Below are 60,948 nucleotides of genomic sequence, written 5' to 3' on the forward strand. Positions count from 1 at the left end.
GCTTGATCTTGTCCTTAGCCATCTCTCCCATCAGCAGGATTTACCAACTCTGGCTTAGCTGTTTCTTCTTCCTCCACTTCCTGGCTTGCCTTTTTCCCTAGGAGAGTAAAACCAGCTTTAAGACATTCCATATCCTAGGCTGGGCACAGTGGCGCACGCCTGTAATCCCAGCACTTTGGGAGGCCAAGGTGGGTGGATCACTTGAGGCCAGGAGTGGCCTGTCCAACATGGTAAAACTCCATCTCTACTAAAAATACAAAAATTAGCTGGGCGTGGTAGGGCATGCTTGTAATCCCAGCTACTCAGAAGGCTGAGGCACAAGAATCACTTGAGCCCAGGAGGCAGAGGTTACAGTGAGATGAGATCATGCCACTGAACACCAGCCTGGGTAACAGATGAGACTCCATCTCAAACCCCTGTACCCCACCAAAAAAAAACATTTCATATCCTTTCATCTCCTCTGTCTGTGGAGTGCCCTCTGTTGCTCAGCGCTCCATGTCCATTGCTGTGGAGCTGACATGGGAGTGACTGATGGCTCATAAGGTTGAAGGATGGAAATAGTAGGAGGGCTCCTGGCTGCCCCACCTATGGCAAGAGCCAACCAGCCTGCCAGGTACCGTGAACAGCAGCTGTGGCTATACAAACCTGAATGAAGAGGCTCGAGTTTCTCGAGTGGGAATGACATGGCAATGACATGCTGTTCCTGAGTTGTCTGGGATCTGACATTTCTGCAAGGCCTGCTGCCAACGGGGCCTGGTCAAGCAGGGGTGGTTGGTGCCGAGAGTCCCTGCATCTCGGATGATTTACACTGTCGTCCAGCCAGGGCGAATATTATGACTGTGTATTTCACCCAGAGAGGCAGGTCAACAAGAGAAAACCATGCAGGTTTAACATGTCTGAGCATAGCATGGGGCTGCTGGAAGTTTATAGAAGTGAGCAGAAAGATGATCTGAGAACTTTAACTTCTGCATTTGCTTATTCTTTCCCTCAGTACATTTACGGAACTCACAGTGGCTGAAGTCTCCATGGAGCTAGTGATGCTTTAGAAAAAGAAGTACAAACTCAAGATACCTATGAGAGCCAGGCAGGCAACAAATGAGTGAAGCAGGCCTGGTATAGGGCAATAGGGAGTGGTGGAGACTGCAGTACATTGGAGCCTGCTGGCCAAAAACAGCTATCTGAAAATCAGATTCAGACTACCAGCTACTAGTTTCCCACTGCAGACCAAAATTGTATGTCTAATTGTGTTTCAGACTGCTAAGTTAAGAAACTTATTAGTGAACATTATTTTGCTTAATGTTAAAAAAAGAAAAAAAAAGACAAGGCTGGGCACGGTGGCTCACACCTGTAATCCCAGCACTTTGGGAGGCCAAGGTAGACAGATCACAAGGTCAAGAAATCGAGACCATCCTGGCCAACATGGTGAAACCCCGTCTCTACTAAAAATACAAAAATTAGCCGGACGTGGTGGCAGGCACCTGTAGTCCCAGCTACTTGGGGGGCTGAGGCAGGAGAATCACTTAAACCTGGGAGGCCGAGGTTGCAGTGAGCCAAGATCACACCACTGCACTGCGGCCTGGCGACAGAGTGAGACTCAGTCTCAAATGACAGAAATTAGATTCAGTAAAATTGCTTTAAGCGCTTCTACGGTTCTAGTTTTCATCATGGAAACTGGTGCTTCTGGAATGCCCCAGTTTAAACCCTTGGGTGAGTAGTACTGACCGTATGTGAGGGTTGGGCCCTAAAGTCAGCACACAGGAGAACACTGGTAGAGTGAAAATTACCATTAAAATCTCCTAGGAAGGTAACATGCTGGGGACTAATAAAGTGCTTTTCTCAGGAACTCCACATGCCTGGATGCTAAAAAGTGAAGAATGCTTTTCAGTTGAAGAGCAGATGAGATCGTTGGCTTCTGTTTAGGAGCCCAGTTATTTGAAAGATTTGAGTGTTGTATCTTTAACCACTGGGATCACTCTTAGCACACTGGCATGGAGGCTGAGGGAGTGGGATTTATATCTCCATCTTCCACTCATTCCGAGGCATCTGTGAGAATGGTCTTGTCTTTCTACATGCATAAAGGTGCTTCTCTTTTCTTTGCCAAGCTCACAGAGTTGAAATCACATGGTTGAATTTGACGTAATTTCAGTGTTCTGAAGCCTGGTCCCAGGATCTAAAAATCTCACTTGTGTACAAAGAAGAAGGAATTGCTGGTCTTGCACTGGATTCTCAGATGTGTTTCAGGCACCCAAACCAGCTTTGACTAATGACAAAGTACAATCCATGCTATACCCAAGAGTTTAAGTTGTTACCAATGAAGCAAGGGATCAGGAGGGGAGCAGGCACAGCCGTGGGGAATGTATTGAATAAAGAAATAAGCCCTAGGGTTGGGCTATCCTTCAGAGAAGTCACATATTTGCTTCATGGTTTATGTTAGGTGCAGGCCTGATTTTGAAACCCAATTCTGCTAATTATCAGCTCTATGACATGGGTACACTATTTTATTTCCCCAAACCCCAGTTTCCTTGCCTATAAAATGGGCATAGAGATACTTCACAGCTTGTTAAGAGAATTAAATGTGATAAGGTACAAACAGTACTTACTGCCACCTAATAGGTCTAATAAATGTTGGTCTCCCAAGGTTCCTTCATGGACTTCAGGGGGTAAGTTTGCAGAAGTGGTTGAGTGGTTACAGTGATGGATGATTGACTGCTAATCTGTTGCGTGCTGCAAACATAACTTTCTATCCTAATCTAGTTAATTGTTACGGATGCGGTGTGTAATAGTAGAATCAGCAATGAGCCTAGGGGACCTGTGTTCAAATCCTAGATTGAAATTTTAACTGTTATGTAACCTGTAGCAAGTTATTTAACTTTTCTATTCTTCCTACTGAATGGGTAATAGGACTTTGTAGCTGTCATGAGGACCAGTTGAAGTGACATATGTAAAACACCAGGCACATCCTAAGTACCAAATAGGTGTTAATTCTTCCTTTTCTGACCTCACTTCTGTTTTCTTTCCCCATTTAGGTCAGCTTTCTCATGTTCATTACAGCTGTCTCTTTCCTCCTCCCTGAGGTACAGAATCTCCAGAGATGTTACTGGAACCAGCATTTGAGAGGGATTTTAAATCACTTAGTCTAAACATTCATTTAGAGATGAGCAAAATGAAGTCCAGATTGTTAAGTAATTGATTGAGATCACACAGCTAAGTTTGTGGTTCCACTTGATTGAGATTTCCAGGTCGCCTAGCTTTGGATCTAGATTTGATTTGGTTTTATTTATTCATTTTTTTAATCTCCTTCAAACAATTATGTACCTATTTTTTTTAATATGGGCCAGGTACTATTCTAATCACTGGGGATGCACTGGTGGAAAAAGGCAGTGAATGGAGCTTACATCCCGGTGGAAAGGGCCTGGCTGCCTCCTAAGACAAGTGGGCACTTGTCTCATTTCCACTCTATCCACGAGAAGGGCATTGTCCCATCCGGCCCCTCACCAGCTAAACCTTTTTCCCTGTGGAGGATCAGAGGCACATAGTCTCTGCCTCAGGGCCAGAGGGAGCAAAGCTGTGTTGAAGAGAGGTGAGTAAATGTGACAGAAATCTGCCAGTCTTCCTACATTCTTCAGTTATGAAAGTAATCGAATTCCATTTTTATTTGGAAAAAATGACTGATTGTTTGAAAGTGTTTTCTAATCTTGTGCTTTTCCTTTGGAGTCCGTAGGGTCCAGTAACCACGCAGATTAATAACAAACTTAAAATGGAAAATTAGAATTGAAGATGCTGCCACCTTCAGAAAGTTTTGTTCCTTGGGGAATAAAAACAAGATGAGATTCATTGACTTCTGAACCCATCTGCAACCATCCAGGCATGGCAGCTGATTTCTAAGGACAGGGCCAAGGCGGGCAGTAAACACTTAATATTCACCCATCTTTACTGAGTCTGAGACTGTAGGCCCAGAGCAGACCTCAGCCAGTAAGAACAAGCGATGCCAGCCATTTGGTGTAAGCCTCCACCTTTGCTGATCCAGGCTCTAAATAGAGTTTGATTGTGGACTCCACCTCTCTGGATTTGATCCTGCCTTCTTCTGAGTGTTGAAGGATCCAGCACTATCGTCTCTGTTTCTTCTTAAGCAACAGCTCCTCAAGTAGCAGGCTTTACTCTTGCAGTTTAGTCTGATAAAAGAATTGGCCTATTTTTAGTGGGCTTTTGTGCAAATGAGGGCTATGCCCCAAACACTGAAAGGGGAATTGTCACCAGTCATCAGGTAACGGGAGGGCATGCATTTGGAAGGAAGTTTGTATTTAGTGGGGAGGAGCTGGAGTTTTATTTTATTTTATTTCTTTTCTTCCATTCGTGTCACCTGATCTCTTCCCTCTTTCAGATGCCGTTTGTTTCATACCAGTGTATCTAATTTGCAAAAAATATGTAGAACTTACGAACAGTTCATTTAGTAGATGGGGGGATAATTGGCTCACTCTATGGAGAAAAAACGATGAAACTTATCCCTACTTAACACTGTAAAGGAAATAGGACAGAAATGTAGGAGAATATCATGAAAAAAGAATGGGGAAGGATTTCTCACTCAAAACTTCAAAAGCACAAAACTAAAAAATTGACGAATTTGATTATATTAAATTAAGGATTTTCATTCAACAAATACCATGGGCACTTTTTTAAAAAAATTATTTTTTATTTTTTATTTTTTATTTTGAGACAGAGTCTCACTCTGTCACCAGGCACCAGGCTGGAGTGCAGTGGCGCAATCTGGGCTCACTGCAACCTTCGCCTCCCGGGTTCAAGCAATTCTTCTGCCTCAGCCTCCCAAGTAGCTGGGACTAAAGGCACGTGCCACCACGCCCAGCTAATTTTTTTGTATTTTTAGTAGAGATGGGGTTTCACCATGTTGGCCAGGATGGTCTCGATCTCTTGACCTCGTGATCCACCTGCCTTGGCCTCCCAAAGTGCTGGGATTACAGGTGTGAGCCACCACGCCCAGCCTACCATGTACACTTTTAACAGATGCACAGAAGATCAGAAAAGACCACTGCAATGTCTGAAACCAACAAGGACCTATTATTAGTCTAGACAAAGAAGAAACTCCTGAAAACAAACCAAGAAAAGTATAGAAACTCTGTTAGATAAAAAAGCAAAAAAGTTGAAAAGACTCATGCCTGTAATCCCAGCACTTTGGGAGGCCGAGGTGGGGGGATCATGAGGTCAAGAGATCGAGACCATCCTGGCCAACATGGTGAAACCCCGTCTCTACTAAAAATACAAAAAATAGCCGGGCATGGTGGCACGTGCCTGTGGTCCCAGCTACTCAGGAGGCTGAGGCAGAAGAATTGCTCGAATCCAGGAGGCGGAGGTTGCAGTGAGCCGAGTTTGTGCCACTGCACTCCAGCCTGGCGACAGAGCAAGACTCCATCTCAAAAAAAAAAAAAAAAAGTTGAAAAGACAATTTTCAGAAGAAGTTTCCTTAAAAAATATGAAAATTAGCCAGGCATGGTGGCGCACACTTGTAATCTCAGCTACTTGGGAAGCTGAGGCATGGGAATCACTTGAACCTGAAAGGCGGAGGTTGCAGTGAACTGAGATCATTCCACTGTACTGCAGCCTGGGCAGCAGAGCAAGTCTGTCTCAAATAGTAACAATAATAATAATATATTCTTCCTAATATTATTTAAGAACTTATGCCAATAAACTGCTAAACTGTGGAAAGACAACTGATCTATAGCTTCAGCTTTTATATATGTCTTTCTTAGGACTGAACAAACTGTATCTTCTAGACATGTAATTTGGCTTTTTATTTTAGAAAGGACTTTTTAGTAGAAAACAGTTACAATGGATGGGGTCAGTTTACCACCTTCCCACGAGCCAAGCAAACTCAGATTCCTCTGTCTCAGACTTCCAGGAGAATAACATCAGGGAATTGGTGAAATCCTGGATGATGTCACCAGATGGACTTTTATTCATAGTTATTCATGAAACACTGAACAACTATTGAGTGTCAGGCATTCTGTTAGAGCTTATTGTTTGGGAAGTTCTGTCCCTCCCAACCTCCCTTTGTATTTTTTTAGTAGAGATGGGATTTTGCCATGTTAGCCAGGCTGGTCTCAAACTCCTGACCTCAAGTGACCCGCCCGCCTTGGCCTCCCAAAGTGCTGGGATTACAGGCATGAGCCACTGTGCCCGATCTACTGTCCCTCTTTATATAAACTATGATCTCGGGTAATTGCAGTCATGCCAGCAATGGCATTAGCTACTCTTAGTGGTAGGAGCCATTCAAAGAATCTAAGCATGAACCTCAGGGTTCAAATTTGATTTTTCTGAATTTGAGATATCAGATCCTCTAGCATCAAGGGAGAAATGGTAATTATTTCACAGCTTGTACACAGAATAGGAATTTAGCCTGTTGCTGGGCTAATCTGTTCTCTTCTAGTTCTATTTCTTTCTCTAGCTCGTCTCTCATCACTAATCTCCTTGGGGGTTGTCTCAGTTTTACCTTCTTATTGGCCTAAATCAGGTTTCTCAAACTTGGTATATTGGGCCAAATAGTTGTGGATGTCTGTCCTGTGCATCGTAGGATGTTTAGCAGCATTTCTGGCCTCTACTCACTAGATGCCAGAAATATTCCCCAGCATGACAACTAAAATTATCTCCAGACATCGTCAAATATCTTCTGGGTGCAAAGCCATCTCTGGCTGAGAGCCGCTGGCCAAGACAAAGAACCTGGAACACAACGGCACTTCTGTGCAAAACCCATTTTAGAAACGTTCTTATTTGTTTTCAGGATACAAGCTGTAACATTCCCTTTGCTGCTTCTGGCAAATGTCTTAAATTAGAAGGTCAGAGAAGATGATTCTAGGTAACCACCTGGCCAAATCTACCTGGGACAAAAGGAAGGTTTAAGCCCACTTTCTGAATTAATGCAGAAACAAAACAAAACACAAAAATGTAATCTCCAAACTGAATTAATTATTTGGGCACATGTGGTTTTTGGGTCTCTATTTTACAGGGAAATTGGTTCCTTTTCCATTTGCCATGGCCGGGTATGCGCTGGCTGCACAGGTGGAGGTGATGAAGAGAGAGCTTCGAGAGAGGTGAATGTTTGTTAGGGTTCTGTCTCTCAAGCTTTGCCAGTGAATAAGAGTCTTTTTTCTGGGTTTTGTAAGATTTTCAAAAACAGAACGATCCTGGTATTCTTGAATTGGTTCTTTTGAATCAGTGGCCATATGAATGGAAAAGCGTGTCCTAAAAATTAAGGTCCATAGAACTAAAAAAAACAAAAAACGTGTAAAAGTATTGAGGCCCTATCTGACACAGCTCAACAAGACGAAATGAGGAAGCCCTTGGTTGTTACTGTTAATAGCCCAGCACATCAGAAAATGCTAGTTGTTGATCATGTAAATGATTGTGATGAGGGAGGGCAGGGGGAATTAGGTTTCAGTGTTCTCTTAGGAGGTTTTACAGTTGTAGTTACTCTTTCTAATTAACTGATCTAGGACCAGGTTTAGGGCGGTTAGATCCCTCAGGAGGGTCTTCTAACTTTGAACCAGAGGTTGTAAATCCTCTAGATTGATAGTGGAGAAGACAGAAGGAACTGCTTTTCTCTAGCTGCATGTTTTGATTGAGGAGATGGAGACACATAATGGGTTAGAGGGGGAACTCACTGCCGTGGTGAGGAGGTGTGGGATATGGTGGAGTATGAAGAACTATGACAGAAAATGCTGCGGAGAAGGAGGATGTAGGAGGAGCTCCAAAGCATATGAAAGAAAAAAAAAGTGAAAAGAGAAATGACTAGATTAATAAGTAGGAAGCTTAATGGTGTGCGTCTTAGAAGAAGAGCTTTCTGAGCCAGGTACAGTGGCACGTGTCGGCAGCCCCAGCTTCTCGAGGCTAAGACAGGTGGATCTCTTGATCTAAGGAGTTCAAGACCAACTTGGGCAACATAGCAGAACGGTCTCTAAAAGAAGAAAGTAGAAAAGCTGCCTGAATGAAAGAGGTTAGAACCCTGGAGAACAAGGGGATCCTGACAAAGTGACTACATGAGGACGAGAAGAAGGTCTTTTTCTGAGGTTCATGGTGAATCCATGGGAGCATTCATCCCCACCATGCTTGCCATTCATATGGTGTTGCTGCGTGCCCAGCCTTTTCTCACGACACCTCACAGTAGCCCAGGGAAATGAGCCAGAAAAGAGCCCATGTTATAGGTGAGAATAAGAAATTCGGAAGAACAGGGACTTGTTCAAGTTCATAAAGGGAAATGCTGGTTTTCCTAATTTCATTATAACACATGGCCACCTGGGCTCAGTAGATTCTCAGAGTAGATTTTATGACAATAAGATCTCAAAAAATGATTAAAAATGGAATCAGGCAGGGTGTGGTGGCTCATACCTGTAATCCCAGCACTTTGGGAGGCCGAGGAGAGAGAATTGCCTGAGGCCAGGAGTTTGAGACCAGCCTGGGCAACATAGTGAGACCTTATCTTTAAAAAAAAAAAAAAAAGGAACAAAAATTTAATCGATTTACCTGGAGAGGAAGGAAGTTTGAGGGGAAACACTAAAAAGAAGAGGTGTGTCTTTAAGATTTAAGCAAATCTTTACTTTAATGGCGAATTTTACATTTCTCCATTCCATTTAAAATGTTTTCCGTGGCTTAGCTGAACCAGGCTGAAAGCGGATGCCTGGAGTGGTGTGAAGTAGTCAGGGCAATAAAGGAAGGGAAGATAACAGCCTTTGTTTTGCTGGGGGCCAGCCATCTCTAAATGCTTGGAAAATAGAGAAAAAGTTAGTGGCCCATTTCTTTACTGAACTGCAGACCCCAGCTTCAGGGCAGAGTTGTCTCTACAAAGCAGGGAGGGAACGCAGCAAATAGAGCTTGGCCTCACCGCACTCTCTGGCTTTCAGATTACATTTAATGTAGAAGAAAGTTGAGCCTGTGCTTGGAATGGGCAAGGCCAAAAGATGAAGCCACTGGGCCATGTAAGGGAGATAATGAGGTCTTGTGAAAATGTGCTATTTTTGTTGTTGTTGAGTCTCGCTCTGTCTCCCAGGCTAGAGTACAATGGCACAATCTGCCTCCCGGGTTCAAGTGATTCTCCTGCCTCAGCCTCCTGAGTAGCTGGGATTACAGGCGCACACCACCACACCTGCCTAATTTTTGTATTTTTAGTAGAGACGGGGTTTCACCATGTTGGTCAGGCTGGTCTTGGACTCCTGACCTTGTGATCCACCTGCGTCGGCCTCCCAAAGTGCTGGGTTTACAGGTGTGAGCCACCGTACCTGGCCTGAAAATATGCTAATTTTAACACTGTGTATCAGGAGGAGTTGGGGAAGGGGAGGAGTATCCTGCCAACTTTCTTCTGTCATGAAAAATGAAGAGGACTATGGCTGGTACTCCAAGCCTGAGCAATGCCCTCCTTTATGAATGCATAAAAGATGCATGTAGACTTGAGCGGGGGGCTTTTGAGGCTGGAGAGATTTAGCCTGAACTTGTGATTTGGGCATGGCTCCCTTGCGGCATCCTCCAGAATGCTGGGCAAATTGCTGGCAGATTCAGGGCCTTACAGGGAGCATAGGGCACTGAGAAAGCATAGAGGTTAAGAGTGTGGGCTCTTGAGTCAGATAAACCTGGGTTTGAATGTGAACACTTCTTGGCTGTGTGATTTTAGGCAAATACCTTACTTCTCTAAAGCCTGTTTCCTCTTGTCTTTAAACTGGAAATAACAGTATATCAATCTCATAAGATTCCTATGAGGATTAGTGAGATCATCTGTGAACTTTACACGCTGCTGCCTGGAATATTTGAGCACTCAATAAATGGTGGTTATGAGGGTTCTTTTATTTCTAAAGCCATATGTAGTTAAGTGTCATCATATGACAAATGGTAAGGGCAGCAATCCTAAGGCATGGCCCTCTAGGCACTTGGGAGCCCATGACAAACAGCTGTCCCGTGAGCTCCCTGGGAGGAGTTAGCCAACATCTGATCCCCATTATGCAGCCCTGTACCCCATTAGCCACCCAGCTCCAGTATCCTATCTCATTCCCAAATGACCTGATAGACACAGTAACTGGTCCCATGTTGCAACATGATTGGGATTTTTGCATAAGAGTTCGAGTTAAACAGGTGCGAGCCATCTTATTCATTGGTTCCATAGCATTTGGCTATGTAAGTTTCATATTCTCTTGGCTTCCTTTTTCTCAGTGCCCAAGACCAAAGAGTGGAAGCAGAAAGAAATGGCAGTGGCTGGAAGGGCATGGGGAGAACCATCACTCCTATATGCCTTCCACGGGAAGTGAGGCTGGAAGGGTATCAGGTTGGCTTTGTTGACACTTTGATGATTCTGTAGGAGGCTTTGCCAGTGTCTTATATTTTGAAATTCATGGCAAGATGTAAGCAACAGATTTGGCAAGAAGAAATATTCTAACCTGAAAAATGGGACAGATTAGAGTCACTAGAAAAGAAGCACAACCAGATAGAAGGGAAAAGAAAAAATGGATGACAGAAAAAAGGGGAAAGAAAGAAAAGTAGAAAAGGAAATTGAAGAGAATGAAATGTTCTGGTGCTGATAAAGCTTAAAAATTGGGAAATGATAATGATAATAATAGTTATAGAGAGTAGGAATGAGAAGGTTAGAAAACCTCAAACAAAAAAGGAAGAGGGGGTGTTTCAGCCATTATGTGATTTATGTGATGTATCTCCTTTCTTTCTTTCTTTTTTTTTTTTTTTTGATCTGTCTCCTTTCTTTATGGCTAAAGAAAAAGAAAAAGAAGAGAAATAGAGAATCCTGTGTGTCTGGACCTTTAGGTCTAGGGGATTGGACTATGGTCTATGAGACTCTTTCACAGCTAATAATCTATGAATTTATAAGTCATGTATATTTTCCAGATTCCTTATTTGGTTAAGACTTATTTGATTAAGTCATTGCGGTTTGTGTAACTTCTGATGAAAGCCATGTTGTGATGGATGACGCGAATGTGTTTGATTTTTTGCAGTTCTTGAAAAGTCAGGATCATAATGCCCTTCAGAGTTCTCAGTAGCTTATACAGTATGATCATGTTTTAGAAACGTTGACCAGCCTTCAGGTATGTCCTGGGATTAATGCTGCTTTTGTGGAGATAAGAATCTAGGCTAGAACCAGGTCCTAGAACTTTGTGACACTCATTTGGGTGGTTCCTCAGTTTCCTTGTTGTTCAGCTCTATGATATCTGTTTCCTTGGTGTCCAGGTTTTCCATTAAATACAGCATATCAGGAGAGACTCGAGAGCCCACCACAATGTTGATCCCACTGATCTCTGAGGATGTTTCTGTGTCAACTAAAAGAGCTGGCTGAGAGCTCGTGGGGTCTGGACTTAGGTTTCCCAGGGAGGTGTGGCTGGACTCCAGGAATTCCGGAAGGCTCCACCTTTTTAGAAAGGTATCACCAGGGTCTCCTTCACACTTGAATATGTTTCCCTCAGTGCTGGCTGAAACAGTCTGGGGACTGGGGCCTCTAGGAGGTGTCCCCTTCTCTAAAGGGGACAGGATGGATCTCACTGGGCCCTGCTGCTGCTCAGTCTTGCTTGGCTCAACCCCTGTAAACTCAGAGCTCAAGATGGATGTAGCGGAGTCATGGTGGTAGCCGTCTGATGCGGACCCTAGTGCTTCGGCCGCTGTGACCAATACCTCAGGCACCGTGGGCATTTTGATGGGGGAGGTTCTCACACTGGACTGTGGGGTCAGGCTCTGTAAAGTGCTTGTCTGGCTGGTCTCCCTGATGGTGGACAGCTCTCCTATGCTGGAGTGCAGCGTGGGGCTTCCTTCTGGGAAGTAGGATTTCTTCCAGGTGGGTGAGGTCCTGTGGGGATTTCTTGAGGGCACATCCAGTAGATCCCTGGCTGGGCTGAGGTCATCTCGGGGTAAGAACATGGAACTGTCACTCGTCTGCCTCCCATAGCTTCTTCTTCTGGGGCTGGAGGGGTGTTCGTGGGCACTCAGGAACCGCTTGACTCTTCTTATCATGGAATGCCGATGGCCATGCTTCTCATAATCCCACAGCCACTCCTCATCAGGAAAATCGGACCCAGACAGCCTGAAACACACAACAAGATCCAGGCAGAGTAGTTTCAGGGGCCTAGCTCTAGGGGCAGAGTCTCAAAGTTAAGAGATGAGTTTGGTATTTTTATCTTATAGCTTTTCAGATGGGAGCTTAGGGACTTGAGACAGTCTAGCAGAGATTCTCACAGTTTTTGATCTCAAGCCCCATTTAAACTCTTAAAAATTATTGTATATCCCAAAGAGATTGGCTTATATGGATTATATCTGTTACTCTCTACTGTATTTAAAAGTATAACTGGGGAATGTCTGAAACACAAGCATGTATAAGCACACATTCCATTGACTGCTAAGTGATAATATCATCACATATCTTGTAGCCTCTGGAAAATTACACTGAACACGCTTGATAGAATGAGAATGAAAAAGGCAAATAACATGTTATGCTATTATGAAAACACTTTTGACCTTCAGGACTCTCTGGAGGGTCCTTAGGAATCCCCAGATATCCCCAGATCATACCTTGAGAATCACTGATCTAGAGAGTTGGACATTAAAAAATTATCTCTATCTATCTATCTATCTATCTATCTATCTATCTATCTATCTATCATCTAATATATATTCTTTTTCCCTTAGTACAGATGAATTAAGGGCATATTTCCTTAGGACCCATCAACCCCCCCTTAACAATGGATCGTAGGTAAAGTCATGAGAGTGCAATGACCAGCTCACATTTATTGACTATATGCTAAGGTCCAGCTAAGCACCTCCTGTGCATTGATTCATTCAGTTATCACAATAATTAGATGAGTTGGTATTGGTATTATTATTTACACTTTACAAATGAGGAAACTGAGGGCTGGAGAGATTCACTAAACAAGTAGCTAGTGAGAGCAAACTCGAAAGTCTGGCTCCAAGCCCTGGCTCTTAATCACTTTGCTGGAAAGCCTACTGTGCGTGCGTCAAGGGATGAGCTAGAGCCCATGGCAGAATAGTGAGTAAAACACAGTCCTTGCCCAGAGGTAATTTGTAAATATTCCTGATAAGTCTTTGCATTTATGTCTTTACAATTAGGGTTAAAAAAAGAGAAATGGGGATCTTGTGGAAAGAATATATTCATCCTGTTAGGGTGAACTCGCATCGCGATTGGGCTCCCCTTGTGATTAAGTTTGATGGATTAGCTACCAAGAATTTCCTGCTGATTTTTACCATTTAAAAAATAAAACAAATAATTCTACCACCTAATTAATTAATTAATTAAAGACAGAGTCTTACTCTTTCCCCCAGGCTGGAGTGTAGTGGTGTGATCTTGGCTCACTGCAACCTCTGCCTCCCAGGTTCAAGCAACTCTCATGCCTCAGCCTCCCCAGTAGCTAGGATTACAGGTGCGTGCCACCATGCCCATCCAATTTTTGTATTTTTAGTAGAGACTGAGTTTCACCATGTGGGCCAGGCTGGTCTTGAACTCCTGTTCTCAAATGAAACACCCATCTCAGCCTCCTAAAGTGCTGGGTTTACAGGTGAGAGCCACCACACTCAGCCAGTCCTACCATTTTAAATCTCCTTTAGGACTGACATAAAATGAATAATTAAGATGACAATAAGACTGTTTGGTAGTTTGGTCTACTCTGGTCTCAGATTACATAGTTCTTTGTCACACATCTCTGTGGACTTACAACCTAAATGAGGTTTGAAGAACGACTGACATCTTTGTGCTTGAACTACAAATGCTCATCATGCTAGCTCTGCAAGCAATAGTAACCAGCTAGTCCCAGTCCAGTGTTGGTGTTGACATCTCTGGTGACAACATGCTTTACCTATACCAGTGCATTTTATGTGACATAAAGGAAAACATTGGGACAGTATAATGTTGGTATAACTTCAAAGGGCAAAGCGAACAGCCAAAGAAAATGTCGTTCCTCATGTTTATGAATAAAATATGGGTGACTGAGATGATTAACTGGCTGAATGTCCCAGGACGGTGTCCGATTACAGCGTTGTGCTGTCTTTCTAAAGCCCCAGCAGCGCCCTTGGCTACCAGATAGCCTTCTGACCCACCCTCCACTGTGCAAGGCTCAGATTCTATTACATTGACTTGAGAAATGCAGACTCACACTTCAGTGGCCTTGGTGACCCTGCTGGGTGGATTGCATTTGGTCAGCTCTCCAGTCACACTCCACAGGCACCCACTTAGTTAGGGAGGAGGACACCAGAGGAACCGCAAGCTCACTTGTTCGCTAACACTGCCACACCGGATATGCTCTGTGAATCAAGGACAATCTGGCCATCTCTGTATAGGACGGGCATCTGTTTTCCATTTGGGATCTCAACTATTTATTTGGGATTTGCTTTTTTTAACTACCTCTAAAGCATGCAATCTTGTAAGAAGAACAATCTTCTAGGAAAAAAGTTTGTATTATTAATACCTCAAAACTTTGTGACTCAAAAGACAAAAACTTTATGTCTTAGTATAGGGCATATGCATTATACCTTCAACTACAGCAAGAGGTGTAAGCCCCTGGGTCATAGATGGGGGAAAATGGACAAGTTGCAACAAGCAAACTGCAAAATTTCTAGTGTTCTTGCTAACATCCTACTGATTCATGACTGACATTGGGTAGGTCTGCCAGGAAGACTCTACTGTGCCTTCCTGCCTCATAAGACTGTGGAGTGGATGCATGAGATTTCTCTGTTTATTCACCTGACTAAATTTATTGAGCACCTATCATGAACAATTTGCTGCATTAGCAAAAAAACTGCAAAAGCAAGTTTTTGAGCTGGGCTTTGACACTGAGTGGGAATTGGATAAATAGAAAAGGGACAGAACATTCCAGGTGAAAGAAGCGATTTGAACAGATAAAGCAGCAGGGAAGTTTAGGGTGTTTTTGAGAAATAGGCGATACTTGAATCTGTGTGAAACACACAGAAAAGTGTCAGGCATGGGCTGGAAAGATGTCCTTGGACTGTGCCATGAAGAGTTGTATACTAGGTTGCGGGATGTGGACTTTATCCTGGCGACAGAGGGCAGCTGTGGATTGTCGTTGAGAATGGAGGGCATTGCTAGGGTTGTGTGGTGTTGGCAGAGGTGTGCACACTGGAAGCCTACACAAAAAGCAACACTGGTGACTGCTTTGGCTAAGAAACATGACTTGAAAACTTTTCACTCCTTTAGTTTGAAACAGGGTCTTTGGAAGAACACTTGGTGATCTGTGCTCTGGGGGTAGTTTTATGTATCTCATGCTGAGTGATGAATGATGCCCTCCAGGTTTTAATGCTGTAACAGAGCAGTAGGAAAACTTCCCAGCATGACAAACCTAATAACATTTCTTCTAAATGCTTCCATGGAAGATCTCATTGCCAACACACAATGTTCATCTCCTTTCTCTGATAGCCACGATTCCCAATATGACAGCAGAAGCTGTGGTTTAAGAACAAAATTGTTTAAAATAGAGTACTTACTTATTTATTTAGAGACAGGGTCTCATTCTGTGACCCAGGCTGGAGTGCAGTGGCATGATCATGGCTTACTGTAGCCTTGACCTCTTGGACTTAAGCGATCGTCCCATCTTAGCCTCCCAAGTAGCTAGGACTGTGGGTGTGCACACCATCCTTGGCCAATTTTTTATTTTTGGTAGAGATGGGGGTCTCCCTATGTTGTTCAGGCTGGTCTTGAACTCTTGGCCTCAAGTGGTCCTCTCGTCTGAGCTTCCCAAAGTGTTGGGATTACAGGTGAGAGCCACCACACTCAGCCTTAGAATAGTTTGAAAGGGTATTTCCCAAATGGGAGGCTGGAGTGTAAGTTTTAGGTTCTTTTGTGCTTTTTTTTTCCTGTTCCTTTTTAGATTTTTAAAGTATCCTCTTAGTCTAGGGTTAGTACAACCTTGAGCTCAATGTAATATCATTTAACCAACTGATAGAAATATTATATGATAGAACAAAAGTACCCTTATTATATTCCTGTATATTAGAGACAGCTGAAAAAGCTAGGTTTTATATTCTAGAACTCATTTGGATTGAACAAGGCAGGTAATTAGAGATAGGAGGACATTCATGGAAAGTGTCATGCGGCCATCAGTTTCCAGGGATGAAATTTGAGAACCGTCTCTGTGGTGGGAAAAATAATTTATTTTGAGAGCTTGCAGTGCCAGGATTGCTGCCGTCTAGGCTGACACCAACCAGCTATGTGACCTTTGGGGACTCATTTAACCTCTTGGAACTTAGCATCATCCTTGATAAGCTGGTGATAATAATCCTTTACCTGCCTTTTAGGTTGTTTGGAAGTTCAAAGACATTTGTAGGAAAGCTTTCAAAGTAGAGGATGTAAAGGGACTCTGTCCATGACTGGCAAACTTTCAGAGGCGGTTCCCAAGTCATCACTGACTCCTTGTACAGGTTTGGAGGAGATGACAATGTGTGTGTGAAGGTCCCTCTCTTTTCTTCCTCAAGTCTGCCCTTTTAAAAAATGTTACTACATCTAGGAGGTATCACTTAACAATTAACACCCTCAAAAGGGGTGACTTAGTCATTTAATGATAAGACTAGGGCACTGGGCGGGTGGAGGGGAAATATAAGAACTGGAAGAAGCTGGGTTATTTGAGGGAAGAAAAGGGGGCACTCAAATGGTGAAAACTTTGGAGACAGACTACCCTGACCTTGCCTCTCAGTATCGTCTTTTTGTGTGTGTGCCATTTGCCAAACATCATCAAATCCTGCAATATGTATTTATTGTGCAATAGAAACTATCACTACAAAAATATAGGAACCATGAGAATGAGAACGATTGTGTCACATATTGAGCTGTTTCTGAAAGAGAGAAGAGTAAAAGACGAGAGAGAAAAGGTTATGTTAAGCCAGTCAGGCTAGTTAGCTATCATTGAGTCCAGAAGGAGGGAGAGCATGCATTCATTCCACAAGTTAGAGAGATGCCTGGGTTAAAATTATTTTAATCTCAAGTGTTAATTAAAAACTCAAATTTCAAAATATATATGAAATACCTAGGTAAATATCAGCCCCATGGTTTCCCTTGCAAATGACAAATATCTGAGGGCATAAGCGGCCATGACTTAATTAGAAACTTTAAAAGATGCTTGGGCTGGTCAGGGGTGCAGAAGAACGTGCTTCACCCTCTGCTGCCATAACAAAGACGCAAGAGAGAGGCTGATGAAGACGTCAGCAGACTGCCATACTTCTTGGGGTGTGTCTAATATAGAAAGACAAAAATAGCCCTGATAGCTTGAAAGATTTAATGCATTTCTCCAAAGCAAGCTTTTTGCAAAGCAACCCCCTTCTCACAAGAGTGATTCGGTAAATATAGAGCTTCGAAAAGATTGAAAGATAAAACTGGAGGATGCTTGTCTTTCTTTCTCTGCTTTCCTTTTGGAGTGTTATTTTGACAATTTAACTTTGAATCGTAAGAGGCCTTTTAAACAGAACTGAAATGAGGAATTTAGGAAAATGATATTTAATATGATGAGTTCTACTTCTCACTGCAGATGTATTGTTTTCAAATTGCTAGTTTACTCACAGTCAGGTGACTGCCTTGGAGGGAGCCGATAATTTGCCTGAGAATCTCTCAGGACAGAGACATGTGTGGAGGTGCATTTTTTCATGGACAAAGCAAAATGTACTCTTCAAACCCATCTGAGGTGCCTGCGGTTATTTTTAACCATCTGCATTGCAGAATCATCGTCAGAGCTGTAGCCAAGGATTTGTAAAATGGGCAAGGCAACCCTCCCTCTGAGCCGGGAGGTGTGGGGCTGAGGGTTATGAGGAAAATCCAGTGCACTGAACATTGTATTCACCCAGCCTCCCTCTACTGTCTTTCGGGTGAACAGTTTCAAGCTCTAGAGCATCCTAGAAGGTACCCGTAGCCCAGAAAGCTGCACTTAGGGCTGTCGACTCCTGTACTACCACAGTGGTGGCCTATCTGATTGTTGAACCAAGAGTTTTGGCAAATGTAGTTGAAGAAGTGACCTCCTGTGCCTTTAAAGAGTCTTATCTAGCTATATCTCACCACCCTGGTTATGTTCTCTTGGCTCCTGCTGGCTGACATAAAATTATGGCCCAAAGTAGGGGTTCACTTAAAATCCCCTTTTTAATATTGCTACATTCTATAGGAATTTTGTTAAAAAAGGAGATCAAGCTGTGTACAGATCTGATACCATTTAAATATGAAAACTGAACACCAATGGTGACCCCACATCAGGATATGAAAGAATCCCTGAGTAAGTTCTAAAATTATAAACTTAATGCACATTCACATCCTTGGAAGTTTCCATTTCTCCTTCCTTTCTGGTACATTAAGTGAAAAATCAATGTTCCCAGAATATACTTTTGTTGAAGTTAGTAATTCAGAATTTGAGATATTTTTGGTAGTTTGTAATATAAGCATGCAATGGTATGTATCAGACTATGTATTTTCTTATAAAACTATAATATTTGAATATAGTTGGCTAAAAAGTATTACTAAGTAACATCAACATAGAAGTATATTTAACCAAACTTTGATAAAGTCTTCATCACTAAAATATGTATTTTGATATATTTGAATTAATATCACTAATATACTTCTGACCTACAATGTAATCCTGAATATTTTGTGCCCATTAAGTACATTTGCCTGTATGTATAATTACCAAAAAATCGTGTTATTGTTATATATTCCTAGAGCTTTTAAAATATAGATAAGTAGAAATTATTATTTCTGACAAAGTTACATAGTATCAAATACATCTTAAATAAATTCCTCAACTCCTAGCCACAAAGAACTCTTTACAATTTTGAATGTTTTTCCTCTTTACTAAGGGGATCCTTAATTGACTTCATAGACTCCTTTTTAATATCATTATACATGTGAGAACATTTTGACATAATTATTTGAATTATGGCAGAAGAGCCCAAGAAAACAAAGCTCTTTAAATGGGATTACAGTTAGTAGTTTAAAGTTTACAGGCTTGCAGCATGCCTTTAGATTAGCAAGACAGAGCAAGCACTCTGGACACACTTGAGTGATCCATTTCATAAGCATGTCTTCTCCAGAATTTCGAATTCTTTAGCGGTTATGGATGGATAGTTTGTTAGGGTTTTTCCATTGCCCTTAAGGGATTATCTTCTTTACTGTTAGCTGTTTTGATTTTCAAGATAGGACTAAAGGGCGTTATGAGACTTCAGGTCTTTAATTTCTATGTGTTCCATTCCTCAGAGTCTTGAACATTTGTGTTAATGGGTAATCCCAAGTAATTAAAAGACAGCAAGAACTTTGAAGTGATTCATGATGATCTAATGGGAAGACAAGCATTCTACCTCTACCTCAAGCCAGCTGTGGTAGGGTAGGCCTAGACCTTGAGTTTTGTTCCTTTGTTTTTAAAAAATTATTTTCAGCAATGCTGGCTTGAATTTAAGCATTTAAAGTTTGTTTGGGTAAAGTTATTTTTATCATGCATGTATTTATTATTGTCCCAGGAAAACTCATTATTACATTAGGGTTTCGGTGTATTTTCTCATTGTGCATCTCACAGACAATGTTCTTTTGGCTGCTGTGGGTGTTTTCTCAATCTTGGTTAATAGTGTCTCCATAGTTAAGCTAATGAAAAGATGCCTTAATTAAAACAGCAGATCAAGGCTGCACACAGTGGCTCCCACCGGGAATCCCAACACTTGGGAGGTCTAGGTGGGAGGATTGCTTGAGACCAGGAGTTCGAGACCAGACTGGGCAACATAGGCAGACATTTGCCTCTTAAAAAAAAAGACAGGCATGGTGGTGTGCACCTGAAGGCTGAGGCAGGAAGATTGCTTTAACCCAGGAGTTCAAGGCTGCAGTGAGCTGTGATCACACCACTGTATACTCCATCCTGGGTGACAGAGGGAGTCCCTGTCTCAAAAATACAAAAGGCAAAAACAAACAAACAAGAACCAAAAACAAAACTCCAGCAGATTAGAAAGGATTCCATATTATCAGAAAAGAACAAACAAAACAGATTCAACTGAAGTGATCTCACATGAGATAATGGTAAAAGAATTCACCCAAGAAATATTTTTTCATTGCCTATTAACTCATAAAATGGCTCAGTGTAGATTACTGGCCATGTAATAATCACTATTTATTAAATGTTCAAGACCAGCATATTTATGAAAGCATTTCTATTTTGGGTACTGCATTCAGATTTTTAACTGGCCTTTTTTCCCTCCGAGTATTGATTTTGAAGTTGATTTTTAACATGCTCCATGCAAAGATTAGGAGATGGAACTTCAGCACTGGTTTGGTATTAAAGCTTATAAAATGCAGTTTTAAAACAGTAGCTCTTTGGTCCTAGATTGGACAGAGAAAGATGAGCTCTGTTAATGCTTCCTTTAGATTAAGACGCGATGACTAGATGAGGCAAGAACATTGGTTCCTGCTTCCCTAGGGCATGGGCACCATCTCCCCCTCTCCCCTTACTGCAACCAACTTCAACTGCTTCCCTCTAGCTCAGGCACTGGGGCCTCCACCACCCACTGGGGCCGGCCCTGTGTCTTTAGGCCCTTGCTCTGTCATCCCACCTTGCTCCTGTGTCTTTCCTTTCTTCCAGTGGGCTCCTTTTGCTTAGCCTGTCTTTTTTCTTTCTTTTTCAAAACAAGAAGAGTTATTAATTTGTTTCTTTATCACATCTTGCTTTGTCTTACAAAGGATTTGAGGTGGCTTATGTAAATACATATAATGCAATAATATTATGTATTATATATATTTTTATATATTTATATAATACATAAAAGTTATATTTTATATATTATATAAATGTATATAATATATAAAACATTACATTTATATATTATGTGTGTTTGTATAATATATAAAATCAGGCCAATATAGTAGAGGTAGAATAAGGAACAATCATAAAAAACACAGAATCTAGAAATTCATGCCCAAAAAATCCCATTCCACAGATTTACTAAAGGTGGGCTGCAAATCTGATTGTCAGCTTCTCAGCAGCCAAAATGAAAAGGAAACCATCATTAATTATAAAACTATAAAGTCTGTAAGATAAATAGTGTAAGATTTGCCCACTGATGTCTGAAATAGATTTCTTCTTGTGGGTCCTCTGCTAAAAGGGATGCTAAGTCACACAGTGGACAGCACTACTGTAAACACCACAGGAAGTCTTAATGGCTCTGTCCAAACAAGGCCGGGATACAGCAGCAAAGTGAAATTCAGTACAGGTGGTGAAGGTAATTCTAAGGAAGCCAAGACAGGTGGATCACCTGAGGTCGGGAGTTCAAAACCAACCTGTCCAACATGGTGAAACCCCGTCTTTACTAAAAATAGAAAAATTAGCCAGGTGTGGTAATGCATGCCTGTGATCCCATCTACTTGGTAGGCTGAGGCAAGGGAGTTGCTTGAACCCAGGAGGAGGAAGTTGCAGTGAGCCAAGATTGCACCACTGCACTCCATTTGGGGCAACAGAGAGAGACTCTGTCTCCGAAAAAACCCAAAAAACAAAAAACATAAAAACAAAGCAAGTAAAAAAAAATATGGCATTAGCGTCACCCAAGACAAAACAAAAAAAGCCATCCCTGGAATTCTGAATTGAAGGTGGAAACAGATCAGAGTCTCTTTCTTAGTGGATACTGTCTGGTCTGTTTACCTTGTCAATTCAGACTTCTCAAAAAAATAGTTCATGGATACTTAATGAATTGAGGAATTACATGTGTTTTGGTTGTTTCCTTTTTGTTTTTAAAGTATGAAAATGGTATTACGGTCTATTTGCTTTACCATGATCAAATGGCAGGGAAGGTAAAGGCGGGTGGGAAACAAAATAAGACTGGCCATGACTTCATCATTGAAGTGAGTGATGGGTACATGGAGCTTTATCACAGCTTGTTCTCTACCTTTGGATCTGCTTAAACTTTTTTTTTTTTTTTTTTTTTTTTTGAGACAGGATCTCGCTCTGTTGCCCAAACTGTAGTGCAGTGTCACAGTCTTGGCTCACTGCAACCTCCCCCTCCTGGGTTCAAGCAATTCTCCTGCCTCAGCCTCCCAAAGCGCTGGAACTACAGGCATGCGTCACTATGCCCGGCTAATTTTTGTATTTTTGGTGGAGATGGGGGTTTTACCATGTTGGCCAGGCTGATCTTAAACTCCTGGCCTCAAGTGATCTACCTGCCTCGGCCTCCGAAGTGCTGGGATTACAGGCGTGGGCCATCGTGCCTGGCCCTGTTTAAACTTTTCTATAATAAAATTATTTTTTAAAAACAGCTTACACTGGCAATCTTGACTTTCTTACCTGTCAATCACTTCTAACCTACTGTAGTTTAATTTCTGCCCTGTATGCTCACTTAAGTCTCTGATGACCCTAACATGCACAACCTGTGGCATGCTTTTCAGGTTTTATTAGGAAACTTCGTACCTTTGGCCTTTTGGCAGGGCATTTTCTGGGTTACCCTGAATCTATATTGACCATTCCTGCTCTGACTACCCTTTTCCCCTGACCACCCTTTCAGCGATAGTATTCTACCCTTCCTATTCTGCTATGCTTCCTTGACACAGCTCTGGGTGCTCCCACCCGCTCTGATTCTACGTGCTGATATCAATAAAATGCATCCTCTGTCTCTGGACTCACCGCCTGCTGGCCATCTCCAGGTAAATTGCCCACAGAGGTCTCAAATGAAACACATGCAAAACAGAGAGCTCATAATCTTTTCCTTAGAGCAGCTCCCACCCTTACCTCTCTGTCATCTTTGGTTTATTTCCATTCTTCACTCCTTCTCCTTTCTTGAATCTGTCCCTTCTGTCATCTCTACTGTCTACATCCCTTGTGATACACCTACCTCAGGCCCTTATCCTCTTCTGTTTAAATGACAACAGCCTGCTAACTCTGGCTCTGGTCTTATGCTCAGCTCTCCGTCTTTCTGCCAGCCACCAGGCTAATCTCTCTAAAGCAACAATGTGACGCTGTTATTTAATAGCTTTGAATAATGGCTGAAATCCTTTACCCGCCCTATAAAAGCCTCCATCTTCTGTCCTTGCCTTCTCTCCAGATTCATTTCTTGGCTCTTCTGCTTTGCCTATCAAATTGTTACCCTGAGTACACTATTTATCATTCCTTTCTATCTTTGCCCATATTGGCCTGAAATGTGCCCTCTGTTGAATCCCCTCAATCTTGTCTGTGCACTGGCTCCGAATTCATTCTTTTTTTCTTTTTCTTTTTCTTTTTGAGATGGAGTTTTGCTCTTGTCACCCAGGCTGGAGTGTAATGGCACAATCTTGTTTCACTGCAACCTCCTCTGCCTCCTGGGTTCAAGCAATTCTCCTGCCTCAGCTTCCTGAGTAGCTGGATCACAGGCTGCGCCACCATGCTCGGCTAATTTTGCATCTGTAGTAGAGACAGTGTTTCATCATATTAGCCAGGCTGGTCTTGAACTCCTGACCTCTAGTGATCCACCTGCCTTGGCCTCCCAAAGTGCTGGGATTACAGGTGTGAGCCACCACGCCCTGCCTCCTAACTCATTCTTAAAGATGCATATATTAGAGTCCCCGACTCCAAGAGGCTTTCTCTGCTTCATCAGGCTGGGTGAAGTGTATCACTGCGTGTGTTCCCACAAGGCTGAGCATTTCTGCACTGTAGCATTTACCACATTGTATCGTCACTTGTTTCTCCTTATGTCTGTGAGCTTAGGAGGTGTTTTTTTCTTTTCTTTTTTTGACTACCTGTAACATCTGGCATAGAACCTACCTCATAGTAGGCCCTGAAAAAAATTTACCTGAATAAATAAATGAGTGCATTCTGTATGTGAATTTGGTTTTCTGTCATAGGCAACCAGAAACATTTTGTCTAATACCACAATCATAGGAAAAATAGACACTAATAAATCCAAAGGGGAACGTTTCTATCAACTCAGTGCTTCCAATCTCCTACGTTCCTGCAGTAAATTTTCCTGGATTGTGGTCCACTGATATGGTCCTCATTCATATAGAAAATCAAGATCAAGTGAGCTTTTGCCTAATTGTTTCTTTGATCAATTGGTTCTAGCAGATCCAGTTAAACCTCTCACAAAACGCCCTCACCATCGATTCCGGCCCTTGTCTCTTCCTCCCTCCACTCTGCTGGTGAATAGGAGGACTTCTCCCTTACAATTGATAATTTTTTGCTGCACTTTTAAATATTGTACCTCTTGGTTTTCTCTCAGTTGTTTTATTTTCTGTCCTAAATTTCCAGGATAAGTTTAATATGAAAAATAGCTTAAAGTTATTTAATCTTTCTCTGCGTCAGTTTGACAACCACAGATAAGGCTTGACTAGGTGATAATAATCGTCACGCTGTCTTGTTTTATCTGGGACATTTTAATGTTTACAATCTCATCTAATCTTCCCAATAATCTTTTGGGGAAGAAATTTTCTCTGAGATCTTGTCAATGCCTAATTCTGTTTCTGTATTTAGAAACAGGAGAAACATGTGTTTTAATATTTTCTAAGGAACGTGGACATTTATGTAGTAACCTGCAGAATTTTGATGATTAGGATGAGTAAGTAGATCAGGATAAAAGTCTTGAGACCTTTGAAAAATCATCTTAACCATGGGGCAAGAATAACTCAGTGAATGTTAGAAATAGAGCATGTGGAGCATCTGCTGTCTAAATAGAGCCATCACAACGATGCCCTGATTCTACCAATATTGTTGGTCTCTTTTCAAGTTAAATCTTCAAGTATTTTGCATTAATCAATGGTGGCAGTGAGGAGAGGCGTAAAGCATATTTAATTATCTAAAATCAAACTCACAGAAAAACAGGTCTTATTAATTCTGAAAATTGAGAAGAGTGCTGGATGTCCATGAAGCTCTGCCCCTGCAGAAGGTACATGCATACCACAAGTGATTACTAGCCAGGGACACTGAGAATATATTGGGGGCAGGGATGAGTTCCCTGGCCTGGAAGGAGCCCTGGGTGGGTGGGTCTGGATTTAGAAGGGTACATAGAAGCAGAAGCAAGTCTAGCCTGGAGTAGGCAACCTTCTCTGAGATGTGTTTTGCAGGCAACAAGGCAAATCTCCTGGCTCCTAAATCTTTCTCATTATTTGCCACAACTATTGAAATTCACTTTCAGTCTTCTTTTTATTTGGGTCTTGAAAGGTTTTCAGCCTAAGAGGCCCCTTTGGAAGAGGAATACCACAAACCATCATTGATGGGGATTAGGAGACATTCAGCGGGAATAGGGCTGGAACGAGATCTCCTGAACGTGGAAGGAGGAGGGCAGGCTGCTTCAGGGAGGAGGGAAAGAAGGGTCACAGGCGGCAACCACGGGACATGAACCCACTGCGCAAATCCGCTTAGAGCAGGCCTCAGGGAACAATGAGCCACAGTCTTGTCAAGAATTATAAGAAAAATTCCACAAAAGTTTCCTCTTTTGCTACAGTTTTTTTTTTTTTTTGAGTGGAGAGTTTCTTACTTTCTAAATTTGTGTTTTTATCTTTAATTTACTTGGAAACTGTGGGATTTGCTTCAGCAAATAAACTTCTCCCACATTCATACACTTCTCTAATATCAAATACATGATCAGACTTAATAAAATTATTCTAGAACTGTGCCTGATTTACTTCAGGCCTCAACTCATTTACTTAAGGCTCATGATACATAGGGGTGATTGCTGTGTTAAAACCACTAAACAGAGACCGACTTACATACTAAGCCCAGGTAGAAAAAATGTCAAAAAAAGGTACAAAGTTTAGAACAGTGATCTATCTGCTCATTTTCTAAATATTGGAGATAATTATTTTAATTAGTTAATTTTTTTTTGAGACAGAGTCTCCCTCTGTTGCCTAGGCTGGAGTGCAGTGGTGCAGTCTCAGCTCACTGCAACCTCCGCCTCCCAGGTTCAAGCAATTCTTCTGCCTCAGCCTCCTGAATAGTTGGGATTACAGGTGCCCACCACCACACCTGGCAATTTTTGTATTTTTAGTAGAAATGGGGTTTCACCATTTTGGCCAAGATGGTCTCAATCTCCTGACTTTATGGTCTGCCCGCCTCAGCCTCCCAAAGTGCTGAGATTACAGGTGTGAGCCACCATGCCTGCCCTTCATTTTAATTTTAATTAATTAACTATTTTTCTTGAGACAGGGGTTCACGCTGTTGCCCAGGCTGGAGTGGAGTGGCACAATCACAGCTCACTGAAGCCTTGAATCCCTGGGCTTAAGCAATCCTCCGACTATAGCCTCCCCAAGTAGCTCAGACTATGGGTACCATCACAGCTGGCTACTTTAAATTTTTTTTTTTTTTTTTTTTTTGGTAGAGACAACGTCTCACTATGTTGCTCAGGCTAGAAAATACTGGAGATTTTTTTTAAAACTGCACTTACCCCATCTGGACTGTTGACCCCAGAAATGAGGGAATGCAGTAGTCAGCAGCTGCCAATGTGTATGGTGGGCGAGCCGCAGAATCGTCCCAGTAAATGTCCTTCTTCATCTTGGGTAAGCTCATGTGCATTTCATCCACAGCTAAAAGAGAGACCTAAAATCATTGTTATATTGTTAGAATAACTCAGATGTAAATTAAATAAAAAGGAGAAGTTCCTGTGGGCAGACGAACATTAGAGTGAGCCAGGACACAGTCTAAGTGAGTGAATATACAAATGTCTATAGTTCACATCTGCCATGACCACAGCTGCCGCAGAGAGTTGTATCTGTCGTTTACTGCTCAAGAGCACTTGGCAGTGAGGGTAAATGGGGCTTAAAGCCTCCCACACTCTGGGATTAAGCCACGTGCTCCAGAGTGGAGCTGCCTCTTATCTGGAGGGAGAGGAGACATCTTTTTATTCTTTGCTCACAATTATGGTGTTGTTTTACCTGATAGCATCCGCTTAACCTCAAATATTACAGGAAGGTGAAGATTCCAGCTTTCATTCTGTTAACCCCGTAAACACATTTTTAGTTGACATCACTTCTTATATGCCCTGGTTTCTTATTCATTTCTTTGTTTGGAGAAACAAAGTCTATACTGCTTAGCGCTATGGTGATCTCTCCTCTTAGCTTTGACAAAGTAATGCATGAATAAATTATTAATCCTCTGGAATCCCATTTTGACAAAGTGAGTGACCTAGGCATTATGTGTTCTCCCTAAGAGACTGACATTGAGATCTACTGTGAGATGTTTGAACTTATGTAACAGCCGAGTAAGGGCTTGAAACAAATGAACAAGGTGAAGACCTTCACTCGTCTGCAGTTCATAGGGAAGAGAATGGTCTGAGGAGGGTCTTGCCTAAAAGGAAAATTCCTTCATGCTGATTCTTCATGAAAAGCTCTCTGGAATAGTGCATTTCATGCAGATTTGAGACACAGGCTGGCGTGGCTCAGGTTCCCAGTGTCCAGCTGTTGGCTATCTGACTGCTGGGATTGATGTGACTTTGGGAACTCCTACCAGATTGTGTCTAGATGCCATTTTAAGTCACTTTTAACCTCTCTGGTTTGCAATAGAAAACCAACTAAAGAACAATTGAAAATACTGCTCTATGCTGAGATGTAAGAGGCTGGAAAAAGCCAATAGAGAGACTTACAAAGAAAACTGGCTTGAAATTCTACTTAAAAGGAACTAAATTTCACTGGGGCTGAAATCCCAGATGTGTAAGCTTCCAAAAGGACCTGCGACAGCATAGTGTACAGCCAAGCCTCTTTCATTTGTGGCTAAAGCTCTGAAGCCAAGGGGTGTGCATCTAAAATCTGCTTAGAGTTGAAATATCACAAGTGATTTATTATTAATATTTGAAAAAGAAAGAAAAATTCCTCTAACCTGCAAATTTCTGTCAATGCACCAATTAGTTTCAAAATCATCATCATCTTCTCCAAAAGGGTTGATAAGCTGCTCAGCTACCTGTAGTTGAAAAGATAAAATAAACCCATCATGATGCCTCTGAAGACTAAGAATAGAGACTGAAGATGATTCCAGTTTTCCTCTCTGCTTCCTTTTGTGACTTTCAAAATATGAAGAGTAGAGGGGAGTAGATTGTTCTACCCAGATACTTATTAGCAAGCAAGACGTGATTCGCAAATCACCAATGATGCACCTTCACATGTATGCTCTCCAAAGGGATCTGAACATTCAACCAGCGGCAATGCAGGCCCTATCAGGGGAAGCCATGTCCTATTTAGGAGCCAAATCAAATGACTGAATAGTGAAGGAGCACCAACAATTTGCAAGGCACTCTGAAGGATACACAGGCTATGCTTCCAGGGAATTTACAGGGCTCAGATGATAAGACAAAATGTACACAGGGAGAAGGTTAAACAGCGAAGGAAGGCTTAAATCACAATTAAAGAAAATAATATAAGAGGCTTTCACTATTTATTTTATTTATTTATTTATTTATTTAGAGACTGTATCTTGCTCTGTTACCTAGGCTGGAGTGCAGTGGCACAATCTGGGCTCACTATAACCTGTGCCTCCCAGGTTCCAGCAATCTCCTGCCTCAGCCTCCTGAGTAGCTGGGACTACAGGCAAGCACCATCACGTCCAGATAATTTTTTATTTTTTTCAGTAGAGATGGGGTTTCACCATGTTGACCAGGCTGGTCTTGAACATCTGAGCTCAGGTATTCTGCCCTCCTCAGCCTCCCAAAGTGTTGGGATTACAGGTATGAGCCACTGTGCCTGGCCGAACTTTCAAATTACTGAACATAATTGCTAAGTAAATGAGTCAGAGAGCTAGTAAGTCCTAAAGCTGGAAATTGAGGCTTGCCTAGTTTTACCCTAAAGGATTTACCCTTATCTAGTAAGTTAGTTTTCCTGCCAGGAAAAGGTTAGGTAGCTATTATTACATATCTTTTAATATTTGATCAATATTATCTGTCCTTTCTTGCCTGGAGATTTGCATAGATTAATTAAGGGTACTGATTGAGTCCTGAAATCTTTTTGAATTCTATCTAGATTTTCATTTTTATACGATCAATCCTGCGTGTTTTATCATAGTCTGCATTAAACTGACAAAATGGCATGCATGTTTCTGAATTGACAATCTCAAAATATATCTTTTTCTTCACTGGGGGCTACATTTTCAGCAAGTAACTGAGTAATATACTATTCACAAGGTTAAGATGCTTTTCTACATGTTGAAAAGATTTATAAATATCCTAATTGTTGAGACAGAAAAGCTGTTTAGAAATGGAGGCACAGTCCACTGGTGTTTAGGTTTGCCTTTTTTTTTTTTTTTTTTTTGAGATGGAGTTTCGCTCTTGTTACCCAGGCTGGAGTGCAGTGGCGCAATCTCGGCTCACCGCAACCTCCACCTCCTGGGTTCAAGTGATTCTCCTGCCTCAGCCTCCTGAGTTGCTGGGATTACAGGCGACCACCTCAATGCCCTGCTAATTTTTTGTATTTTTAGTAGAGATGGGGTTTCATCATGTTGGCCAGGCTGGTCTTGAACTCCTGACCTCAGGTGATTCACCCACCTTGGCCTCCCAAGTGCTGGAATTACAGGCATGAACCACTGTGCCCAGCAAGTTTGCCTGTCTTTTAATGGAGCTAAGATTGTGCCTTTAAATATTTTGTCTTTTAAGATTTATTTTATTTTAGACAGGGTCTCATTCTGTTACCCAGCTGGAGTGCAGTGGTATGAATATGGCCCACTGCAGCCTTGGCCTCCTGGACTCAGGCGACCCTTCCACCTCATCCTCCCAGGTAGCCAGGACTGCAGGCATGCATCACCACACCTGGCTAAACTTTTGCATTTTTTTTGTAGAGATGGGATTTCACCATGTTGCCCAGGCTGGTCTTGGACTCCTGAGCGATCCTCCCACCTCAGCCTCCCAAAGTGCTGGGGTTACAGGCATGAGCCACCATGCCTGACTTAAAACATTTTATAAAGGGAAAAGGATGTTAATATTTTAGAAAGCATGTCAGAAGGAAGGAACCATTATCTGCTCTTTACAGGCTGGTCAAGCACCTTACATGAACACAAAATGAAGAATAAAAAGCTTGGTGCAACTCGGGAAAGGATGAAAAGTGCTTTTTGAGAATGATTGAGTATTTGGGCCACTGTGGTGATTTTATATTTATAAAGCTAATGTCTACTTTTTCCTCTAATGGGAAATGAAAGTCATTAGTCTCTTGTGATTTCTTGCTCTTAAGCAGGTAGAAATCATTAAGAATCATGGTAATATGATTAAACATGCTTCCATTTGTAAGGGACATGCCTTTACTCTTTGGAGTATAATTTGAAATGTCAACATATTATTTTTCTTGGTTAAGATTCAAATCAATGACAGGAAAGACTTCTGCAGGGAAAATTTCACTGGAACCTGAAGATATCATCAGGGCTTGACAACATATGGCTTTTTGGAAGGCCAAACATTCGAAAATTCTACTCTATTTATTTATGTATTTATTTAGAGACAGAGTTTCACTTTGTCACTCAGGCTAGAGTGCAGTGGCGCGATCTCAACTCATTGCAACCTCTGCCTCCCTGGTTCAAGCAATTCTCCTGCCTCAGCCTCCTGAGTAGCTGGGATTACAAGCACGCACCACCACACCTGGCTAATTTTTGTATTTTTAGTAAAGCTGGGGTTTCACCATGTTGGTCAGGCTGGTCTCGAACTCCTGACCTCATGATCTGCCCGCTTGGCCTCCCAAAGTGCTGGGTTTACAGGCATGAGCTACCGTGCCCGGCCAAAAATTCTATTTTATGAACATCATCTTCATACCATAATCACATTTCAATGAACTTTAATGAAGCCATTGTCATTGCTTTTTTTCTATTACATACTTTCCATTTGGAAGTTTATAGAGGTGATGGAAGAATCAGGTCTCTGATATTTACACACATACATTTGAGGAGGTGGTGGTGAAGGGAGGGGGAGCAAGAAGAATTCTACACAGAAAATTAAACAAGCCATTCTCACAGCCTGATCCTGTTTAATTTCCTAGCAAACCATGTTGTCATTATTTCTGGTGTTTCTGATTTTGATTCTGATGAATTCTTTTCTGAGTCTCAGTTCTGGTTTTAAAAATGGGGTTCATTTAATGTTGTGGGACAGCTAGTAGAATTTCAGGGAATTGTAATAACGATCCATCGAGTTGAGCAGAACCAAGATTCTACTACAATATTAATGGTTAAGTTTGATTTACAAGGCTTCTTGTTTACTCCTTTACTCTGCTTAGTTGCTTGTTGTGGTATATAATATCAATGCAGGTACACTTATTACTTTAGTAATTACAATAATGTAATCCTAATGGGAATAGACAGAGACTTAAAAGAGAATCAATAGCCATAAAAGAGTGTTCTTCTAATCTCTTTGCACAAGTGAGCTGCTTCAGACAGGACTGATTCTATCCCTGTCACTTGAATCCCTGGCAGAAAAGTGATAACATTGCGGAGCTATTACATGTTAAATCTACCTTTGACTCACTCGTGAGTGATTTGCTAAAGACTCAGTAAAGGATCCGTGTGGAGAGTCTGGAGCATAACAGATAACAAAGTGGGCCCCTGAGACCATTGGCTACCTTGAGCCATCCTGCATAGAAGAAGAATTGTAGGAGGGTGAAGATTGGAATGTAAAGATCCAAGTCATGCCCTGCGTAGCCTTTGGTGGGATCCAAAAACTGGCGTCCAATCAGGCACGTAAAGAAGAAGGTATAGACAGCAAGAGTGACAACCTGGAACAGAGAGAGACTGGAGTGAGGGACAGTGCTGGCCTCCCACAGTGAAGCTACAGTCCCAAGGTGGGCGAGTAGAGATAAAGAATTGCGTGCAAAGTATTTCTTACCTGGGTGTAAACCAGTGGAATCCCAACCCAGTCATAACCGAATAAGAGGCTGCACCAAGAGCGGAATCGATTCATTTCCTAAGCCAGAAACAGATCTAACATGATTTACTAAGATGACAGGTGTGGTAATAAGTATTTACTGGGATTCAGAATGTGAGCATGTCTTTTATGAATATGTCTGTAAAACAGCGGGACTGACTGTAAGTCTAGTAAATTGGTTCCCAAGGATACTCCAAAAGGAAAGTTCCAAAAATGACAATCAATCAATAAATATCACTGGAACAATGTGTTCATTGATGAGTATATTTGGACATTAAAAAACATTAAAATAAGTAGTGGCCAGGTGCAGTGGCTCATGCCTATATTCCCAGCACTTTGGGAGGCTGAGGCAGGAGGATCACTTGAGCCCAGGAGTTTGAGATAAGCCTGGGCAACATAGACATTGTTTCTACAAAAAATAAATAAATTATCTGGGCTTGGTGGTATGCACCTGTAGTCCCAGTTACTCCGGAGGCTGAGATGGGAGGGTCACTTGAGCACAAGAGGTCAAGGCTGCAGTAAGCCATGATCGTGCCACTGTGCTGCATGTAGCCTGGACAGAATAACACTCTATTTCCAAAAGAAAAAAGGACTTCATAAAAGTATCCCTCTCTACCATTCTATTGAACCTACAATTTTCAACATATATGTTGGCCCAAAGTCATGATGATAAGGAAATGGCATTTTAAATAAGTAATTTTTTGTCAATTTTGGTAGATAATCTGGAAAGCATTTTTTTTTGTTTCTCTCATTTTAAAACATGCTTATTATAGATCTTAGAAAAGAGATATAATTATACCTGTTTCCTCCCATGAATGGAGACTTTATAACACTCATATTGATAGAAAATCTATCTCTGAAGCAGGAAGGGCAGGATTCTTTGATTTTTAAAAATCTATTTCATACAAGTTATTATGTAAGACTAGGGAAAAGAGTTCACATTAATCTGGGTGCTATTTTTAAATAATTCATTCCTGTTAGCCTAATCCAGGCAGGGGACTGTCATGGCACAAATATATCCAGCCCTTACATAAATTTGTTTTTTTTTTTTTTTTTCCCCAGATGAATTCAGGGTCATTTTGTTTAATGAAAATACTATTTTACTTACTAGAGTATCTAAAAAGCTGGGTTAATCTTGCGATATTCCAGTTTTGGGGAAATGGCTGGAGGGGTTTTTTTCTTCTCCAGAATTTACTCTATGATCCTGGATCCAGGGATGGCAAATATGCCACATGGGCACCGTAGCCTTCTGAGCCTTTGGTGACCCTTAGCTAATCAATCAAGGAATACTTTCTTACAGAGCCTATTAGAAAGCATGATTTTGTTTAAAATGTAGCATCCAAGCAACCATTTCCAAGCAGCCTGAGTTTAACCTGTGTCCCACCTCTGTCCTGCATGCTGAGGGTTCTGACACTGGTCCAATCTTTCCGGTTCCTTTGGAACCAGGACTGAACTAAGCTGACTCTTCCTGGTCTAACGTGCTATATCCAGGTCCCTCTTGGTCTCTAATTAGCATCTTTTTCTTATGGTTTATGATATACTTACAGTCATCAATGATTGCAGATCAACACTGTCTCTGATTCTACCTTCATTCCGGGCTTTAGTTGCAAGATTTCCAAACCAGATGAATGGAACCCAATATTTCAGATGAGGAGATTTGAGGTGGTTGAATAATTTCCTTTCATCTGCTGTCATAAAACCTTTACAAAAAAAAAATAAACATGGGTAGTTATACATACTTAGTTTGGCACTAATATGTTGCCGTATTTCAGCATCTATATAAGCATATAATGAGGGGATATTAAAGAAATATGGACTAAAGTTTCCTGTCTCAAGCAGTTTATACGTGCCTTAGAGTTAAGGAATGTGTGTGTGTGCGTGCATATGCATACACACATACGTATGCATGCACAGCCACAAGTTATGTAAAATCCCTGATAGCGGAGGCCAGTAGGGAGTAGGGAGACATTAAATGTGAACTAGAACATTTGGGGACATTTCTTCTTTAGGTTTTGGTTTAGTCATTTAAAATTGGGAACCATAGTACTTAGAATTGTTATGATTAAAATATAAAATATGATAGTGTATACAAAGCACCCGGCATAGTGCTGAACACATGATTTACATGATTTCTCCTGATCTCTCCTTTCCAAGTCCTACTTAATCATGTCCTCCTCTGTGAAGGCTTCCTTGAGTCCTTCCTTCTCTTTCCTGGGGGATTTCTTCCCTTTAAATTTCCCACGTGGTATCACTCTTGGCTTGCATCATAGTAATATCACACATAAATGTTTCCCTCACTATGACCCTTTTGAAGGGCAAAGAGTATGGATTAATCTTCATAGTCCGCATACCATTTTGCACATATTTTAGAAGTGTTTCTTTGTGGCCAGTCACGGTGGCTCATGCCTGTAATCCCAGCACTTTGGGAGGCTGAAATGGGTGGATCACTTGAGATCAGTAGCTCAAGACCAGCCTGGCCAACATGGTGAAACTTTGTCTCTACTAAAATACAAAAATTAGCTGGGCCTGGTGGCGCACGCCTGTAATCCCAGCTACTGGGGAGACTCAGGCACAAAAATTGCTTGAACCTAGGAGGCAGAGGTTGCAGGGAGTTGAGATTGTGCCACTGCACTCCAGCCTGGGCGACAGAGTGAGACTTTCTCCAGAAAAAGGGTATGTGTGTGTGCATGTGTGTATGCATGCACGAATGTGTGTGTATAAAATGCAATCTGCTTGAGCTTGCAGTGAGCTCTCTGAGCCTCAGTTTTCTCATCTGTAAAAGAGAGTTAATACTTGCTTCACAGAGATGTTGTAGAATTACCTGAGATGATGTACATATGTCAATACATTATTTAGCATAATGCGTAGCACACCCTTAGCACCCGCAAAAGCACTAAGGCAGATTATGTGAAACTTTAGTTATCCTCTGACTGCTCCTCCCTCCCCAAACACCAAGGGAAGAGGAGATTGAATGACTGAATTGTAGAAGAGGAATAAGGTAACAGGTTTATTTAATCAACAAACATTTATTGAATGCTACTATATACCAGGGTTTGCTTGCATAAACATGCACTTTAAAACTTAGAGTTTACAGTTGATCTTTTATTTTTAAAAATTTTGATTGAATAATTCAAATGGTAAAAAAGTCCCAAAGGGCCAAAGGACTATTAGTGGAGAAAGTCTCCTTTTCCCAGCCACCTAGTTTCCCTTCCTGGAGGAAATCACGATGATCTATTTATTGTGTATCTTTCCAGAGAAATCTCATAGATTTTCATACAGACCTATTTTTAAAAACACAAAATGGCTTTATACTACTTATGTATCTGCCATTGGTTTCTATTTTTCAGATATATCTTGAAGATTAAAAAAATTAATATAGAGAGAGCAGCAGCATTCTTTTTAATGTCTGCTCTCTATAAATTAACATTAATTTATAGTTAACTATATATAATGTTTTGTTCAGCGAGTTTCCTTTTGAATAGACATTTTAAGACATTTAAGTTTTTTATTATTTTGCTGCTTAAAAATAATGCTGCTATGACTCTCATGGTATCTACTCCCTTGGCTATTTATTTTAAGTAGTTTTTAAATGTTAATTATAATTTAACATAGTGTTTTCTGAATTAAAGCTCATTTCTAAAACTGATTTTTATTAGATACTAATTTTTGAGGTTTTTTTTTTTCCTCAAAAATGCAATTATTTGCTTATGGAATTCTGATACTGATACTACATGCAGATGAAAATCAGCTTTTGCCCTAATATCACACATTTTCTAACTTTAACCATTTGTAATCAGTTAACAAATCTGGTTGTCGTATTTAAGATAATCCTTTTGCCAAGTACAGTGGCTCATGCTTATAATCGCAGCACTTTGGGAGGCCTAGGCAGGAGGGGTACTTACTTAGGCCAGGAGTTTGTGACCAGCCTGGGCAAAATCACAAGACTTCATCTCTAATAAATAAATAAAGTAATCCTCCCTCCTTATGATGCAGGCCAAATTTTATTTAAGAGGTAGTGTTACAATAAAAAAAGTCAAAGGAGAAGTGAAGTGTGCCCATTTTGAGAGTCATCAATTCATAGAGCTTTGGCATTACCCAGATCTTTGAGGTGACCTAGGCCATTGTTTTTAAGAATACGATCCAAAGGCCATAGGTCTGAATCACTTGTGACATCTTAAATATGGAGAGGCCTGGACCCCAACCCTGACTACTAAATCAGACTCAGTAGGGTAGGAGTTCAACCCAGGTTTGCACCTCAGAATCTCATGTGGGTACTTTTAGGAAATACCAATGCCTGGGTCATATCCTTAGATATTCTGATTCAATTGATCTAGGATGAGGTCAGGCATCAGCATTCTTTTTAATCTTTCTAGCTGATTTAATAGAATTGGGTCTAGGTATTTGCATGTTTACCAAGCTGTGCAGAAAATTCTGACATACAGTGGTGTTTGAAAATCACTGTCCCACTAACTGAAGGTTGTTTATTCAGGATTTAAAATAAACAAAGTAAAAATTACAAAGCTAATATTTATCAACAGGAGACTAGTTTTAGATAACACTCGGGTTGTGTATACCAGCTTAGAAGAGTTCTCTCCGTGCCTGAAGAATGCTACTCTCCCTGGAAGTAAAAAATAAAAATGATCTGGGTAATTCCCTTCTTGTTTCTTGGTGCGTCTGAGAGTTGTTGCATGATCTAAAAAAATCTGCTTTTGTTTTTTAAAGAATTGCAGAGCATGATTAAATTAAAAAATTTTTTAATGGGACAGAATATCTCTCTGTCATCCAGACTGGACTCCAGTGGTGTGATCTTTGGCTCACTGCAGCCTCAACCTCCCGGGCTCAAGCAATCCTTCCACCTCTGCCTCCTGAGCAGCTGGGTCTACAGGCACACGCCACTATACCTGGCTAAGTTTTATATTTTTTGTAGAGATTGGGTTTCACCCTGTTGCCCAGGCTGGTCTTGAACTTCCTGGGCTCAAGTGATCTGCCCGCCTTAGCCTCCCAAAGTGCTGGGATTATAGCAATGTGCCACTGTGCCTGGCCAGTGAAATCTTATTGGATGAAGTTAACAGATAAACTTGATCTGTCTTGGCTTTATGCTTAAAGACTTCCTGTAGCCTATTCTCACATATCCCATATCAATTGTTTAACAGTTATATTCTTGAGACCTATAGTGTAATTTTTTAAAATGATCTCATTTATACATTAGCTGTAATCTCTGTCATTTGACCAAAGAATAACTTTATCTCTGGCTATTTTTTATTCAGAAGTATGGATCAAATTGTGCTAGCACATCCTTCCTTAGCTTCTAAGTAGAAAGCAAATATGCAGAGTGAGGGTTTATTTGGTGCAAACACTAATGCAAGAGATTGAAAGATGAGTAGGGCAAGAAGAGCTGGTGATTTTGTTTTCAGTCCAAATTTATTGCATATTTTGCTAGGTATTGTGAAAGATGAATGATGATCACTGAGACATTAATATATCCTCTAAGAATATATAAGCAGAATAATTTTTGTTATTCCTTGCAGGGTCACACTTATTTATCCAGAGTATAAAAGGAAAATATTTTGGGTTCCCCAAATCACTAAGCTAAAGGGAAAAGTCAAGCCGGGAACTCCTTATGGCAAACCTGCCTCTCACTCTATTCAAGTAATTATTCTGCTCACTGAGATAAATGCGTATCTGATTGCCTCCTTTGGAGAGGCTAATTAGAAACCCAAAAGAATGCAACCATTCATCTTTTAGCTAGCTGTGACCTGGAAGCTCCTTCCCCACTTTGAGTTGTCCTGCTTTTCCAGGCTGAACCAATGTTTATCTTACATACATTGATTGATGTCTCATGTCTTTCTAAAATGTATAAAATCAAACTGTTTTGACCACTTTGGGCACATGTCATCAGGACCACCTGAGGTTGTGTCATGGGTGCACATCCTCAACCTTAGCAAAATAAACTTTCTAAATTAACTGAGACCTGTCTCAGATTTTCGGGGTTCACAAAAGTAACTCTGCCTTTGGAAATCAAAGTTGTTGGTCAACTGAAAGAAAATCTCTAGATTGTTGGTCAAGTCCATTCCAAAAGTATTTGTTATGAAATGCAATGTCACCCTTATCGGGGCTTCAAGCCATTTTACCCAGAGACCAATAGTGTTTTTCAGAATATAATTGTTATTGTCATTGCTGAGGCTGTGCTAATTACAGTTACTAATTTGCTACAGTTTAGCAACATTCTCAGTGTTCTGGTCCTCCCACCACTTGGTCCCCTGCACCTGTCTGTCTCCATGCCATGCTCCCCTCAGGCCCCATCACACCCCTGGTATAGCTATTTTATTCTGCCGTTGCATCTGCCTAAGTTTCTCTTGCGATTGCTTTTCCTTCTGGCTGGCTCAGCTCTGCTCAGCAATTTTCATATTGCTTATCCCCAAAACCCTCCTTCATCTTTCTAATCAGAGTAAAATCTATCTCTCAATATAGATACATGTTTGCACATGTTTGCATTTATTCCCAGTTGAGTTGTGGTTTGATGGAGCAGGATCTGCTACTTTAGGACAAAATTCTATTGCCCTCAAGCCAAAGGATTAATTACATCCATTGACAGACAAAATTCTAGTCATCATGGATTCTGCCTGCTGTATAGTTGGTCTATTTTTCCTTGATTGAAGTTGAGGCAGATGTCTTTTGCCTTTCAAGCAGAGTATTCAAACGAGGCTCTATTAGCAGAGGAACTAAAAGCTCTGCATCTCAAAATTTGAAGGCAGAGTGGATTTGATGCCAGTTTTTTCTGAAAGAGAAAGTTGTGCATTCAGCATGTGAGCCCTTCTTCAAGGGATGACACTTTTTCAGGAGGAGTAAAATGTGCCTGGCTAGTTTTCTCTCTGTATTTTCCAAATGAATGGAATGAAGCCACCAGCTTCAGCTATAGCTGTCCTTTCCATTCAATGGAAGAGGTTTAGAAATCCCTGTTAATTGGGAAAATCAAGGGGGGAGCAGAATGAGATTGAGAAAGGGCTGAAATCACATTGTGACAGCATCATGCAGGGCAGTATGCCAACCAGCTTTTTTGTCCACCATGAATGTAATAAGATATATGTTGTTCATAAAACAGTTATTGGCCCTACCGCATGAGGTGCTTTCTGCTATTTGATTCGATTTGATTCTAGTGTTCTCAATTCCATTTCACCAAAAATGCTGGTTATAAGCCATTAACCTGATTTAAGAATCCCATAATGAGTTACAAACCACAGCTGGAAGAGCCTAAAATAGGATACGGTGTAGTAAAATCAGTTTCTGGGAGTAGCAATAAGGAACAGAGACAGACACTCCTCTACTGATATGAGGAAATCTCTAGTTACCTGTATCTTTGTCCCTAAATTAGTACCCCATTTGGTAATTCACTGCCTTCTCCATAATCACACACAAGAAATAACATACAAAGAAATCAGTGCTTTTAAATCCTCATCTGCAAATTGGCCCAGAATTTTATTTGCCCTGGGTGAAATAGATCTGAGGCAATTTGCGGATGAAATAGGAGGAATTAATTGATGTGTGCTAGTGCAGCTGTTCCTAGACTTTGCTGTACATTAGAATGGTCTGGGGAGTTTTGAAAAATGCTGATGCCCAGGTTGCTCCACATACCTAATGAATCCTAATGTCTGAGAATGGGAGTGAGACATCAGAATTTTTAAAAGATCGCCAGAGATTCCAACATGCAGCAAAGCTGAGGTTGAACAACTGCCCTAGTGCTGATCATTTCAGCATTCTCAGTCTGGGCCAAACATCCTGCGGTGCTTCTAGGGAGCCTATTTAAAAATGTCGATTTCTAGGTCCTAAGCCCTAGAGATTCTGATTCCCCAGGTTGCCTAGGACCCTGCAGTTTAAATAAGCACCCTTGCTAATTCAGTGAATGTGGTGCAACCTTACTTTGAGAAACATTGAGTGGATAGCCCTTGTTTAACTCCTAAAACAGAAATGTGGGGGAACCTTCAAACACTGACCAATCGAGACTGCCTATCCATGCTATTAATTCAAGGAGGGATAGTTCTGCATGCACTTTCTCTCCTGTGCAGAGCAAGTACGCATAGGTGAGTCAAGTTTCACTCACAGGATGACATTCTGTCTGTTCTGGGCTCATCATGTGAGACTACAGGGGTGACTGACTCAGCCTCTAAAAGTTCAGCCAATAGAGGAAAAACTGGCACAGCTATGAATACCACTGTCCCCTTGGCTCTCACTCTTGTAACAAGGCGGTGGAGATTCAGAGGCCGAGGAGCCCCAGAGCCGCGGAATGCATCAAGAAAAACAACAGCCCACCCAGGCCAGAAATGTTATACCAGATTCAATTAATTTTGTGAATGTTTCATAAAATGTTATACAAAAGTCATTTTAGTTTACCTAGTGAGAGAAGAGAAGATCACAGATTAAATGATCTATTTGTGCCAGAAACACAAATGTGGTTCTAACAGTATTAATTCCATGTTAGAGAAAAGCTTGCTTGTTTGAATAATATTATGGTTTTACTTGAGTTTGTAGATTAGTCCCAAGAAACAGCCTCAAAAAAAAAAAAAAAAAGACCTTCAACAGAGATAAAAGAAAATATACTGGCTGGGCGTGGTGGCTCACAACTGTAATCCTAGCACTTTGGGAGGCCAAGGCGGGGGTCACTTGAGGCCAGGAGTTTGAGACCAGCCTGGCTAACATAGTGAAACTGTCTAAACTAAATATACAAAATATTAGCCAGGTGTGGTGGCGTGCGCCTGTAATCCCAGATACATGGGAGGCTGAGGCAGGAGAGTCACTTGAACTGGAGAGGTGGAGGTTGCAGAGAGCCAAGACTGTAACACTGCACTCCAGCCTGGGCAACAGAGCAACATTCTGTCTCAAAAAAAAAAAAAAGAAGGAAAGAAAATACACTGACCAACAGCCCTGGAATGGGCTGACCATGGGAATGGGCTGACCATCCTGTAAGAATAGGCTGATGGCGCCTGCAAAAGGTCATAAAATGTTCACCAAGAAAGCAATGATTAACTGCCCACTTGAATGAAACTGCTCACATTTAACAAGACTGTTTTGATCTTCATTTCTCTTAATTTCCCTTCAAAACCCCTGACCTAGAGGCAGAATTCTGAAAGGTGGCCTTTGAACCCGAGTTCACTGCCTTTCCCGGGTTGTTGACTTCTCGAATAAAGCTAACTTTCCTTTCACCAAAGCTCTTGAGTTGTTTGGCTTTTAAGCCCTAAGTGGCCCAAACCTGAGTTCCATTTACAGGGCTAGCCACATAGCCAGAGCATCTCAAGTTAGAACTTTTATCTCAACATTCATTGACAACTGGTGGCTTGCTTGGCTATATTAATGTCTGTTAACCAGAAGTATCACTAAAAATTCCAGTGGAGTCTCATCAGGCTCCCTCTAGTCATGGAAGATAGTTAAGAAACTTTACATTAAGATTCCAGGGCAGGCCAGGTGTGGTGGCTCATACCAAAAATCCCAGCCCTTTGGGAGGCCATGATGGGAGGGTCACTTCAGGCCAGGAGTTCAAGACCAGCCTGAGCAATATAATGAGACTGTATCCAAAAATAAATAAAGAATAAGAGAATAAAAATAAATAAATAAATAAATTGGCAGGCACAGTGGTACACATCTGTAGTCCTAGTTACTCAAAAGACTGAGGCAGGGTGATGGCTTGAGCCCAGAAGTCTAAGGTTACAGTAAGCTATGACCATGCTACTGCACTCCAGCTTGGGCAACTGAGTGAGAACCTGTCTCTAAAAAAATGTAAAAAAGAAAAGACTCCAAGGCTTTAAGAAAATTAAAGGATATTTTTTTCCTCAGAGTTTACTGTCTTATAACTACTCTTATGAACTCCTAAATACAGACAGAAACTATTTATGTTAGAGAATTGCAATGCAGAGATGTTAAGTTTAACTGTAAACATATTTGTGCTTGTTTATGACAATGATTAATGTAAGATAAGATTTGTAGTAACTTTCATTGATCCTTGAGGATGGGGACCATATTTATTCTTGCTTATAAGGGTAATTCCCGGTACCTGGCACAGTGCCTGTCATATATTTTTGCATGAGCAAAAATGTAATAGATTTAGCATCAGCTTGGTCATGTTTCTTTAAGAGGACCTTATATAATTTCCTATTACCTATCATTGTGCTTCTGGTAAGTAGTTTTGAAGATAACTACTTTTCTTTCCTAATGCCTACAAAACACTAGATGTTTTGATTGAGTATGAGACCATACTATAAGCACGCAACTAAGGTCATCACTTGAATCAGCCAAGATCTGGAATTGTGCATCTGACTTGACTTGGAATCAGTGACATCTCCCAGGGCAAGTGATTGGAATGACTAGAATTTTCCAGAACAGATTTGTAGCCAATAGGCAAAAGTAACAGAGACTGTTGCAGTTTCTCTGATAAATAACTCACAGACCAGTTCAGGGACTTTTCAGCATAATAGACATTATTATATCTATTATATAAAAAACACAGCTCCTCCACCTCCAGCCAAGGAATTGCCAGATGCTTTGGAAGGAGGTGCTGTCCCTCTAGCTTACTGCCTTCTGGCCAGCACTGAATCTATGCAGGCAAAAACCCTCGCAGAAGAAAGAGAAGTTGGAGGGAAGCAATTGCCTCAAAGCCAGGGAGTTGATTCTCAGAGTGCAAGCCAGGGATCCCTAGCCTCAGAGTCTGTACACACACTGATTCCTGAAGCCCATGCCAGGCCTACTGAGTCAGAATCTCTGGGGGTGGTATCGTGGGATCCAAATTTTTAGCAATATTGATTTTAACGATATCTAATGCACCTTGAAGTTTGAGGACATGTACTTTTTCCTTACAGGTGATTTTATGTAGAGGGTTCAACTGACAAGAATGTCCTTCATGCCCTTACCATTGTCCCCACCCTGTTGGGGCCCCCAGTGCTTTACTTACCAGTCCTCTCTGCCCTCAGGCAGGAGCAGGTGCCCTGGCTTTGGACTCAGGGGATCTGCCAAACATTTTCCGCTGTCCCTGAACTTCCTGTTCTTCCCAGAAACCTTGGCATAGGCAAAGGACAGTCAGGGAATGGCACAGGCATATGCCCAGTTGGAATAACTTGGAAGCAGACCCCATGTGCAGACTCTGAGTCAGCCCTCTCTACTGGGGAAAGGAGCAGGAAGTGCAGTGAGTCAGCGCTGCCAGTGACAGAGGGTGCCGGCCTGGGGCAGCCAGGAAGACAGGCCTCTGAAGCGTCTCTCCTGGCTTAGAGGATAGTGGCTTGGAGCCTTTGCCCTGCTGCCTAACACACAAACCCTATATTTCTGTGGGCACAAGCTCTACCTACCACTCCTTTTCTGCCTTTTGAGAAAACTCTTAGGAATTAATGAGAGCAAATGGGACCTTTTCACTGAGATAATCAGTGATTGTGTCATAGGACTCTTGGAAAGGCTTTCACCTCATCATAGCTCCTCCATCAGTTCTCTTCTCCCTTCATCCACTTCAAACCAACCAACCAAAAAGTTTAAGAACAAAGCTTGTTATGTCCAAGCAGGTTGAATTCAATCCCCTATATAGCAGCCTCCCACCAGACTGCTTCGTCAAAGCTCTTCTTTGTAATTCGGGAACCTCAAGCTGAAGCCTCGAATCTACCCTTTCCTAATTGATGCTGATTTGCTATCAGTAATGAGTTGGCGGTTGCCAAAGCCCTTTGTCCCAGGAGTGAGAAAAAGGGTTTAAAAAATAAGCATCCCAGAAAAGACGCAGTACTTCTCAAAGCTTGGGATATTAAAAAAACCAGCACAAGAGCATGTTTCACTGCAGATTCCTAGGCATTACATCCAAAGGTTTCTGTTAGGTTCTATAATAATTCAGTGGGCCTGAAGTGGGTGGGACACAGGAACATACATTTTAAATAAGTAAACTCAATTTATTCAAGATGTAGAGGGCCTGTGGTTCTGTGGATCATACCTAGAGACATTAGTTTAAATGTACATCCAGGAGTGAAGGACTCATTTTGAGATTCCCTTGGAATGGTAGACATATTGGTGGTGGAAGAGATAGAAGTATTCCAGTATTTCACACGCCTCCGAAAGGGAAAAGTCTGAATGCGAGTACATGGCAGACATCTGTACAGGTTTGAGAGGGAGTGGGCCTGGGTGTTCTGAAAAATACGTCCAAAGGAAATGAAATCACATCATTTTCTTATTGGCCTCCCTTTATCTACTCACACCTCAGACCTGAGCGCAGCTCAGTCCTCTGAGCTCATGTCTGACCAGAGGCCCCAGAGGCCTCTCCATTGCCAGCCAACCTGGCTTCTTCCCGGCATGCTTTTAATGTGAAGGTGACTCTAAGAAGATGAGATTTGCTTTGAGGATTGGACCTGGCATCTCATTCCTGTCAGAATGCACTCTCTTCATTTCAAGGATACGTCAGAACTAGAGAAATATCACCTCTGTTCATCCAAGTAAACTTTAGCTCATCAACTTGGAATGGGTCATACGTTTCTTGTTTGTTTTTAGGTCTTTCTTAGAGGTGGTAATTCTTAATATAGTTGATCCTGGTGACATTAAGATAATTAGGTTGTCTAGTAGTACTTTTTAACTAGGTCATTCTGAAACAGTATTCTACTTTCATATTTGGAGGTAGGGTAGCAATTAATTTTTTTAAAGTTTCTACCGATTTTACATTATCATATATCTGTGCATTTGCCAGGTCTTCAGACCCTCCCCCTGAATCCTTAGCCAACTCCCGGAACCCATTACTTTCTTACATCTCACTCGGTATCTCCAACAGTATCATCTACACCCCTTCTTCCTTATTCCCACCTTGACATTCACAACCTCTTGATCAAAGTAGATCAAAAAGACCTGGGATACTATATTAATAACAAATCTTCTAAAGTGGCTAGAGTGCTATGTTATGCTGTTGTTCGAGATATAATTTCATTACAATGGCAAGAAATCATGCAGCACTTACACTTACTGTGTGCCAGGAATGTTCCAAACACTTTGTAAATACTAACTTGTTTAATACTTATAACAAGCCTATGGATATATGAGGTAGGTGCTATTGTAAGTTACTATAAGTCTATTTTATGGATGAGGAAACTGAGGAATAGAATGGTTAACTAACTCAGACAAGGTCATATAGCTAGTAAGTTGTGCAGTCAGGCTTCAAACCCTTACTCTGTGTTCTTAATCATTGTGAAAGTTGGTAATAGAATCGGGTCATTCCTGTCATACCTAACTAAAACAGAGTCAAGAAGCCAGCAGGAAAAAGCAGTCGAGACACCATGTAATTCTCTGCAGGCCTGGCTGCTGAAACTGTCTGCTATAACCTGAAACCAGTTTTATAGTTGCTGAAATGATCTGGTGCAACTTGAAGACAATTGTACCCACCTCCATCACTCGCCAATCAAAACTTGCCAGCACCTCAGAAACTTATTAGTGCCAATGAACTTCTTCAAATAGCAATAGGCAACATTTCTCTCTTTTTAGAAAACCTCCAACCTTCTCTTTGTATTTTGGACATACTGAATACCATCTGGTCTGCGTGTATGCCTCAAACTGGAATTCTTTCTTCTCAAATAAAACGTGAAATATAGACATTCATCTCTACATTTTTATTTTGACTTTAGTAGTCACTATCTATATTACCCATTTAAGAAGGCAAAACAAAAACAAAAACGAAAGCCAACAAAAACTCCAAAACAAAATATATCATCCGAAAATATCTATTTTCCAGGACATTTCAGAAAAGGAGACTAAATACTGCAAACTAATATGAGACTGGACTCAATGTAAAGGCAGAATCACCTCATGGTTCTTATCCATATGTGCCAAGAATGATCTCATTTAATCCTCACCCTATTGAAGGCTGATTTAGTAGCTTCTTTGCTAAATATTTACATGCCAAAGGGAATCATCCTTTAACTATTGGCATCTACTTTGAGACTCGGGAGACAAGAGGTCCACACTGAAACAGCTTTTGACTGTTAACTCTGTGTCTGCCTAGATGAAAACGGACATTGCTGGTTCCTACCAGAATCGATTAGAAAGTATTAACTTAGGAGTTTGGAGCCTAAATTTTAATTCTGGCTTTTCCACTGATCACCTGTGTAATTCAGGGCAGGTTGTAACCTTTCTGAATCTATTTTCTACCTTTTTCATGTTTTCTTGAGGTCCAAATGAAATAGCTGTAAAAGAAACTATAAAGTGCTGGAAAACTGTAAATTAATATGACAGATTTTTTGGTATTTTGTATTATTATTATTTTTGGGGGGACCGATGAGGACCTTGTGGTCCAGGCTGGAGTGCAATTGTTGCTCACTGCAACCTTCACCTCCTAGGTTCAAGCAATTCTCCTGCCTCAGCCTCGCCAGTAGCTGGAATTATAGGCATGCCACCATGCCCAGCTAATTATTGTATTTTTAGTAGAGACGGGATTTTACCATGTTGGCCAGACTGGTCTCGAACTCCTGACCTCAGATGATCTACCTTCTTGGGCCTCCCAAAATACTGGGATTACAGGTGTGAGCCCCCGTGCCCAGCCAGATTGTTTAAATAAATATATTAGTTATTATGTGTACTTTAAGGCAATGTGACTACTTGCCACTTTCCCTCCCTGACCTCTGAAGTAAACTTGAGGGCAGGAATCATGTCTTATTCATCTTTGCCTCTTAGCTGGAGTGCAGTGGTGCAATCTTGGGTTACTGCAACCTCTGCCTCAGCCTCCCGGGTTCAAGTGATTCTCGTCCCTCAGCCACTCCGGTAGCTGGGATTATAGGGACATGCCACCACACCTGGCTAATTTTTTCTAATTTTAGTAGAGATGGGGTTTCGCCATGTTGGCCAGGTTGGTGTCAAACTCCTGACCTCAGGTGGTTCACCCGCCTCGACCTTCCAGAGTACTGGGATTACAGGTGCGAGCCACCGTGTCCGACCAATAAACGTTTCTTGAGTGAATAAACAAACATAAGGGATTTTCAAAGGAATTCTGGAGGTTCTATCTCAGCTGAGAAGCGCCCATGGAAGCAAAAGCCATTCGTAGTACCTGCTTCAACCACGTGGTCCATTGTGGGAAACCTTTTGTACACAGCAGTGCTCACCGAGCGGAAGATGAGCAGGGAGGTGAGATTGACATAGCGCATCAGCGTCCTTCTCAGCAGGCGCCCGTGCTCGTCCCTTCCGTGAACACTGCTGGAGATGAGGAACATCAGCCTGTCTGGCCAGGGCAGATTCACAAACTGGTTCCACCATCGGTTCACTACCAGAGTAACATAAAACCCTGCAGAATAATAGGAAATTATAAAGCAGTTTCTTACAGCAGACACTGATGCTTTTAGCCGAATTTTAGCCTTTTTAGACGTTGGGGGTCAAAAATATGTTATTATCCATATCTTCTGATTTTGCGTTCTAGGAAAAAAATGTCATTTGTGCCTGACAATGCCTAAGCACCCTGTTAAGTGTGTATTAGATCTCAAATATTGACTGCAAAATGGAGAGTTAGTGAAGAGAAAGCTTAAATGTCCAATAGCAGATTATGTCCTCAAACTTGTTTGGTGTTAATTTAGCAAAAGCAGCCCTGAAGGCAAACCTTATGGATGATTCTGGTTCTATTGCAAGCAGCAGCTTTTCAGGCATGCCTCTCAGCTTGGAAACACTCCCATGCAGAGTCATCGGTGTCATCCTAATGGAGACAGCTATGTGGCTGCAATCTGCGTGTGACCTATACTTACCAAGCACAAAGGTTACTGGAATTTGTTCAGCATATCTGTCACAGTAAATTGATAATTTTTCAAAGTAACGTTTTTGGGCTCCTGTAAGTAACAATCTGGAGCAAAAATAAAATGCACAGCCCTTTATGATATTATACTTCTGCACCTGCTTTGCAAGTGACATCAAGTGCAAACGATTAAGCACAAATAATCTGTTTTATTTTTGAAGGAGCAATAATTTTTATTTTCTTAAGCTGACGTGTCTCAAAAGCTTTTAAATTGCTTAATGTTTGAAGTGCTAACATCTTGTAAATGTGATTGGCCATTAAATAGTGGGATTCATTAATCATTATTTTATTTTAAAAACTTTATATTTTAAAAGTTTTATATAATTGATTCATTGGACTTAGAGCAAGGTAAGTTACAAAATAGTTCATTTTTGAATTATTCATCAGGAATACCTTTAAAAGAGTGTATTATTATGAATTAACGGTATTAAGTAATTATTAAATAATAACCCTCAATTTGACACCTTGATCTTCCTCCTGAATGTGCTACTTAGCACATTCTTGATTATCATGTGTTATGCTTCAAGGGATACTATACCTCATTTTAAAGCCCAGAATTGTTCGAAGTCTAAAACAAATTTAACAGTGAAAAATGAAAACTTTCATTATTAAATTTAGTCACTCTCTCAAAATTTGTATTATAGATCTAACCCAACCTGCCCCCAAAGCCCATTTTCTGGTATCATTAAACATAAGTGCATTTAATGAGAACATTATTGATTATAGAGAAGAGATTCAGAGTCTGAAGAAATGTTTTATGGCAAACTAATAATAATGACAAAAATATAGGAAGGAAAGCCAAACAGATGAATTCAAATAAATTGATGAGTGTAACTGTTTCAAAGGAAGAAGGAACCCAAGGAAAGGTCCATTATAACAAGCACCAAAGGCTCATTTGGGTCCATAGAACTTTCATAAAGGAAGCAAAGGGATAATGAGATAACAGTAAGCAACCAATTGGATTGCAGATAAAGAGCTGTTGGGAGCTGGTCCTGACAAAGAAGGTATGTGGGGTACAGGGTGAGCTTGGAGTTCCTGCCTCAGCTTTGGAAGAGGTATTAGAATTACTGAAGTCAGGGAAAGCTGACAGGAGAGGTACCAGGTTATTGTAGAGGTCTATCAGGGTAATGCTGATGACAAACTACGGCCAGAATGGTTTCTGATGTTCAAATAGAAATGGTCAAAGAGCCTTTAAATGTGGAAAGCATGGACTTTTTTCAAGATCAGACAAAGCCAGATTTTAATCCCAGGTCTGACACAAATTTGGATTTTGAGAATATTTTTAAATGTCTCTGAGTCTCAGTTTTCTCATCTGTAAGTAGGGGTAGAAAATCTATATGGGGTATTACAAAGATTAAATAACATAATGTGTGTGTATGTGTGTGTGTGTGTGTGTGTGTGTGTGTGTGTGTGTAAAACCACTTAACAAATTGTCTCATACTTAGTTAATAATGAAATGGTTGGTATAAATAATTGGGCAAAGAAAACATCTTTGGCTAATAGACGTAGAAATTTTAATAGCTAGAAAGTATTTCAAAAATTATTTTGTCAAATTCCTCCAAAAATAGAAATGTAATCAAATTAATGAATCTGGTTCCTCCTTATAATTTTTGTTAAGAATAATTATTTACTTATAATAGAGCTAATAAAGACAGAGAATAAAACTACGTCTGTATTTATCTACAGATACGTTTGACTTCCTTGAGAAACTCATCCTATAGCCCTTGGTATACCTTTGATTAGGATATAAAGATCTATTTTAATAAGGTGTTACAATTGAACTTTAGAAAATTAAGGATGACTTGAACTGATAATTTTTGAAATAAATGTAAGCACTCTTTGCTTTAGAAGAAATATATGCATAAAATTTTGGGGGGTATAAGTATGATATTGGAACAAAAGTTGAGGCCCAAAGGAGCATTTCTAGCTACATTGCAACTGTGCTAAGGGCTATTCTATTCTATTTTTAGCAGCAATAGCTGCAATACATTTGCATGAGTAAAAATGAACTAATGAGATAATTATCATGAAACACCATTGTATCTTCCATCATTTCATATTCTGAAGGCTTAGGTGATACATACCTAAATTGCCAAAATAATATCATATTATATGATATGTCTGAAAAATTATGAGAGGTTTTTAATAAGATTTTCCCTCTAAAAATATTTTGTCAAAATATATACCAATGTGTACAATTGCTCAGAAGGGTTGTTTTGATGCACAGAAAAATAGCTCTACCTATTTTATTTTAATAATTGTCAGTCAACTCAATTAGTATCCTTTTTTACCAAAGGAGATCCTATGGCTACAAGGAAGAATGTGAGAGCAATACAACACAATTTTGTTTATCTATATGCAGAAGAAAAATAACAAACTTACGTATGTAGAAAAAGGAAATACAGTCTCAAAAACCTTTAGTTTTCCTGTTTTAAGTTTTAGCGTCCTCCAGAGAATAAATTTATGCATTAAATTTTAATTAAAAAAGCTTTAAAAGCTCATAAAGCTCTCCTTTTATCATACCAATAGAATTTTATTAACACTATAATTTTTCATCATTAAACTATTTCTTGGACTTGATATTGCTCACATTTCCTGCCAATTTGACAGGCATATGTTGTGATGTTATAAAGAATAAGCACCTCTTTTCCTGAACATAACATGCCCTCAACTCAGAAGATATAAAGAAAATAAATTAGTCTACAGGAATTTCCTTTAGTTGAGGTACTGTTAAGGGTGGCAGGCATCATCCTGGGTAAGATATTTTCATTCCAGGCAAAAGGAAGGAAAGCTTTCACCTGAAATACACCAATCATGACCATGTTCATTATATAAGTACTGGCTATAAGTTGTCAAATCACAAACTATGAATGACAAGTGGATAGAAGCACCAATAATTATTTGCCTGTGGACTCTGCCCATTCAAAAATCTTTATGTAGTAAGGATCTAAGGAGAATCCTTCCATTTTATGCCTATTGCAACAGTCTTGAAGCACAGCTGGGGCTGGCATGAAGGCTACCTGAATCTTACAGTAAGAGTCTATTTTACATCCTAACAATGGTTAACTGTGGATTAAAATCTGTCCTGAAGGGAAGAAGACAAAAGAGAGGCTCATGAAAAAAAGAAGTTGTATAATGCAGAGTCAGTGGCAATAAAAGGGTTCAGATTTTTGACACTGTATTTTTATACAATATTTGATTGCCATTTAAGAAGACATGCAAAGAAAAGTACCTGTACACCAAACTTATTGCTGTGTAAAGAACAGCAAAGACAATAAATTCCCTGTACAGTAGTTTGTAGATGCTGCCTCTCCACTTGAAGAGTAACCTATGAAATCCAAAAAAAGTTGCATTTGCTACTTTACTGGAGTAAGTGACAGTCATCTTGGATATTTTTTTCTAGAAGAGCAAGAAGACAAAACACAAGTAAAAAGCAATGTTTAAAATAGGGCATAAATCTGTATGTCTGTATATCAAGGAAACTCAAGTCAGCAACTAGTCAGCCATATCTTTTTTTTGTCTTTCTTAGTTTCTGTAATTTGAAACTTTCAGATAACTGTTATCTCAGTGCTAGATCATTTAGCAGAAAGCAGGAAGAAAGGAGTTTCTGGAAAGAGTAATATTAGACATCTTAAACTTGCCTTAACTGTTAAATGTTATTTTTAGATTATATAGCCATTGGTCAATATATATTTGAATGAACAAATGAGACAAACAAGGCCCTCGTGGGAATTTAATTGATGGGCACTTTTGATGGGTTTGGTTGCATGTAGGTGTCTTGCTACTGGAGGTCCGATTGTTAGCACTCATTGCATTTCAAAAGGTAGCCAAAAAGTTGGGTCATAGTCATAAATAAGAATAGTGCACTTTCCCCATGAAAAGTTGTACAGAAATGCTCAGGGATGGTTCACATTCTATTTGGAGCTGAACAAAATAAGGTCATTATTTATGACTCTTTCTACTTGAGTCCATTTCATGAATGTGGTTAGGATGAGCACTGGGCCCCAAAGCCTTGTTTTCAATGAGTTCTTTGGAATTACACCACTTTCCACCAAGACATTAAATATTCACGGTTTGAAACAGACAGCACAAAGCTAATCTTTGAAAATCCTGCTCAATTTCTGGCTAAGATAGAACATATGCAAATAAAATGAGATTTATTTAAAATCTTACTTTTCTCAAAAGGATCTATGTGGAGAGTCTTATAGAGCTACTTACACTGAAATTACGAAGATTTTAGGTAGAATTGTACTAAATACAAAAAATAAATTCTACAGCAGATTTCTTTTGGGAAGTAACCTACACCACATATTTTATCACAAGAAAATTTTCTGTCTTTACTCATTGCTGGAAAAACAATTCAACTCTGATTTGCCCATTTTCCCTAAGGAAATGGAACTCTGGAGCTGCATTTACAGCATTTTCTAAAATCACAAACTTAGCTTTCAATATTACTGATTTTAATAAAGAAGCCAGGGCCTTTTGGCATAAGTAAGTGGCATTACGAAAGGATGGGATTCATGCCACAAAACCGGTTTTATTTTTCCATCTTTACCTTGTCTATTTGTCTAGTGTGAATACAGCCAAAATTGGGAGAGGAGCGTAATAAATTAAGCCCATTTCATAGTTTGTTCTCGTGGACTCCAGTAGTTTTAAATAACAGTCCTTGAATACCTTTCTCTTCTTTCATTTAGTAGTTCACTCTTCTTTTTAAGATCTGCCAGGAAAATGAAAATCACAGCAAGTAGAGGTCAGAATTAAAATGCATAGGTTTACTCTGGGCACTAACCTATTTATTTGGTTTGGAGTCTCCACCAGGAAAGATAATCTTCAAATTTCGGGCTCCCCCTGAAGAGGCGCCTTCAGGCTGGTGCTGCGCTCCCGGTGTCACCCTTTGCCCATCCACAGTCAGATTTTCTTTCTGTTCTCTGGCCACTGAGAGGACCCAGAGTGTGACAAGTACAGGGGTTAAGTGTTTTTCCACTTGTGGAGGCCTGTTTATGCCAATTTACCCACTGATGACAGTTACAGCCAGGAACAAACAGAAGTGACAGCTGCTGATGCTGCTTTTTTCTAAGCTATAATTATAACTCCACCTGCCACCCCCAGTACCTCTTTGAATGAGAAGTTGGCAGTGACATGAGGGATGTTGTCTGTTAGATTCATTTTGACTCCACCCTGGGATCAAGGAAGAAAGGTCCATTTGACCCTAAAGAGTTCAAAAAGAGGCCCCATTAGCCAAAAACAAAACAAAACAAAACAAAACAAAAAAACACAACAATAAAAAAACTTTCTGTGCTTTAAATGAAGATTACATTCTTAAAGCTGGGTGGGATGTGGTGGCTCACACCTGTAATTCTAGCACTTTGGGAAGTCGAGGCAGGCGGCTCATCTGAAGTCAGGAGTTCAAGACCAGCCTGGCCAATATGGTGAAACCCCATCTCTACTAAAAATACAAAAATTAGGTGGGCCTGGTGGTGGGCTTCTGTAATCCCAGCTACTCAGGAGGTTGGGGCTGGAGAATCACTGGGACCCAGGAGGTAGAGGCTGCAGTGAGCCGAGATCACCCCATTGCACTCTAACCTGGGCACCAGAGCAAGACTCTGGCTCATAAAAAAACAAAAAAATATTTTATGAAGCCATAAACTGGGGCAGACAAGAATATAAACAGGATTTTTGCCCACTTGAGAGGTATTGAAAATGTTCTTCAATTCAAAGCACAAATTATGCATTAGTGTGTGTATGTTAGAAGAGCATATAGAGAATCATGATATGTTGATGGCTTAGTATAGTGGGAAATAACACATGGATTCATCATATATATATATATACGTATATATATGCACATATTTTTTTTTAGATGGAGTCTTGCTCTGTCACCCAGGCTGGAGTGCTGTGGCACGATCTCAACTCGCTGCAACCTCGCTTCTGGGGTTCAAGTGATTTTCCTGCCTCAGCCTCCCAAGTAGATGGGATTACAGGTGCACACCACACAACTGGCTAATTTTTTATATTTTTGGTATAAATGGGGTTTTACCATGTTGGCCAGGCTGGTCTTGAACTCCTGACCTCAAGTAATCCACCTGCCTTGGCCTTCCAAACTGCTGGGGTTACAGGCGTGAGCCACTGCACCCAGCCAGATTCATCACATTAGTTATTCTTTGATGGTTAGTTAGGAAATTTTAAAAATTATTCAATGTTTTCTCTTAGTTTGATTATGCCTACATATTTTCTTTCTTAAAAGAGAGAATTTGCCAGCATTCTTTAAGTAATAAATAATTTCTTGGGACTTTTCAAACTTTCTAAAGTAACTTATGCACCCCTGAAACTTAACTTAAAGAAAATGTATTTTTGTGGAGAAAGATATAGAAAAAAATGCTTATTCTAAAATTGAGGTTACGTAAAATTAACCTTTTTCTAAAGTATTCCGTTTTATATGCATTTGGCTGGATTCTTTATCAAATTCTACGTACCTTAGAGCAAAGCTAGGGTTGTAGGTGTCTTCTTAATTTCTTGCCCCACCCCTGCTCATAGTTCCAATATGGAGCCCTGTGAATAATGAATATTCAGTATGTATTTGCTGTTTGATTATCCCTTACCTTCACTATTATAATTCTGTTGTTATTTAAGGGAATTTGTGAACATTTAAAAAGCATATATACAATGTTGTACATCTTTTGTGTTGTCATGAAAGTGGTCTGATAGATCTGATATTATATTTATTTATTTATCTTTAAAATTTATTTGTTTATTTATTTTTTCCCCCATTTATTTTATTGCATTTTAGGTTTTGGTGTACATGTGAAGAACATGCGAAATTGTTGCACAGGTACACACGTGGCAGTGTGATTTGCTGCCTTCCTCCCCATCACCTACATCTGGCATTTCTCCCTTTGCTATCTCTCCCCAGCTCCCCACCCCCCACCGTCCCTCCCCTATTTCCCCCCAACTGACCCCAGTGTGTAGTGCTCCCCTCCCTGTGTCCATGTGTTCTCATTGTTTAACACCCGCCTATGAGTGAGAACATGCGGTGTTTGATCTTCTGCTCTTCTGTCAGTTTGCTGAGAATGATGGTTTCCAGGTTCATCCATGTCCCTACAAAGGACCCAAACTCATCGTTTTTGATGGCTGCATAATATTCCATGGTGTATATGTGCCACATTTTCCTTGTCCAGTCTATCGTCGATGGGCATTTGGGTTGGTTCCAGGTCTTTGCTATTGTAAACAGTGCTGCAATGAACATTCGTGTGCACGTGTCCTTATAGTGGAACGATTTGTAATAATCCTTTGGATATATACCCAGTAATGGGATTGCTGGCTCAAATGGAATTTCTATTTCTAGGTCCTTGAGGAATCGCCACACTGTCTTCCACGATGGTTGAACTAATTTACACTCCCACCAACAGTGTAAAAGTGTTTCTATTTCTCCATATCCTCTCCAGCATCTGTTGTCTCCAGATTTTTTAATGATCACCATTCTATCTGGCGTGAGATGGTATCTCAATGTTGTTTTGATTTGCATTTCTCTGATGACCAGTGATGATGAGCATTTTTTCATATGTTTGTTGGCCTGATGTATGTCTTCTTTTGCAAAGTGTCTGTTCATATCCTTTGCCCACTTTTGAATGGGCTTGTTAGTTTTTTTCTTGTAAGTCTGTTTTAGTTCTTTGTAAATTCTGGATATCAGCCCTTTGTCAGATGGGTAAACTGCAAAAATTTTTTCCCATTCTGCTGGTTGCCGATTCACTCTAATAACTGTTTCTTTTGCTGTGCAGAAGCTGTGGTGTTTGATTAGGTCCCATTTTGTTGTCAATGCTTTTGGTGTTTTGGTCATGAAGTCCTTGCCTACACCTATGTCCTGAATGGTTTTGCCTAGATTTTCTTCTAGGGTTTTTATGGTGTTAGGTCTTATGTTTAAGTCTTTAATCCATCTGGAGTTAATTTTAGTGTAAGGTGTCAGGAAGGAATCCAGTTTCTGCTTTCTGCACATGGCTAGCCAGCTTTCCCAACACCATTTATTGAACAGGGAATCCTTTCCCCATTGCTTGTTTTTGTCTGGTTTGTCAAAGATCAGATGGTTGTAGATATGTTGTGTTGCCTCCGAGACCTCTGTTCTGTTCCATTGGTCTATATCTCTGTTTTGGTACCAGTACCATGCTGTTTTGATTACTGTAGCCCTGTAGTATAGTTTGAAGTCCGGTAGTGTGATGCCTCCCACTTTGTTCTTTTTGCTTAGAATTGACTTGGCTATGCGGGCTCTCTTTTGGTTCCATATGAAGTTTAAGGTGATTTTTTCCAGTTCTGTGAAGAAGGTCATTGGTAGCTTGATGGGGATAGCATTGAATGTGTAAATTACTTTGGGCAGTATGGCCATTTTCACGATGTTGATTCTTCCTAACCATGAACATGGAATGTTTCTCCATCTGTTTGTGTCCTCTCTTATTTCGTTGAGCAGTGGCTTGTAGTTCTCCTTGAAGAGGTCCTTTACATTCCTTGTTAGTTGTATTCCTAGGAATTTTATTCTCCTTGTGGCAATTGTGAATGGAAGTTTGTTCTTGATTTGGCTCTCTTTAAGTCTGTTATTGGTGTATAGGAATGCATGTGATTTTTGCACATTGATTTTGTATGCTGAGACTTTGCTGAACTTGCTTATCAGTTGGGGCTGAGATGATGGGGTCTTCTAGATATACAATCATGTCATCTGCAAATAGAGACAATTTGACTTCCTCCTTTCCTATTTGAATGCCCTTTATTTCTTTTTCTTGCCTGATTGCTCTGGCTAGAACTTCTAATACTATATTGAATAGCAGTGGTGAGAGAGGGCATCCTTGTCTGGTGTCACATTTCAAGGGGAATCCTTCTAGTTTTTGCCCATTCAGTATGATATTGGCTGTTGGTTTGTCATAAATAGCTTTTATTATTTTGAGATACGTTCCATCGATACCTAGCTTATTGAGTGTTTTTAACATAAAGGGCTGTTGAATTTGGTCAAAGGCCTTCTCTGCATCAATTGAGATAATCATGTGGTTTTTGTCTTTGGTTCTGTTTATGTGGTGAATTACGTTTATAGACTTGCGTATGCTGAACCAGCCTTGCATCCCCGGGATGAAGCCTACTTGATCATGGTGGATAAGCTTTTTGATGTGCTCTTGCAGTCGGCTTGTCAGTATTTTATTGAAGATTTTTGCATCTATGTTCATCATGGATATTGGCCTGAAGTTTTCTTTTCTTGTTGAGTCTCTGCCGGGTTTTGGAATCAGGATGATGTTGGTCTCATAGAATGATTTGGGAAGAATTACCTCTTTTTGTATTGTTTGGAATAGTTTCAGAAGGAATGGTACCAGCTCCTCTTTGTATGTCTGGTAGAATTCTGCTGTAAACCCGTCTGGACCTGGGCTTTTTTTGGGTGGTAAGCTCTTAATTGCTGCCTCAACTTCAGACCTTGTTATGGGTCTGTTCAGGGTTTCAGCTTCTTCCTGGTTTAGGCTTGGGAGGAGGCAAGTGTCCAGGAATTTATCCATTTCTTCCAGGTTTATTAGTTTATGTGCATAGAGTTGTTTGTAATAATCTCTGATGATGGTTTGAATTTCTGTGGAATCTGTGGTGATATCCCCTTTGTCTTTTTTTATTGCATCAATTTGCTTATTCTCTCTTTTCTTTTTTATTAATCTGGCTAGTGGTCTGTCTATTTTGTTGATCTTTTCAAAAAACCAGCTCCTGGATTTACTGATTTTTTGAAGGGTTTTTTTGTGTCTCTATCTCCTTCAGTTCTGCTCTGATCTTAGCTATTTCTTGTCTTCTGCTAGACTTTGAGGTTTTTTGATCTTGCTCCTCTAGCTCTTTCAGTTTTGACGATAGGGTGTCAATTTTAGATCTCTCCTTGCTTCTCATGTGGGCACTTATTGCTATATATTTTCCTCTAGAGACTGCTTTAAATGTGTCCCAGAGATTCTGGTATGTTGTGTCTTCATTCTTGTTGGTTTCAAAGAACATCTTTATTTCTGTCTTCATTTCATTGTTTATCCAGTCAACATTCAAGAGCAAGTTGTTCAGTTTCCATGAAGCTGTGCGGTTCTGGGTTAGTTTTTGAATTCTGAGTTCTAACTTGATTGCACTGTGGTCTGAGACTGTTTGTTATGATTTCCATTCTTTTGCATTTGCTGAGGAGTGATTTACTCCCAATTATGTGGTCAATTTTAGAGTAGGTGTGATGTGGTGCTGAGAAGAATGTATATTCTGTGGATTTGGGGTGGAGAGTTCTGTAAATGTCTATTAGGTTTGCTTGGTCCAGGTCTGAGTTCAAGTCCTGGATATCCTTGTTAATTTTCTGTCTGGTTGATCTGTCTAATATTGACAATGGGGTGTTAAAGTCTCCCACTATTATTGTGTGGGAGTCTAAATCTCTTTGTAAGTCATTAAGAACTTGCCTTATGTATCTGGGTGCTCCTGTATTGGGTGCGTATATATTTAGGATCGTTAGCTCTTCTTGTTGCATTGATCCTTTTACCATTATGTAATGTCCTTCTTTGTCTCTTTTGATCTTTGTTGCTTTAAAGTCTAATTGATCAGAGATGAGAATTGCAACTCCTGCTTTTTTTTGCTCTCCATTTGCTTGGTAAATCTTCCTCCATCCCTTTATTTTGAGCCTTTGTGTATCCTTGCATGTGAGATAGGTTTCCTGGATACAGCACACTGATGGGTTTTGTCTTTTTATCCAATTTGCCAGTCTGTGTCTTTTGATTGGGGCATTTAGTCCATTTACATTTAGGGTTAATATTGTTATGTGCGAATTTGATACTGCCATTTTGGTGCTAGCTGGGTATTTTGCCCTTTAGTTGAGCTGGTACTTGTTGTTCCTTTATATGTGTAGAGCCTCTTTCAGGAGCTCTTGTAGAGCTGGCCTGGTGGTGACGAAATCTCTGAGTACTTGCATGTTCCCAAAGGATTTTATTTTTCCTTCACTTATGAAGCTTAGTTTGGCTGGATAGGAGATTCTGGGTTGAAAGTTCTTTTCTTTAAGGATGTTGAATATTGGCCCCCACTCTTTTCTGGCTTGCAGGATTTCTGCTGAGAGATCTGCTGTGAGTCTGATGGGTTTCCCTTTGTGGGTAACCCGACCTTTCTCTCTGGCTGCCCTTAGTATTTTCTCCTTCATTTCAACCCTGGTGAATCTGACGATTATGTGCCTTGGGGTTGCTCTTCTTGACGAATATCTTTGTGGTGTTCTTTGTATTTCCTGGACTTGAATGTTTGCCTGCCTTGCTAGGTTGGGGAAGTTTTCCTGGATAATATCCTGAAGAGTGTTTTCCAGCTTGGATTCATTCTTTTCGTCGCATTCAGGTACGCCTATCAAACGTAGATTAGGTCTCTTCACATAGTCCCACATTTCTTGGAGATTTTGTTCATTCCTTTTTACCCTTTTTTCTCCAGTCTTGCCTTCCCGTTTTATTTCGTTGAGTTGGTCTTCAACCTCTGATATCCTTTCTTCTGCTTGGTCAATTCGGCTGTTGATACTTGCGCATGCTTCGCGAAGTTCTCGTGTTGCGTTTTTCAGCTCCATCAATTCACTTATATTCCTTTCTATTTTGTCCATTCTCGTTAGCATTTCATCAAATCTTTTTTCAAGGTTCTTAGTTTCTTTGCATTTGGTTAGAACATGTTCTTTAAGTTCACAGAAGTTTCTTACTACCCACCTTCTGAAGTCTGATTCTGTCATTTCATCACACTCGTTCTCCGTCCAACCTTGTTCCCTTGCTGGTGAGGAGTTGTGATCCCTTGTAGGAGGAGAGGTGTTCTGGTTTCGGGTGTTTTCATCCTTTTTGCGCTGGTTTCTTCCCATCTTTAAGGATTTATCCACCTGTCGACTTTGTAGTTGCTGGCTTTCAGATTGGGTCTCAAATCTTTCAGATTGACGTTCTGTTTGTTGATGATGAGGTTATTTCAGTTTCTTGGTTTTCCTTCTGACAGTCTGGCCCCTCTGCTGTAGGTCTGCTGAGGTTCACTCCAGGCCCTGCTTCTCTGGGGTTCACCTGCAGCAGCTGCTGAACAGTAAGGGTTGTTTCCAGTTTTCTTCTTCTGCTATCTTTGTCCCAGAAGGATACCCGCCTAGTGTCAATCTGATCTCTCCTTTATGAGGTGGCTCTTTGGATATATAGGGGTCAGGGAGCTGCTTGAGGAGACGGTCTCTTCTTTATAGGAGCTCAAATGGTGAGCTGTGAGCTCTGTTGTTCATTCAGAGCTGCTGGGCTGGTATGTTTAGGTCTGCTGCAGCAGAACTCATAAACTGCTTTTTGTTCCCAGGTTCTCTGTCCCAGGGATTTAGGGCTTTATGAGTTTCGGTTATGCTGCTGCCTTCTCTCTTTTTTTTTTTTTTTCCTTCAGAGCTGCCCTGCCCAGCAAGGAGGCAGCCTAGTCACTGTCTGCCTGTAGAGGCTTTGTTGAGCTCCTGTGGGCTCCGCCCAGCTGCCGAGTGAACTTCCCTGCAGTCCTGTTTATATGGGTGTAGTTAGAGCTGCCTCGGCGATGGTGGCCCTCCTCTATCGAGGCGGAGTCTCTCTGTACCTGGCGGGTTGCCTTGGCAACGGCGGGCTGCCTCAGCATTGGTTGACTACCTCTGTAGTGGCGGGCTGCCTCGGTAATGGCGTAATGGTGGACGCCCCTCCCCCACAGAGCTGGACTGTCCAGGGTTCAGCTGCACTTGCTGTGAAACTCTCAATCCAGAGTTTCTGATTGCTGTTCTTTTGTGGGGGTGGGACCAGCCGAGCCTGATCGCCTGGCTCCCTGCCTCAGAGCCTTTTTTAAGTTGGTGTTCCAGTCGCCTGTTGAAGAGGCACTGGGGTCTGTTTGTTTTCCCCTGCGGCCACTCACTGCGCTGGCTTAAACAGTGGCACTGAGGTTTGTGGCACTTTTTTTTTTTTGCCCTGGAATCTACTGTCCTGGTTCCCTGCTCAGTTCCCTTTTTAAAGAGATGAATGGGCGACTTCCCGTGGCTCCAATCACCAGCCAAAAGGGCCCCCGGACCGGTGTATTTTGTACGGAGAACCGCTGCTCCCGGGCACTGACAAAGCAGCCGCGCAGGGCAAAGCAGCGGCGCCGCCGGCACAGCCACGCTGGCCGAAACAGCCGTGCTGGTGACCTGTGGAGCTCCTCCGCCTGGGAATTTCCTAGTCTGTGGGCAATAAAAATCCAGCGTCCACTCACCCTCTGCGCTTTCACTGGGAGCTGCAATCCCGAGCTGTTCCTAAATGGCCATCTTGGATCCTCCTCCTCTGATGTTATATTTATAAAAGTTTGCAAGACAAATCAATGTTACCAAATTGGAGCAAATCTAAACCCAAATGCTGATGAAATAGAAACATTGGAGGTATTTTGTAAAATCCTCACTCTTGCAT

The 60,948-nt window shown here is 40.9% G+C and overlaps 1 protein-coding gene and 1 long non-coding RNA gene across 13 annotated transcripts; one reads left to right on the plus strand and one right to left on the minus strand.

Moving 5' to 3' along the window:
• Positions 1–9,819: 9,819 nt before the first annotated feature.
• On the minus strand, positions 9,820–52,766 carry BEST3 (bestrophin 3). 12 transcript variants are annotated; one of them, XM_032295380.1, is made up of 10 exons: positions 52,113–52,764; positions 50,790–50,956; positions 47,511–47,605; positions 46,826–47,059; positions 33,337–33,491; positions 31,753–31,830; positions 31,490–31,642; positions 27,786–27,866; positions 26,359–26,510; positions 9,820–12,070 (listed from the first exon to the last, which is right to left on the minus strand). In XM_032295380.1, the coding sequence occupies exons 2-10, from the start codon at positions 50,939–50,941 to the stop codon at positions 11,161–11,163; spliced, it is 2,010 nt and encodes a 669-aa protein (XP_032151271.1). In that variant the 5' UTR covers positions 50,942–50,956; positions 52,113–52,764; the 3' UTR covers positions 9,820–11,160. The 12 variants fall into 12 exon arrangements, with proteins under 12 accessions (XP_032151271.1, XP_032151262.1, XP_032151320.1 ...); XM_032295371.1 differs by having other exon boundaries at positions 52,347–52,763; XM_032295429.1 differs by having other exon boundaries at positions 46,881–47,059; positions 52,347–52,759.
• LOC116562932 lies at positions 36,770–59,555 on the plus strand. Its single transcript, XR_004274138.1, has 3 exons — positions 36,770–37,440; positions 47,446–47,453; positions 59,544–59,555. It is a non-coding gene; the product is annotated as an uncharacterized LOC116562932 (long non-coding RNA).
• Positions 59,556–60,948: the final 1,393 nt, after the last annotated feature.

This window comes from Sapajus apella, unplaced genomic scaffold (assembly GCF_009761245.1).
Source record: "Sapajus apella isolate SASKATOON/1434 unplaced genomic scaffold, GSC_monkey_1.0 scaffold2, whole genome shotgun sequence".
Lineage (NCBI taxonomy): Eukaryota > Metazoa > Chordata > Mammalia > Primates > Cebidae > Sapajus > Sapajus apella.

Bases quoted from the DNA above. Each gene is read 5' to 3' on its own strand.
- BEST3 (XM_032295380.1), bottom strand. From the start codon at position 50,941: ATGACTGTCACTTACTCCAGTAAAGTAGCAAATGCAACTTTTTTTGGA. The intron at 47,606-50,789 runs GTACTTTTCTTT...TTTTTGCTCCAG, and splicing joins GCAATAAGTTTGGTGTACAG to ATTGTTACTTACAGGAGCCC. The intron at 12,071-26,358 runs GTAAGTGCAGTT...TGTGTGTTTCAG, and splicing joins GGGTCAACAGTCCAGATGGG to GCTGTCTGGGTCCGATTTTC.